This window comes from Pan paniscus, chromosome 1, assembly GCF_029289425.2.
Source record: "Pan paniscus chromosome 1, NHGRI_mPanPan1-v2.0_pri, whole genome shotgun sequence".
Classification (NCBI taxonomy): domain Eukaryota; kingdom Metazoa; phylum Chordata; class Mammalia; order Primates; family Hominidae; genus Pan; species Pan paniscus.
The window spans coordinates 198,601,159-198,663,295 of record NC_073249.2 but is presented as its reverse complement, the minus strand read 5'-3'; the positions used below and the strand labels follow the sequence as shown (position 1 = coordinate 198,663,295).

The 62,137-nt window shown below is 45.2% G+C and overlaps 2 protein-coding genes and 1 long non-coding RNA gene across 4 annotated transcripts; 1 reads left to right on the top strand and 2 right to left on the bottom strand.

Annotated features, from left to right (window-relative positions):
* Positions 1–9,266: 9,266 nt before the first annotated feature.
* On the bottom strand, positions 9,267–45,225 carry DNAJC8 (DnaJ heat shock protein family (Hsp40) member C8). Of its 2 annotated transcripts, none has more exons than XM_003828088.5 (11): positions 45,009–45,225; positions 43,062–43,187; positions 41,604–41,808; positions 37,596–37,697; positions 23,627–23,683; positions 19,288–19,354; positions 18,695–18,789; positions 17,064–17,135; positions 13,976–14,067; positions 12,448–12,523; positions 9,267–10,079 (listed from the first exon to the last, which is right to left on the bottom strand). In XM_003828088.5, exons 3-11 carry the CDS (start codon positions 41,679–41,681, stop codon positions 9,957–9,959), a joined length of 762 nt encoding a protein of 253 aa, XP_003828136.1. In that variant the 5' UTR covers positions 41,682–41,808; positions 43,062–43,187; positions 45,009–45,225; the 3' UTR covers positions 9,267–9,956. The 2 variants fall into 2 exon arrangements, with proteins under 2 accessions (XP_003828136.1, XP_054952054.1); XM_055096079.2 differs by having other exon boundaries at positions 41,604–41,825; positions 45,009–45,217.
* ATP5IF1 (ATP synthase inhibitory factor subunit 1) lies at positions 44,727–46,775 on the top strand. The gene is made up of 3 exons (XM_003828089.4): positions 44,727–44,946; positions 45,037–45,128; positions 46,512–46,775. Exons 1-3 carry the CDS (start codon positions 44,860–44,862, stop codon positions 46,651–46,653), a joined length of 321 nt encoding a protein of 106 aa, XP_003828137.1. The 5' UTR covers positions 44,727–44,859; the 3' UTR covers positions 46,654–46,775.
* Positions 46,776–48,179: 1,404 nt separating this feature from the next.
* On the bottom strand, positions 48,180–57,489 carry LOC106634573 (uncharacterized). The gene is made up of 3 exons (XR_001337936.5): positions 55,231–57,489; positions 49,919–50,090; positions 48,180–49,723 (listed from the first exon to the last, which is right to left on the bottom strand). It is a non-coding gene; the product is annotated as an uncharacterized LOC106634573 (long non-coding RNA).
* Positions 57,490–62,137: the final 4,648 nt, after the last annotated feature.

The window sequence follows — 62,137 nt, the reverse complement described above, 5'->3', positions numbered from 1 at the left end:
AGTGGTTAAAAGAAACGTCTCCAGCCGGGTGCAGTGGTATATGCCTGTAGTCCAAGCATTTTGGGAGGCCAGGGTGGGTGGACCACTTGAGCTCAGGAGTTTGAGACCAGCCTGGGCAACATAGCGAAACCTCATCTCTACAAAAAGAAAAAAGAAAAGAGAGAGAGACAGAGACAGAGAGAGAGAGAGAGAGAGAGAGAGCGAGAGAGAGAGAGGTCTCCTAGAGTAACTCAGGCTTCCTCCAAGAGGGAGATAGGGTGGTTGGAGAACAAGGATAGGAGAGCGTCTTTTCTCTATGTACTCTTTTATATCTATTGAACTTTTAACTTGCTAATTTGTTACCTCTCTCTCTCTTTTTTTTTTTAATTAAAAAAAAGAAGTAAGAGGCCAGGTGTGGTAGCTCATGCCTGCTGCAATCCCAGCACTCTGAGAAGCCAAGGCGAGAGGATCACTTGAGTTCAGGAGTTCAAAACCAGCCTAGGCAACATGATGAAACCCTGTCTCTACAAAAAAATATAAAAATTAGCTGGTCATGGTGGTGCATGCCTGTGGTCCCAGTTACTCATGAAGGGACTGAGGCGGGAGGATCATTTGAGCCTGGGGTCTCCAGGCTGCTATCAGCTGAGATCGTGCCGCCACTGCCCTCCAACCTGGATGACAGAGTGAGATTGTGTCTCAATAAATAAATAGTAAAACATTTAAAAAAAAAAAAGGTGGACTCTGGGACCAGACTCACCTAAGTTTAAATTCCATTACAGCCTCTTAGCTGTGGTACATTAGGCAAGTTTCTTAACCTCTCTGAGCCTATTTCCATAGTTGTAAAATGAAGATAATAATACCTACTTCATAAAGGTTTTACACAACTGCATAAGATAATACTTGTGGCCGGGCGCAGTGGCTTGTAATCCCAGCACTTTGGGAGACCGAGGCGGGTGGATCACCTGAGGTCAGGAGTTCGAGACCAGCCTGACCAACATGGAGAAACCCCGTCTCTACAAAAATAGAAAATTAGCCGGGCATGATGGCACATGCCTGTAATCCCAGCTACTTGGAAGTCTGAGGCAGGAGAATCACTTGAACCTGGGAGGTGGAGGTCGCAGTGAGCCAAGATCACGCCATTGCACTCCAGCCTGGGCAATGAGAGCAAAACTCCATCTCAAAAAAAAAAAAAAAAAAGATACTGTTTGTAAAAGCCTTGGTGTTTGGCTCCCAGGAGGCATGTGGTAAATGCTGGGTTTTTTTTTTGTTTGTTTGTTTGTTTTTAAGACAGAGTCTTGCTCTGTGCCCAGGCTGGAGTGCAGTGGTGGGATCTCAGCTCACTGTAACCTCCGCCTCCCGGGTTCAAGTGATTCTCCTGCCTCAACCTCCCAAGTAGCTGGGATTACAGGCACCCGCCACCATGCCGGGCTAATTTTTGTGTTTTTAGTAGAAACATGGTTTCACCATGTTGGCCAGGCAGGTCTCGAACTCCCGACCTCGGGTGATCCACCCGTGTTTTTATTATCAGTGTGCTCTAAGTCCTAGGGCCATAGGAAGCAGCACTGAGACAGCTGGGAGTGCTAGCTTCTCCTGTCATGCTCTTTAGTGCGGCTGGGACCTCCGGCTCAGCTCTGCCCTTCTTGCTCCACTGTGTGGCCTGGCTGCCAGTGCATGAGCTCGGGAGGGTGAGAAGTGGGGATGGGATTACTGACCTACTGACTGAACAGTAGGGCGGGTGCATCTAGGGGAAGGGGAGTTCTGTGATATGTACAGATGGTTGCATTGCTCTGTGTGTGTGTGTGGGGAAGATATTTGTGAGACCTTGTGGAGTAGGTTTGTTTGCAGTGAGTGGGTGGAGGGTCTTCCGGGTTGGGGTGTGGATCTGTCAGTGCAGTTGTGCATGTTGTGTGTCTGTAAGGATGTTTTCCCTTGGGTTAGGATCTGCATCACGTGAGGCAATATTGTCCGTTGGTGCCTGTTCGTGTATGTGTATAGGGAGGGTCATGGGTTGTATCTGTGGATGATGAGGGTCTGTTGTGTGTTGTGAAGGGGTTCTGTGGGTGACGAGGATGTGTTTTGTGTGATGTGTGAGGAATGCTGCGTCTGTTGGTGAGTGTGTGTGAATGGCCCTGAGGGGTGAGAGGATTGTGCTGTGTCTGTGGGCAACAAAGACGGGCCATGTGTCCTTGAGGGGGTGCCAACAGGAGGGAAATCAGACATCACCTAGCTCTGTGGACCCTTCCAGAATCTGAGCAGCCTTGGGGATTCTGCAGGGCAGCTAGACAAAGTGGCCGAAACTTAGCCCTTCCCTCAGGCCACCAGCCTCTTACCTGAGAAACAGCAGGGACAATGGTCCAGGCAGTGACAAAGAGGCTGAGGCAGATGGGGGTCCCCTGAGAGCATGTTTCCTGGACGGCTTCTCGGAGAGGTCCTGGATGACTTCTCGGGGAGCTCAGGAAGCAGGTAATGAGTGCACAGGAGGCAGAGGACGGGCCCAGGCACAGGTGTGTGACTCACTCTGCTCTACCCTCCAACGAGCAGCAGCAGGATGAAGGATTAGGAAAGGCCTGCCCCCGGGCTCTGCTGGGTGGGCAGGGCAGCTGAGGCCAGGAAGCCAGCTCCTGGGGCGGGGCCCCAACACCAAGGTCACCGGGAATACCCACATCCAGCCAGGCACACCAGCTCATCCCACAATACTGGGCTGGGCCCCTCTGATGCTGCGCCCCTCTGGGAGGAAGGGCTGGGCTTGGGCTGGCAGGGGAGAGAGGAACTGGGTCCTTTGACTGAGGGGGAGATGAGCCCTGACCTAGAGAAGGTTTTAGCCCTGTCCTCAGGAGCCCCCAGCCTGGGGGGAGATGGGGACACAGCCCTGTCCTCAGGAGCCCCAAGCCTGGGGGAGATGGGGACACAGCCCTGTCCTCAGGAGCCCCCAGCCTGGGGGAGATGGGGACACAGCCCTGTCCTCAGGAGCCCCAAGCCTGGGGGAGATGGGGACACAGCCCTGTCCTCAGGAGCCCCCAGCCTGGGGGAGATGGGGACACAGCCCTGTCCTCAGGAGTCCCAAGCCTGGGGGAGATGGGGACACAGCCCTGTCCTCGGGAGCCCGGGCTTCAATTCAATGGGTACAGCCCCAAATCCAGTGAGCCCCAAGTTGATGAAAAAGACCCAAAGCTGCTTTCAGAAGGCACCCTGTCTGAGGGGACACACAGCCAGTTTGCCCACAGGAGGCCAGTACAATGGGTGTGACAAAGCCCTGCCCACAGGTGCCCTCAACAGAAGGGGAGACAGACCTGCCTTCAGAAATGCCCAGCCTCTGGGAAAGAGAAGTTTCTGCCTTCTGAAGCCATATCCGGCTGAGAGGGAGACAAAGCCATCCCTGTCCCCATAGCCATCAGGCTGAGGGAGAAGACAAACCCTTGCACCTCAGAGTTCTGGCAAAAGCCTAGGACTGCACCCAGTGCTCCAGCTTTGCACATTCTGCACTGAAAGTTACTCTATTTCTATTAATACCTCTCCCCACCGCCCCCTACCACAACCAAAATATTGGGCTTAGCAGGGAGCAGAGGTGTCAGGCCACAGAGGAAAGCAAACTGGGCCATGGCATAGGTGAACATTCTCAAATGCCAGCTCTAAGAATCTGCCAGATGAGGGCTTAACCGCCGCCTCTGGTCCTCAGCTTGAGCCCTGCAGTGAATGTTTTCTGAGCCTATTTCCTGAGTCTGTAAGAGCCACACATACTCCCTACCTCACACTTAGCATGATGACTGGCACGTACCAGGAATTCAGTAAATGAAAATCACTTTATTTACCCAAGCTCCTGTTGAGTGTCCCAGGCTTAGGGGTCAACTCCTTTCCCCACATCAGACTCAGTTGGAGAACTTGTTAAAAATAAAAGTTTAGCCGGGCGGGGTGGCTCACGCCTGTAATCCTAGCACTTTGGGAGGCTGAGGTGAGTGGATCACCCAAGGTCAGGAGTTCAAGACCAGCCTGGTCAACATGGTGAAACCCCGTCTGTACTAAAAATACAAAAATTAGCCAGGCATGGTGGTGGGCGCCTGTAATCCCAGCTACTCGGGAGGCTGAGGCAGGAGAATCGCTTGAACCCAGGAGGTCGAGGTTGCAGTGAGCTGAGATTGCACCATTGCACCCCAGCCTGGTTGACAAGAGTGAGACTCCATCTCAAAAAAATAAAAAATAAAATAAATTAATTAAATAAAGGCTTAGGCCAGGCGTAGTGGTGTATGTCTGTAATCTCATCACTGTGGGAGGCTGCCGTAGAGGATCACTTGAGACCAGGAGTTCGAGACCAGCCTGGGCAACAAATCCAGACCCCATCTCTACCAAGAAAAAAAAAAAAATAGCTAAGTATGGTGGTTTGCACCTGCAGTCCCAGCTATTTGGGAGACTGAGGTAGGAGGATCATTCAAGCCCAGGAGATTGAGGCTGCAGTGAGCCATGATCGCAACTGCACTCCAGCCTGGGTGACAGAGCAAGACCCCATTTCAAAAAAAAAAAGATTCTGATATAGCAGTGCTGGTGATGGGGCCAGGAAGAGTGAAATTTTAACAAGCACCCAGGCGATTCCAAGGTAGCAGCCCATGGAGCAATACAGGCTTGGAAGGACTCCAGAGGAAGCCAAGGAGAGGAGGGTTCAATCCTTCAGAGGCTGTTTCTAGCTATGCTTGCCTATCTCCCACCAGAGGAATGGCAGCCCCACTAAGCCACAGGTATGTGGTTAGGATAATGGCATCACTGACAGAACCCTAAGCTCCACCCACCCCCCACCTCTTGGAGGACTGGCTGTCCCTGCCTGATGGCTCCATCCCTGGCTGGGTTAAGTTGGGAGCTTGTTAAAGATCCAGCTGTCTGTCTCCCCACCACACACACACATACCCCACCCTGAATCAGAATCTTCAGGGAGATCAGAAAATGTCCTTGTAGGCCAGGTGCGGTGGCTTATGCCTATAATCCTAGCACTGTAGGAGGTTGAGGTGGGAGGACTGCTTGAGCTCCAGAGTTCGAGACCAGCCTGAGCAACATAGTGAGGCAGGATAGTTTGAGCCCGGGAGGTTGAGGCAGCAGTGAGCCATGATCATCGTGCCACCACACTGCAGCCTGGGCAACAAAGACCCTGTCTCAAAAAAAAAAAAAAAAAAAAAAAGAAATGTCTTTTTAACAAGCTTCCCAGGTGTCTTCAATCCTCAGCTCTTTCATCCCTTTATTTAAGCAGGGAACAACCAGCAGGAGTGGGGCAGGGAGGAACGGCCACTGTGCACCCCACTGTGCTGGGCACCTGGCTTCCCTGACCTCCTCAGTCCTCAGGATACCACACACAGTAGAGTCAGGATTCAAACTCCAGTCTGTCTGATGCCAAATGCAGGCATATTGTCTCCAATTGGAAGGTTTGCCTCCATTTGTTTTATAATGAACAGAATCTCACTGATTTGCAAAACAGGAATGGAGACGGTGTTTTTACCCTCATTTTACCAGAGGAGGCAGCTAAAGTCCAGAGAGGGGAAATGATTTGCCAGAGACACAATGCTAATGAGTGGTAGAGCAGAAAACTCAAGGAGGTGGGTGACTTCACGCCCTTTTGCACTCATTCCACAGGGCCCTTGTCGAGCTCCGAGCCCCCAGTTCTAATGGTGAGAAGCACTGATAACCTCCAGCAAGAGGCAGATGATCCAGATGTGCTAGGTTGAGGTTGGGGAGAGGGAGAAGGAAATCTAGAGGGGCAAATCCTGTTTCCTTGAGTTCCACCCTTAGAGCAGGCCCAGACCCATCCACAACCTCCCACACATTTCTTCCTACTTCCACTGGGGCCCCAGGGAAGCGGGAGGGGCCAGAAAGTGAAGCTGGCTGTGGCTGCTCCGGGAAGCAGCTGAGAAGCCACAGCCATAGGGTGCGGGCGTTCAGGTGACTGGAATGCCGAAGGCAACAACAGCTGATGCTTTCTTTCAGTGGTTACAATTTTTTTTTTTTTTTTGAGACAGAGTCTCGCTCTGTCACCCAGGCTGGAGTGCAGTGGCACAAGATCTTGGCTCACTGCCTGCAACCTCCACCTCCCGGGTTCGTGATTCTCCTGCCTCAGCTTCCCAAGTAGCTGGGACACAGGCACGTACCACCATGCCTGCACCACCGTGCCCAGCTAATTTTTTATTTTTAGTAAAGACGGGGTTTCACTATGTTGGCCGGGGTGGTCTCAAACTCCTGACCTCTAGTGATCTGCCTGCATCGGCCTCTCAAAGTGCTCGGATTACAGGCATGAACCACCACGCCCAGCCTACACTTCATTTTAAAGGTGCAGTTCCCACTTTACATACCAGGATGCTGAGGCTCAGAGTTGATGTTACTGGCCCATATGCCGGGTTTCTACCCATACCTGGCTGGCTCCTTCCACCTCACCTCTGCCCACAAAGGTCATCTTGCCAGCAGTTGGCTCCACAGCTGGGGAGCCTATCTGCTCCACTATTTACAGAAAACAAGAAAAGTGGCTCATCCAGCCTTTCATTTTCTTCTGGGCCCTGGCACTCCTCCAGCAAGCCTTCCCTACCCAGAGAGCTCCCCTTAACCTATTCATGGATGAAGGGGTGGGAGAGGATGGCACTGCCATAGCCACAGCCCCACCCTGGAGGCCAGTCTTGACTGTACTGCCTCAAGTCAATGCCCAGCATACACTCCTCTCCCCAGCCACGTCATCACAGAGATTGCTCCAAGCAGGGTTATGAGAATGGGCTGGGACCACTGCTGATCTTCCCAGTGGGTCTGTCATTAAAATGTGCCAGAAAGTAAGTGGGAAGACTTTGGTCCATCTAGGAAAATACGATGTCCTGACTGAAACCCAAATTCCTCAATATGCCATTATGATCTCCCTGATCTCATCTCACCTCACGTCTGTGCTCTAAGCATAACAAATGTTGTTCAGTCCCATGAATGGGCTATTCTCTTACCCTCTGGGCCTTTGCACATGCCATTCTCTCTGACTGAAACATCTTTCCCTCAAGTCCCACCCCTTCTGTGCCAGACACTGTTGTTTCTAGCAGGCATTCTTTTTTTTTTTTTGAGACGGAGTTTCATTGTCGCCCAGGATGGAGTGCAGTGGCGCGATCTCGGCTCACTGCAAGATCCGCATCCCGAGTTCACGCCATTCTCCTGCCTCAGCCTCCCGAGTAGCTGGGACTACAGGTGCCTGCTACCACGTCCGGCTAATTTTTTGTATTTTTAGTAGAGACAGGGTGTCACCGTGTTAGCCAGGATGGCCTCGATCTCCTGACCTTGTGATCCGCCTGCCTTGACGTCCCAAAGTGCTGGGATTACAGGCGTGAGCCACCCCGCCCGGCCTTTCCAGCAGGCATTCTTTCATCTTTACCAACTTTATTTTATTGGAAACAGGTGCCCAATCCCAAGGAGTAAGGCTTGGTATATTGCCTGTCTGTTTTTCACAGCTCTCCCAGCCAAACTTACCAAGAGGGGTCCCTGTGACCCATTTTCTAACCAGTGACATCTTCTGGGAAAAATTTTGCTCCCTGGATGACTTATTTCTGTTTGGTAGTTGTTATAAGATGTGGTGCTAGAAACTTCTTGCAACTATGAGATGCCAAACCCTCCACAGAGGACGGAGAAGCATAGTAAGAGCCTGTTTCCCTGGAGGTATTACTGAATGAATGATTCCACCATGAACAATACCTGAAACCACCTGTCTCCACTTATGGAAGTAAAATATTCCTCTAATTCTTTTTGCCATTATTCCTTGCAGCCAAAACACTCCTAACTGATGCATCAGCCTCTGGGTTCCAGTTTTTAAAAGGGCCACTTTCTTCTGGAAACATTCCCTGGCTGCTAAAAATGAGATCAAGGGCCCCCTTCTCGGAGCAGTGGACAGTCTTCTTGCCCATGTGCCCCAGCTGTGAGGCAGGCAACAGGGGTCCTGCAGTGTTCACCATTGTATTTCTAAACCAGCATATTTGTTCAATGAATAAACACACCTGATATGATTTGGATTTGTGTCCCCACCCAAATCTCATGCCCAATTGTAATCCCCCATGTTGGAGGAGGGACCTGGTAAGAGGTCATATGATCCATATGTTTGGATCATAGGGGCCGCCCCCTTTGCTGTTCTTGTGATAGTGAGTTCTTATCTATCACTATCCAGATAGTGAGATCTGGTTGTTTAAAAGTGTACGGCACCTCTCCCTGCGCTCTCTTCCTCCTGCTCCGGCCATGTAAGACGTGCCTCCTTCCTCTTCACCTTCTGCCACAACTGTTAAGTTTCCTGAGGCCTCCCCAGCCATGCTTCCTGTAAAGCCTGTGAAACCATGAGTCAATTAAACCTCTTTTCTTTATAAATTACCCAGTCTCAGGTAGTTCTTCATAGCAGTGTGAGAACTAACACCCATAGCTAATTGCTGGCACAGCCTCCTTGAGGGCAAAGGTAAGTTTGCAGATAGCTGAACTGAACCACCACCACTTAACCTCTAAGGAAGCGGTGTGTGCACCCACATCCTGGACTGAAATGGGGTTGCTTGGCTTTGCTTGGCTAGAAAAGATAATCACTGTCCCCCTAGTCAGGACTGCATTACCTCACGGCATGTATCACTTTTGCAGGGCAACTAAACATTTTCTCCCCCTGCCTTGGTCCAGTTTTAGCCAGAAGCACACCCACCCACCCACCCACTCATCACTGTGCTCTACTTCACATGTGGTTTGGATGTGCTCAGTGGTACTTGGAAGGACAGTAAGACACCCAAGCCTCTGTCCTCTCCCACAGAGAAATGAAAGTTGCACTTCTCATGATACTAAAAGACATGGTGCCTTTCGTAGTCATTGTGCCTGTTTACTCATCTACAAGACATTGCAAAAAGCAAAACTCTAGTTTTGAGTCACCTAGTTTCCTGTATCTTCACATTTCAAGTGTCACCTTTCCCCTTCTCACTTTGGGCCCCTCCCGAGGGCTGATTCTGTCCCTGAAAGCAAGCAGGACATTTAAGCATAGACTATGAGCTGGACGCTTTCATATATTACTTCATTTAATCCTCAAAACAATCAGTATCTTCATTTTACACAGAAATAATAGGATATTGGCAATACCCAAGGAGCACTATGGTAGTTACCTTGTATATGCCATGGCAAATCTGCCCTAAAAGCTGCTGCAGTAATTCATATTCCCATTTCATAGATGAAGAAACTAAGGTTCAGCCAGGTCTGTCCAACCCCAAAGCATTTTGGGGTTCGGCCAAGCCAGACAAGGGACCCACAAGGGAGAGTACAAGGAAAAGTACATCAATGGCTTGGGTATAAAAATTTATTATACATAAAGAATATTACCACTAACAAATGCAGACAGGCTAGGACATGGTACTGGGTGGAGGACGGCTAGCTCTTTGGAAAGTGAAAGGTTTGCGTGGCGTGGGCCTCATGCCACACTGATTGGTCAGTAGACGGGGGCACATGCCAAACACCACAGGGCATCAGATGCTCCTCTGTGTGCTCACAAGTGTTCCCTGTCTTATCTGGGCCTTCGAAGGGAGCACACCCAGAAGCGAGCAACTGAAGCGAAGGGGCTTCCTAAGGTGCCCCTTCCAGGCTTGTCTCTGAAGTCACAGCAACACCGTTTTAAGCAGTATGTTTAATTGGATGATTTCCACAAACTATCCACGAAGTTTCTAACCATCACAATTCAGTGAAGTACAAAACACTGAGTTACAGGCTGTGGGAAGAGAAGGCAGCACCAACGGTGGCACCTTCTAATACTGGTTGTTCTAGGGGCAGGGAGAGGGAAAGGTCTTTTTTTAAACCAAGCCCCTCATTTCAATGTACAAAAGAATTACTCTGATCGATATTAAATCGTATTGAAAACAAAATGGACTAAAAAGCAAATACTACTCTATGTTGGGGTGGAAGTGGGAGGAAAGAATGAGTCCTTCGAAGCAGGAAGGGAGATAGCAGGGGAAAGGTTCTGTGCCTGTGACCTTGGGTGGTCACTCACGTTGCTCCATTTTTACTTTCGGTGGTCTCAGGAAGGTCCGATTTTTCTTCTCTTTCTTCCCCTTTGTATTGGCTTGGAAGTTTCGCCAGCTGTCCACACGACCATCTCGACTTTCCTAAGTACAAAAGAAGTTTGAGGTGAGGAGACCAGTCAATGAGTGGAAAGGCCTAAACCTGGTCTGCCATCCACTCACCCTCCTGTAGCCCAGCCCAGTTCAGTCCTCTGGAATAACCCAAGAGTAGAATAGAGCTGGCCAGGCACAGTGGCTCATACCTATAATCCCAGCACTTCGGGAGGCCAAGGCGGGCAGATCACCTGAGGTTAGGAGTTCAAGACCAGCCTGGCCAACATGGTGAAACCCTGTCTCTAATAAAAATACAAAAATTAGCCGGGCGTGGTGGCAGGTGCCTGTAATCCCAGCTACTCGGGAGGCTGAGGCAGGAGAATCGCTTGAGTCTGGCAGGCAGAGGTTGCAGTGAGCCCAGACCATGCCACTGCATTCCAGCCTGAACAACAAGAGCGAGACTTTGTATCAAAAAAAAAAAAAAAAGAAAAAAAGAAAAAAGAGTAGAATAGTAGAATAGGCCAGGCATGGTGGCTCACACATCAGGTGGATCACCTGAGGTTGGGAGTTCGAGACCAGCCTGACCAATATGGAGAAACCCCATCTCTACTAAAAATATAAAAAGTTAGCCGGGCGTGGTGGCGCATGCCTGTTAATCCCAGCTACTCGGGAGGCTGAGGCAGGAGAATCACTTGAACCTGGGAGGCGGAGGTTGCAGTGAGCCGAGATCACGCCATCGCACTCCAGCCTGAGCAACAAGGGCAAAACTCCGTCTCAAAAAAAAAGTAGAATAGAGCTTTCTTCCCACTCCCAAGGGCCCAAGAAAGTGTCATAGCACCCCTAGAAAGCAGGATGAGCTGCAGGTTGCAAGAGGAGGACGAAATCAGTAATAATCATCACAACACTGAGGCCCCATTTGTTGGGGACCTCGAGGCTAGACGTTTAACATGGTTTTTTTGTTGTCATTGTTGTTGTTTTTTGTGAGATGCAGTCTCGCTCTGTTGCCCAGGCTGGAGTGCAGTGGTGTGATCTCGGCTCACTCTCAACCTCTGCCTCCCGGGTTCACATCATTCTCCTGCCTCAGCCTCCTGAATAGCTGGGACTAAAGGGGCCCGCCACCACGCCCGGCTAATTTTTTATATTTTTAGTAGAGACGGGGTTTCACCGTGTTAGCCAGGATGGTTTCGATCTCCTGACCTCATGATCCGCCCGCTGTGGCCTCCCAAAGTGCTGGGATTACAGGCGTGAGCCACCTCACCCGGCCTTTTTTTTTCTTTTGAGACGGCTCTGTCACCCAGGCTGGAGTGCAGTGGCACAATCTTGGCTCACTGCAAGCTCCACCTCCTGGGTTCATACCATTCTCCTGCCTCAGCCTCCTGAGTAGCTGAGACTACAGGTGCCAGCCACCACACCTGGCTAATTTTTTGTATTTTTTTAGTAGAGACAGGGTTTCACCATGTTAGCCAGGATGGTCTCAATCTCCTGACCTCATGATCTGCCCGCCTTGGCCTCCCAAAGTGCTGGGATTACAGGCTTGAGCCACCACGCCCGGCCAGCATATGGTATTTCTAATCTTCACCAAAAGCCGACTATGGTGTGTACTGCTACCAGTGCTTCACAAATAACACTGAGGCTCAAAAAGGTTAAATGATTTTCTAAAAGCCATACAGCTAGCTAGCAGTACAGCTACTCTTTCCACTGCACCTTTCTGCTGCCCCCCAAAACTTGGATGGCTGCTCCAAAGCCAGTACAATGCCTAGCGAGTTGTGTAGGGGTGGCCACTAGGACCTCTACCTCATTATCATTTTTTCTCTTTCCATACATGAAGTGCAACAGAAACAAAGTCATCAACTCTGATTAGCCAGCCCCTAACCATGAGTCCTAAACCCTATAGAAGAAAAGACCGAATGTTGCCACAATCCTTCTGGCCAACCACCTGAAGCATATAACCAGGGTGTCAAAGAAGAGTCAAGTTCAAAGGTTCTAACTCTCTCTGCAGGCAGGACACTGTGGGCACAAGAACTTCAGCATCTACTAACAGATCTCTAAGCAGCACAATACTCTATGCTTACCCCCTAAATTAAAAGTGCAATCCATTTTTCTTGAGCCCACTGGGCAGCTGTGCCTACTACAATCTAAAAAACCATTCAGGGTAAAACTGTTAGTGTGCTGTAAAAAGAAATTAAACAATAATTTTTTAAAATAATTTTTAAAAAAGCCATTCAGGGATCCTCATCGTCCTTGCCAAGGCTACAGAGCTTACAGGAGGCTGAGGCAGGCCCAGCCTCATTCTTCACCTCTCCCACTCTTCCCCACATATCCCACTCCCCTCTGACTGCCCCACTCAGTCCTGGGAGCGCCACAGGAACCAAGTTGCCTTATTCTGGAATTAGAATCCCTGGCCACCTTGGAAATTTACCTCAAAGTTTTTCTGCCACTCTCTTTCCCGTTTGGCTTTTTCTTGAGCTTCAATCTCTTCTTCCCTTTGTCGTTTCCTAGGAGGAAAACCAGATCATAGTATTTATATGATACTTACAGACTGAATTAACCATACAAGGTGGCATCTCCCCACAGAAGCAAGCATATATAGCAAATCAATTCCCTAGAAGTCTACAAAGATGGCTGTCTGGAAAGGGCTCATAGCATTTTCATGAATGTCTCATTCTAAAACACGCAGATCAGACTTGGGCATGGCTGTGGGGAAAGACATAAATATCCTTGTTACACAGATAAAGTAACTAAAGCCCAGCCAAGAGCAATCTGAGGTTTTGGGCTCTTTCAGTGACAAAGCTATGTCGAGAACACAGGCCACCTTATTTCAGCAGAATGACCATTATAAAGCCAAAGTTCTTAAGATCTCTGGACAAAACCCTATCTGAAAACAAAGATATTTCACACAACCTCAACTAGCAAATTTTAGTTACTGGTACCTACCAAGCAACAATATAAAATACATACAGAAACAAAACTCGGCCGGATGTAGCGGCTCATGCCTGTAACGCCAGCACTTTGGGAGGCTGGGGCAGGTGGATCATGTGAGGTCAGGAGTTCGAGACCAGCCTGACCAACATGGTGAAACCCCGTCTCTACTAAAAATGCAAAAATTAGCCAGGCAGGAGAATCACCTGAACCTGGGGAGGTGGAGGTTGCAGTGAGCCAAGATCATGCCATTGCACTCCAGCCTGGGCAACAAAAGCGAAATTCTAACATTTCTGATGTTCAAGAGAAATCATATTTTAGAACATTAAACATTTTGTTACTGATGACACTACAGTACTATACACTCACCAAAGCTGTAGCCACTAGTCCCACAAAAGGTTCTGGCTTCAGTAACAATGGCCTTAATAACTGCTTATTTCACTCCAGGACATCAGGAAGAACACACACAAGGCTCTTGATTATAAATAAACTCCCTGGCAGCATGCAGTGGCTCATGCCTGTAATCCTAACACTTTGGGAGGCCAAGGCAGGCAGATCACGAGGTCAGGAGATCGAGACCATCCTGGCCAACATGGTGAAACCCTGTCTCTACTAAAATACAAAAAATTAGCCGGGCATGGTGGTGTACACCTGTAGTCCCAGCTACTCAGGAGGCTGAGGCAGGGGAACTGCTAGAACCTGGGAGGTGGAGGTTGCAGTGAGCCAAGATCGCACCACTGCATTCCAGCCTGGCTACAGAGCAAGACTGTGTCTCAAAAAAATAAATAAAAAATACACTCTCTAAGGACAGACCTATTCAATAATTCTCAAAAGTCAAAGAAAAAAACTTCTTACCCTGGTGATTCAAAAGCTTGACTGTTTTTAGGTAACTATTTTTATAGTCTCTTAAATGGTATAGTCTCTTAAATGGTATACTATATAATTCCCTCATTAGGAAAATCACCAAAGACCAATGTTAGTTAATCTAGGTATTTAAATATGGTTTAAATGAATATACTGATATGTACCTTTCATGCATCTCTTTGGCTTCTCTCTCTTTCCTTTTAATTTCCAGCTCTGCAAAGAGTTTCATTGTCTGTTTATATACAGCTTGTTTGAACTACAGGAAAATCAAGAACAAAAGAAAATCAGAGTAAATATTTTTACCAGCAACTTGAACCACGTACTTTCACCTGGAGTCCAAGATAAAGCAGATTAAAACCTGGCACAGGCTGTGCACCGTGGCTCACATCTGTAATTCCAACACTTTGGAAGGCCAAAGGCAGGAGAATCGTTTGAGGCTAAGAGCTTGACTGCCCTGGCAACATAGTGAAACTCTATTGCTACAAAAAAAATTTTTTTTAAACTAGCGTGCAGGCCAGGCGCAGTAGCTCACACCTGTAATCCCAGCACTTTGGAAGGCCAAGGTGGGCAGATCACCTGAGGTCAGGAGTTCAAGACCAGCCTGGCCAACATGGTGAAACTCTGTCTCTATCAAAAATACAAAAATTAGCCAGGCATGTTGGTGCGTGACTGTAATCCCAGCTACTCGGGAGGCTGAGGCAGGAGAATCACTTGAACCCAGGAGACAGAGGTTGCAGGGAGCTGAGATCATGCCATTGCACCCCAGCCTGGGCAACAAGAGGGAAACTCCGTCTCAAAAACAAACAAAAATTAGCGGGGCATGGTGGTGCACACCTGTAGATCCAGCGTTTCAAGAGGCTGAGACAGCAGGATCACTTAAGCCCTGGAGTTTGAGACCACCCTGAGCAACATAGTGAGATCCCATCTCTACAAAAAATATTAAAAATAAAACATTAACCAGGTGTGGTGGCGCACACTTGTAGTCCCAGCTACTCAGAAGGCTGAGGTGGGAGGATCGCTTGAGCTCAGGAGGTCAAGGCTGCAGTGAGCCATGACTATGCCACTGCACTCCAGCCTGGACAACAGAGCAAGACTCTATCTCTTTTTTAAAAAAGTATATTATATGATAGTCTTACAATGATAGGAACAGAAGCTATTATTATTTATTATTATTGTTTTTGAAACAGGGTCTCAATCTGTCACCCAGGCTAGAGTGCAGTGGTGTGATCATAGCTCACTGCAGCCTCAACTCCTAAGCTGAAAAGATCCTCCTACTTCAGCCCCCAAAGCACTTGGATTATAGGTATAAGCCACCAGAGGTTATTATTAGAATGTATAATATCCACTAAGGTGGGAGGATCACTTGAGCCTAGGAGGTCAAGGCTGCAGTGAGTTAAGATCATGCCACTATATTCCAGCCGGGATGACAAAGGGAGACCCTATCTCTAAAAAGAATTACAAAAAATAAGTGAACGTAAGTGACCCAGCCCCTGTCACACTAAGTTAATGAAATCACAATGCCCTCCCTACCAGTTTTTAATTCTTTATTTTCAAGAGTTCTTAAGAACACAGCTTATGTTATTCTACCTTTAAATATTTTTCTCCAGATATAAAGTATTTTAAATAGACATGGAAGTACAAAAGTAATCTGTCATGCATATTTAATAGTGCCTAAATTCTAAAATCAGACACTGGAGCAAAGAGTGATATATGGAGAGAAAGGAAAATAAAGAAGTCCCTAAATCTCTGTGACTTCTCTTTTATCCTGTTACCTGCTAGACACTGCTCACTAAAAGCAATGCTTCAACCCCAGTCCCTAATAAAGACAAACATCAAAGGGATAAAGGAGTCTGTAATGAATAGCTCAGTATATTTAAAAGCTCCATACACGGGATAGACAGACACTGTGATTTTATATTTTTTATATTTCTCTTTTTCCAAATTTTCTATCATTAGCATGTGTTCTTTTATAATCAGGAAAAAAAAACAACAACTGAAAAAATTTGGGCCAGGTGCGGTGGTCCACGCCTGTAATCCCAGCACTTTGGGAGGCCGAGGAGGGCAGATCACTTGAGGTCAGGAGTTTGAGATCAGCCTGACCAACATGATGACATCCCGTCTCTACTAAAAATACAAAAATTAGCCAGGCTTGATGGCGGACATCTGTAATCCCAGCTACTCAGGAGGCTAAGGCAGGAGAATCACTTGAACCTGGGAGGCAGAGGTTGCAGTGAGCTGAGATCGCACCACTGCTCTCTAGCCTGGGCAACAGAGTAAGACCCTGTCTCAAACAAATACATAAATAAATGTATATTTATATGTTTTAAGTTCAAATAAAATGTTTGTTGTTGTTGTTGTTGTTGTTGTTGTTTTAAGACAGAGTCTTGCTATGTCACCAGGCTGAGGTGCAGTGGCGCGATCTTGGCTCACTGCAATCTCTGCCTCCCAGGTTCAAGCGATTCTCCTGCCTCAGCCTCCCGAGTAGTTGGGATTACAGGCACGTGCCACCACGCCCAGATAATTTCTGTATTTTTAGTAGAGACGGGGTTTCACCATGTTGGCCCGGATGGTCTCGAACTCCTGATCTCATGATCCACCTGCCACGGCCTCCCAAATTTCTGGGATTACAGGCGTAAGCCACTGCGCCCAGCCAAATAAAATGTTTTTTAAAAAAATAAAAATTAGGCCGCACACGGTGGCTCATGCCTGTAATCCCAACACTTTGGGAGGCCGAGGCGGGTGGATCACCTGAGGTCAGAAGTTCAAGACCAGCCTAGCCAACATGATGAAACCCCGTCTCTACTAAAAATACAAAAAAATTAGCCAGAGGCCGGGCGGGGTGGCTCATGCCTGTAGCCTGCAATCCCAGGACTTTGGGAGGCCAAGGCAGGCGGATCATCTGAGGTCAGGAGTTCGAGACCAGACTGACAAACATGGAGAAACCCCATCTCTACTAAAAATACAAAATTAACCAGGCATGGTGGTACATGCTGGTAATCCCAGCTACTTGGGAGGCTGAGGCAGAAGAATCGCTTGAACCCAGGAGGCAGAGGTTGCAGTGAGCCGAGATCGCGCCATTGCCCTCCAGCCTGGGCAACAAGAGTGAAACTCGGTCTCAAAAATAGTACATAAATAAATAAATAAATGTGAAATAGCATATATTCATCATTCTTTTGGCTTCTGTCTCTGTAACCCACCAATTCGTAGACACAATCACACAAGATACAGTGGCTTTTCCTATATTTAACTCACCAGCTCAGGATCATCCTCCTCTACAATTGTAGGTTTTCCTTCCTTCTTTAATTGTTTTTTTCGCTCTTTCACCTAAAAAGAATTTTTTTTCATCAAAAGACGAGCATCTGTGCTTTGAGAATATCCACTTGGCTGTACACATACAATATATTTAACTTTCTATAGGCACGGGTATAGCAAAAAGTTTTCATTAAAAAAAAACATGAGCCCCTCCCCTCCCTCCTCAAAAGAACAACAGAATCAAGGAAAATCAGGAACCACAAGTCCTTTTTCTAATCTCATCTAAAATCCAATCTACCAGGAAGAATGAAAGATGAAAGGGGACCAACGGGAGGTTGTCCCCAACTCATCAGATCCAAAAAGTCTTTGAAACAGACTACTCATTTACCTTTCTTGGCTTGTGGTTATGTGTTTAGAGCAAAGGAAATATATCTCTCAAGTATTAGAAGAAGCTACAGAATCTGTGGCATTATGTCCAAGTAGTTTTTCTGGCATTTCTATAACTGCATTCTTGATCACTTTCACCGTGGAACCTCCTTAAACCACATATCATATTAACTGATACTTTTATCACTTTGGCCACTACTGAGATAAAAAATAAATAAATAAATATACGAATTCATACAAGAATGACACTACTCCATGAACTAACCAGTCTATTATACCAGCAAAGGCCAAGTACCCTCTAAGCTCAGAAAGGCCCTACTGCCACCCTGTGGTCAGGAAGCCTAAGGATGACTTTCTTACAGGTGAAAGACATACAAAGCCACAATGATTTAAGGAGAAACTGTCAGGCACTTTTCCTATTTCTACCAGGATAGGGCCTACAAGTGCCATTTCCAACACATGACCCGCAGGATATAGTTATGGGCCCTTTGTCTCCTCTTCTTATCCATTTTCCTCACCGAAACTGGATTCATTATTATGGTTATAAAGTTGTCTCAGATTTCAAAGCTCTTCATGTGAAAAGTCACCCAATCACCATTGAAGCAGCTCTTACAAATGACCTCAAGATTCTTGCCCCAGCAAGTAAAAAGTTAAAAGACCTTTCTTACCTTGGGAAAGCCATACTGACATTTCCCACCACATTGGAGACTTATGTATGCCCTCAAGAGCAAACAAAAATAACACCAGCTACAACTCAGTTTCCTTCAACTGAGTTCTTCCCAACTCTGTTACTAAGATGGACATAAACCTCCTCCTATTTTAAAAAAAGTTTACGCCTATCCTCTTGCTAGCCTTTGCCAAGCCTTGTTGCAAACCCTTCACAGGGACAAGAATAAAAATCAAGAGTCAAGAGTCACAGGCTGCTCCACGTTTCCACTCTAAGAATGGGGTAAGTGGCAATATGTGATGAGAGGGAGAGAACAACCCTTTCTCCCCAACACAGGACTGGTAGGGAAAGAGGTAGGAGCAGTGTACCAGCTACTCCTCATCTGAGTTCTTCTCTTAGGGGTGAATTACAGCTTCAGGCACACACTATTCATGACCACCACAGCAAAGTGGTGGAGAGCACATAAGTAGCCACAGGTTGTGCCAGTAGGCATTACTATGTTCATATGTACCCTTCTACAAGGTGCCCAAGGCTTGCTGATACTTCCTGTAAACACAGCAGCACTATAAATACTTACAGTGTGTTCCACGTATTCTTTTCCTGCCTGAATTACATCCAGGGCCCTCTTCTTTTGCTCCTGATCCAGTAGCAACTTGTAAGCTTTGTCCACAGCTAATGCAAAACATTGAAATTAACTGTTTCTGCAAACACCCTCTGAAAGTCTGAACTAAGGCAGTGTAAATGGACTTGTGCTCTCTAAAGCATTCCCTACTTTAATTATTTACTGTCGTCAAACTAAGTTAAAAAAAACATTCAACTATAGCAATGACTTTCCTTAAGAGCCTTGGAAAAAATTAAATATATACTCAAGGCTAAATACACCACATCTGGATTTAATTCAGTGATAAAATTCTTTATGTTCAAAGAAAAAAATGATCCTATGCAATAACAGTCTTTGTTGGCATATAAAAGTTTTAACAAAGCAAAGTTAAGGTCTACTTCTTAAACAACAACATTCTGCTTTGAAATGGCAACTGCTCTACTGAAAACCACAGCTTCTTGGTGACCAGAAGACAAAACTATAACAGTCTTTGCTTGATCTAGGACAAGGAACAGTTAGGCCCTGCCATTCACAATCTAATACTCAGAAGCAGGTAAATTTACAAATACCTTCAAAAGCCTTTTGTGCTCTGTCAGCATCATCTTGATTTTTGTCAGGATGCACCAAGATGGATAACTACAATAAGAGAAAAGTTGGGGTTGTCAATAAGGGAAACATTTACTAACTTCCAGCCTGCCCTGTCTCGTTACAACCAAAAGCTCTAAGGTCCTACGGCAAAAAGAGACTCTTAGCAAAAGCATTTAAAAAATTAACAAATCTCTTTAAATGCCCAGAAATACTGATCTTTAACAAAATTCAAGCACCAAAAGGTAAAGGTACAACTAGGAAACATTTCAGGTTTTAATCACAAAGTTGAGAACAAACATGCCAGGCACAGAGGCTCACGCCTGTCATCCCACCACTTTGGGAGGCTGAGGTGAGAGGATTACTTAAGCCCAGGACTTCGAGACCAGCCTGAGCAACATAGCAAGACCCTGTCTCTACAGAAAAAAATTTTTTAATTACCCAGACATGGTGGTGGTCGCCTGTAGTCCAAGCTATTTAGGAAGCTAACGTGGGAGAATCACTTGAGCCTGGGAGGTTGAGATTGTGCCACTGCACTCCAGCCTGGGCAACAAAGTGAGACCCCGTCTCCAGGAAAAAACAAAAACAAAAACAAAAACAAATGGAAGCCTAGCACTATGAAGATGTTGTAATAATTTGGGGTAGGAGGGAGACTGAAAAGTATCAAGTTCCTATTATGTTCCTTATGCAGGTTGAGCACCCAAAATCCAAAAGCCTCCAAAATCTGAAACTTTCTGAGTGCTGACATGATGCTCAAAGGAAACGCTCATTGGAACATTTTGAATTTTCGGATTAGGGATGCTCGACCATTATGCATTCTGCAAATATTCCAAAATCTGAAAAAATCTGAAATCTGAAATACTTCTAGTCTCAAGCATTTCAGATAAGGGATACTCAACCTGTACTAAGCACTAAGGTGGCTAAAGCAGGTATGAGACATCAACTCTCTCCTAAAAGAACTCCTAATCTAAAGCAGTTTCTCATTCTGCCTGTGCTCCAACCCTGTGAAGCTTCTGAAAAAGACAACATTCTAATTTCCACACTCAGACCTTCTGAGTCAGTCTTTGGCATCTGCACTTTGTAAACCTCTACTAGACTGGGTTTCAGATGATCGTAGGGAATTAGCCCTTATTTTGCTAGGTGGGATAAGTGATTATGCAAGAAAATGTCCTTTTTTTGGGAAGGGTACAAGCTGAAGTATTTAGGGGTAAAGCATCATGGTTTATTGCAATTTACAATGATTCAGCCAAAAATATATAGTTAAATATATAGTCAGTGTCTGCCAGGAGCAGTGGCTCCCGCCTGTAATCCCAGCACTTTGGAAGGCTGAGGCTGGCAGATCACTTGAGGTCAGGAGTTCGAGACCAGCCTGGCCTACACGGTGAAACCCCGTCTCTACTAAAAATACAAAAATTTGGCAGGCACAGTGGCACACATCTATAATACCAGCTACTCAGGACGCTGAGGCAAGAGAATCACTTGAACTCGGGAGGTGGAGGCTGCCGTGAGCCGAGATCGCAACACTGTACTGCAACCTGGGTGACAGAGCCGGACTCCGTCTCAATAAATAAATAAATAAATATATATATATATATATATATAAATGAAATTAACTATTCAATATAGATGGTGGATACATGAATATTCATTGTTCTATTCTTTTTTTTTTTTTTTTTTTGAGACAGAGTGTTGCTCTATCATCCAGGCTGGAGTGCAATGGTGCTACCCCAGCTCACTGCAGCCTCAATCTCCTGGACTCAAGTGATCCTCCCACCTCAGCCTTCTGAGTAGCTGGGACTACAGGCACGGCTAATTTTTGGCTTTTGCTGTTGTTGTTTTTCGTTTTTTGTAGAGACGGGGTTTCACCATGTTGCCCAGGCTGGTCACGAACTCCTGAGCAAAAGCAATCTGCCCGACTCAATGTCCCAAAATACTAGGATGACAGGCATGAGCCACTATGCTTGTCCATTCTTTTTTCTATATAAAATTTTTATAATAAACCAGCTAAAAAAAAAAGAACCATAGGTAATTCAGATACTCACAGTTAAAAACCATGACATATTGTCAATTGACAGAAACCAACTAGTTGGAACCCAGGGAACTATGTCGGGGAATGAGAACAAATGGGAATCTAACGCTCCGTTCAGCATTACTGGAACCATTATGCTGGGTTCTAATTCCAACTTCAATCACCTACTAGCTATGAGACCTCGAGCAAATCACTTAACCTATCTCTGCCTCAGCTTCCTGCTCTGTAAATGAGATAATACTATGTACCTATATCTAATTGGGCTGATATAAGAATGAAACAAACAATGCAAGTAAAGAAATTAGCAGACTAACACACGCTGACAATAGTTAGCATATAGTGAGGATACATTATGTGTCAAGACTTACTCTAAATGCCTTCTGTGTAATACATCATTTAAATTCTTACAACAAACTCATGGGATAGACACCATTATTACATTTTACAAACGGGGTAACAGACACGGAAAGGTTAAATGTAACTTGCTGAAGTTTACACTGCTTGTTAAGTGGTACAGTCAAGATTTAAACTAGTTGTATAGCTCCAATATGCACACTCTTAACTATCAGTCCATATTAATGATTTATTAAGAATTCTTAACTCTTATTATTTATGTAGCTACATAAAAAATTGTTTTGACTATGAACTTAAATGCTTATTAATATGGGAATGATTAGTAATGCATATTAGAAAATTTGAAATTTTAGAAAAAGGAAAAAAGCTAAATATAAGTATAGAGTAGAGCTTAGGAAGGAAAAAAAAAAGCTATAAAGTTATATAATGGGATATGATTACGTAGACCAAGTTAAAAAACATCTTGGCTTAACTGTAGATCAGAAAATGACTATGAGTCAGCAATATGGGGAAAATTACTGTACTGAAGAAACAAGCACACCACTGGATATTAACAAGTATCTCATCAGAAGCTGAAAATTACATTCAGCTCTGGTCAGACCCTATTAAAATATGAAGTACATAAGACTATAAAGAAGCTAAGGAAAGTTTTTTTAAAAGACATGGAATATATAGAAAATCCAGTTTGCAAAGGCAAATTATAGGGACTATGATTATTCAACTCAGAAAAAAAGGTAGCCAGGCGCGGTGGCTCATGCCTGTAATCATGGCACTTTGAGAGGCCGAGGCCAGCAGATCGCTTGAGCCCAGAATTGAGACCAGCCTGGGCAACATGGCGAAACTCTGTCTCTACAAAATACACAAAAATTATCTGAGCATGGTGATGCACACCTGTAGTCCCAGCTACTGGGGAGGTTGAGGAGGGAGGATTGCTTAAACTCAGGAGGCACAGGTTGCAGTGACCCAAGATCACACCACTGTACTCCAGCCTAGGTGACAGAGTGAGACCCTGTCTCAAAAAATAATAATAATTTTTAAGAAAAAAAGGCTGGGGGGAGGGTTACTCAACTGTCAAAACTGGAAGGATTTTTTTTTTAAGTTTACTTTAAAACTTTGTAGTTCCAGTTATTAAACCTAAGAATGGGCAAGATTCAGAAGCTATAGATCTCCTTTCCTGGAGAACTTTCAAAAAGCACTCTTTATACCAGTTATCTCTTGGGTATTCATTTAAGTTGGCAAAAGATAAAATTACGGCCGGGTGCAGTGGCTCACACCTGTAATTCCCGCATTTTGGGGAGGCTGAGGCAGGTAGATCACTTGAGGTCAGGAGTTCGTCACCAGCCTGGCCAACATAGGGAAACCCTGTCTCTACCAAAATACAAAAATTAGCCGGGTGTGGTGGCATGCACTTGTAATACCAGCTACCTGGGAGGCTGAGGCGGGAGAACTGCTTGAACCCAGGAGGTGGAGGTTGCAGTGACCTGAGATCATGCCACTACACTCCAGCGTGGGCGACAGAGCAAGACTCTGTCTCGAAAAATAAGAATAAAAATAAAAGATAAAATTACAGACAAATGGAGTCTTAAAGATAAAAATGTGCTATGAATCATTTGATATGTTCCCTCCTAGAAGACAGGGGGTTTGGTAGTTACAACTCCATGCAAGCTCTATTATTCTACTTTATACTTATCCCTCTTAATTAAGGAGTTGCAGAGATTCTATTTGGATATAAAATTCATTCTATTCATAGGTAAGCTATGGTCATTAAATTATTTAAGATTTTATATATTATTATGAGCTTTTTTTACAAAACAGTTACACAGCCTTAAAAAAAAAGTTAAATTTTGGCCCAAACATATCAAGTCAATAATAGCAAGTGATAAAAGAATCATGTGCTTCATACATTTTCAAAAAGTTCAAACAGGGAAATAGTACTGTACCTGCCGAAACCTCTTTTTTATTTCTTCATCTGTAACTTCAGGATCTATCTGAAGAACCTGGAAGTTATCAAAATCAAAACCATAAAAAAGGTGAAAATAAATTACATGTATATTTAAGAGTTGCTCAGTAATTATATATATTATAATCAGCATCTGGAATAGTACCCCATGTTCTAGAACACAGGCTGGCACACAGTTCTAGAAATTGCTAAAGAAATATGAATGATCAAATCAACAGAATAACAATTATATTGTCTTATGGTACTCAAATAACATAATGCTTATTTTCTCATCATAAAAATAATAATTTATTTTACACCCAGAGACATTTTTACATGAGAAAATTTTGCATTTCTCCTTCATTCATTAAAAGAGTTTAACTCCCCCTCCCTTTATTTTTGCAAATGTCAAGAAACCATAATAACTCAAAAAAGAAAAAAATAGCCCAATGGACACTTTATAATTTACAAGGCCCAGTGGTTCTCAATCAGAGTGAATATTAGAATCACCTGTGGAAACCTGTGAGCAATGGCTGGCCCACTCTACGAAAGTCTGATTCCAACCCCATAGAGCAGGGGTAGGGCCAATAGGAGGAACAACTCTATTTTTTTTTTTTTTGAGATGGAGTCTCGCTCTTATTGCCCAGGCTGGAGTGCAATGGCGAGATCTCGGCTCACTGCAACCTCCACCTCCGCGGTTCAAGCGATTTTCCTGCCTCAGCCTCCTGAGTAGCTGGGATTACAGGCACGTGCCACCACACCTGGCTAATTTTGTAATTTTAGTAGACACAGGGTTTCTCCATGTTGGTCAGGCTGGTCTCAAACTCCCAACTTCAGGTGATCCGCCTGCCTCAGCCTCCCAAAGTGCTGGGATTACAGGTGTGAGCCACCGCGCCCAGCCTTAAGCAACACTTCTTTAAACAAATAATTTTTTTTTTTTTTGAGACAGTGTCTCACTTTGTTGCCCAGGCTGGAGTGCAGTGGCATAATCATATGTCACTGCAGCCTCAAGCTCTGGGGCTCAAGTGGTCCTCTGGTCTCAGCCTCTTGAGCAACTAGGACTGTAAGTGCGTGGAGCACACAACCATGCCTGGTGACTTTTTAAAATGTTTTTAGAGATGGGGTCTCCCTGGCCGGGCGCAGTGGCTCACGCCTGTAATCCCAGTACTTTGGGAGGCCAAGGCAGGGAGATCACTTGAGGCTAAGAGATTGAGACGAGCCTGGCCAACATGGAGAAACCCCGTCTCTACTAAAAATACAATATTAGCCAGGCGTAGTGGCGCATGAAAATGAGAATTTTCAAGTCAGTGCGCCCCACTCTCATAACTTCCCAAGGAGAAAGGAATTGGGAAAGTCACTCAATAGGAAGGGCGAAGTCACGTAAGATTTACAGACGAGGGACTGTAACTGTTCATACAAAAATATTCATAGGAAAACCACTAGTTCTGAGGAAAAGGAATCTCTAGGGGCAAACCAAAGTCCAACAAATCCCAGAGGATGCCCAAATAAATGAGAAAGAACAGAAACTGTCCCACCCTCACAAAAAAAGCCTCTGAAAAGATTATAGCTTACAACTAATCATGCCAAATGTAATTCATAAACCCTGATTGATTTTTTAAAAATAAATTTTGCTGTGTCTATTTGGGGATTACAACATGATGTTATGGGATATATACAGACAGTAAAATGGTTATAGTGGTTCTTGAGTTAAAAAAAAAACCTAAAATAGCTATAAAGGAGATTTTGGGGACAGCTGGGACCATTTGCATGTGGACTGTATGCTGGATAAAGTTACTTGATGTTGTTTTCCTATGGCTAAAGTTTCCTAAGCTCTAATTTTATTAGAGGCTTTTTTTGTGAAGGTGGGGCGATTTCTTTTTTTTTTTTTTTGAGACGGAGTTTCGCTCTTGTTGCCCAGGCTGGAATGCAATGGTGTGATCTCGGCTCACTGCCACCTCCGCCTCCCAGGTTCAAGCGATTCTCCTGCCTCAGACTCTCGAGTAGCTGGGATTACAGGCATGCGCCACCACGCCCGGCTCATTTTGTATTTTTAGTAGAGATGGGGTTCCTCCATGTTAGTCAGGCTGGTCTCGAACTCCCAACTTCAGGTGATCCGCCTGCCTCGGCCTCCCAAAGTGCTGGAATTACAGGCGTGAACCACCGCGCCTGGCCTTAAGCAACACTTCTTTAAACAAATAATTTTTTTTTTTTTTTTTGAGACAGTGTCTTACTTTGTTACCCAGGCTGGAGTGCAGTGGCATAATCATAGGTCACTGCAGCCTCGAGCTCTGGGGCTCAGGTGGTCCTCTGGTCTCAGCCTCTTGAGCAACTAGGACTGTAAGTGCGTGGAGCACACAACCATGCCTGGTGACTTTTTAAAATGTTTTTAGAGATGGGGTCTCCCTGGCCGGGCGCAGTGGCTCACGCCTGCAATCCCAGTACTTTGGGAGGCCAAGGCAGGGAGATCACTTGAGGCTAGGAGTTTGAGACAGGCCTGGCCAACATGGAGAAACCCCGTCTCTACTAAAAATACAAAATTAGCCGGGCATGGTGGTGCATGAAAATGAGAATTTTCAAGTCAGTGCGCCCCACTCTCATAACTTCCCAAGGAGAAAGGAATTGGGAAAGTCACTCAATAGGAAGAGCGAAGTCACGTAAGATTTACAGACGAGGGACTGTAACTGTTCATACAAAAATATTCATAGGAAAACCACTAGTTCTGAGGAAAAGGAATCTCTAGGGGTAAACCAAAGTCCAACAAAACCCAGAGGACGCCCAAATAAATGAGAAAGAACAGAAATTGTCCCACTCTCACAAAAAAAGCCTCTGATGAGGTTATAGCTTACAACTAATCATGCCAAATGTAATTCATAAACCCTGATTGATTTCTTTTTTAAAAATAAATTTTGCTGTGTGTATTTGGGGATTACAACATGATGTTATGGGATATATACAGACAGTAAAATGGTTATAGTATAGTGGTTCTTTAGTTAAAACAAAAACTAAAATAGCTATAAAGGGGACTTTGGGGACAGTTGGGCCCATTTGCATGTGGACTGTATGCTGGATAAAGTTACTTGATGTTGTTTTCCTATGGCTAAAGTTTCCTAAGCTCTAATTTTATTAGAGGCTTTTTTTGTGAAGGTGGGGCGATTTCTTTTTTTTTTTTTTGAGACGGAGTTTCGCTCTTGTTGCCCAGGCTGGAATGCAATGGTGTGATCTCGGCTCACTGCCACCTCCGCCTCCCAGGTTCAAGTGATTCTCCTGCCTCAGACTCTCGAGTAGCTGGAATTACAGGCATGTGCCACCACGCCCGGCTCATTTTGTATTTTTAGTAGAGACGGGGTTTCTCCATGTTGGTCAGGCTGGTCTCAAACTCCCGACTTCAGGTGATCTGCCCACCTCAGCCTCCCAAAGTGCTGGGATTACAGGCGTGAGCCACCGCACCCAGCCTTAAGCAACACTTCTTTAAACAAATAATTTTTTTTTTTTTGAGACAGTGTCTCACTTTGTTGCCCAGGCTGGAGTGTAGTGGCATAATCATAGGTCACTGCAGCCTCAAGTTCTGGGACTCAAGTGGTCCTCTGGTCTCAGCCTCTTGAGCAACTAGGACTGTAAGTGCGTGGAGCACACAACCATGCCTGGTGACTTTTTAAAATGTTTTTAGAGATGGGGTCTCCCTGGCCAGGCACAGTGGCTCACGCCTGTAATCCCAGTAATTTGGGAGGCCAAGGCAGGGAGATCACTTGAGGCTAGGAGTTTGAGACAGGCCTGGCCAACATGGAGAAACCCCGTCTCTACTAAAAATACAATATTAGCCAGGCGTGGTGGTGCATGAAAATGAGAATTTTCATGTCAGTGCGCCCCACTCTCATAACTTCCCAAGGAGAAAGGAATTGGGAAAGTCACTCAATAGGAAGAGCAAAGTCACATAAAGATTTACAGACGAGGGACTGTAACTGTTCAAACAAAAATATTCATAGGAAAACCACTAGTTCTGAGGAAAAGGAATCTCTAGGGGCAAACCAAAGTCCAACAAATCCCAGAAGGCGCCCAAATAAATGAGAAAGAACAGAAATTGTCCCACCCTCACAAAAAAAGCCTCTGATAAGATTATAGCTTACAACTAATCATGCCAAATGTAATTCATAAACCCTGATTGATTTCTTTTTAAAAAATAAATTCTGCTGTGTGTATTTGGGGATTACAACATGATGTTATGGGATATATACAGACAGTAAAATGGTTATAGTGGTTCTTGAGTTAAAAAAAAAAAACCTAAAATTGGCCAGGTGTGGCGGCTCACGCCTGTAATCCCAGCACTTTGGGAGGCGGAGGCAGGCAGATCACTAGGTCAGGAAATCGAGACAATCCTGGCTAACACGGTGAAACGTCATCTCTACTAAAAATACAAAAAAATTAGCCGGGTGTGGTGGCGGGCGCCTGTGGTCCCAGCTACTCAGGAGGCTGAGGCAGGAGAATGGCATGAACCCGGGAGGCGGTGCTTGCAGTGAGCCGAGATCGTGCCACTGCACTCCAGCCTGGGCAACAGAGCGAGACTCTGTCTCAATAAATAAATAAATTAAACTAAAATAGCTATAAAGGAGATTTTGGGGACAGCTGGGCCCATTTGCATGTGGACTGTATGCTGGATAAAGTAACTTGATGTGGTTTTCCTATGGCTAAAGTTTCTTAAGCTCTAGTTTTATTAGAGGCTTTTTTTGTGAAGTTCAGACTATTTCTATTCTTTTTTTCTTTCTTTCTTGAGACAGAGTCTTGTTCTGTCAAGTGCAGTGGAGCAATCTCGGCTCACTTCAACCTCCGCCTCCTGGGTTCAAGCAATTCTCCTGCCTCAGCCTCCTGAATAGCTGGGACTTCAGGTGTTTGCTACCACGCCCAGCTAATTTTTTGTATTTTAGTAGAGATGGGGTTTCACCATGTTGGCCAGGCTGGTCTCAAACTCCTGAACTCAGGCAATCTGCTCACCTCAGCCTCCCAAAGTGCTAGGATTACAGGCGTGAGCCACTGTGCCTGGCCTTTCTATTCTTTCTTAGTGTTATTTTCCAGTGGGTGATAGTGTTGTTGTGGTTACACGGAATTGTTCTTGTTTCGAGGAGATGCATGCTAAAGTATTTAGGCATTAAGTGTTAACAACATCTGGCGCTTACTTTCACCACAAAAAGGAGGAGAGTATATATACCTACATACACATACAAACACACACTCCAAAAGTTATTTTTCCAAGAGTTATATCAGAACAAATATTCACTGAGTGCCTTCAAAGCCAATCCAACTCCTCTTTCGTCTTTAAGAGCTGGAGGTGCCACACGTGGCATGGTGAAGACAATGGACTTTTACCTGCGGCCGGTCCTCTTTGAAGCCAGCTTTATACATTCAGGACCAACTTTTAGAGCACAAAAATTTTCTAAGATAGCTAGATACTGTGCTCACTACTTTTCTTAGTCTGTTTTGTGTTGCCAGAACAGAATCCCATAGACTGGGCACTTTATAAAGAAAAGAAATGTATTTCTTATACTTCTGTAGGCTGAGAAGTTCAAGGTTGAGTGGCCGTCATCAGGTAAGGGCAAGAGGGGGCTAAACTCACATATGTAACAAGTCCATTCTTGAGATAACTAATCCACTCCCAAGATGAGGACAATAATCCAATTGTGAGGGCAGAGACCTAATCACCTCTTATTAGGCCCTACCCCGAAAAGCTGTTCCATTGGGATTAAATTTCTAACACATGAATTTGGGGGACACATTCTAACCACAGCTCTACTGTCCTCACAGAATTTAAGAATTACCGTTCTCACAGTAGATAAGGGAGAGACAAGTAACAAGTAATTCTGACAAAAATGATAAATGCCTTATTACCAACATGGCTCCAAGCACACAGGTCTGTTCAGATTCTTGGAAGGTTTTTCTGAACTCCTGTTGTGTCTCAGGCTTTTAGGATATGGAGGGAGAGACCCACAGTTTTGAACCTCAGGGAGCTAATTAATCATCACACAGAAACAAAAATGCTTAACTGTTGCATTCAGATAAGTTCCTGAACTCAAAATATAACAGCCATCTCCTTTAGGATCTTCTGCTTGAAAAAGGAATCCAGGCTGGGCGCGGTGGCTCACGCCTGTAATCCCAGCATTTTGGGAAGCTGAGGCGGGTGGATCACGAGGTCAGGAGATCGAGACCATCCTGGCTAACATAGTGAAACCCCGTCTCTATGAAAAATACAAAAAATTAGCCGGGCGTGGTGGCGGGCGCCTGTAGTCCCAGCTACTCGGGAGACTGAGACAGGAGAATTGCTTGCACCCGGGAGGCGGAGGTTGCAGTAAGCCGAGATCGTGCCCCTGCACTCCAGCCTGGGCAACAAGAAGGAAACTCTGTCTCAAAAAGGGAAAAAAAGAAAGAAAGAAAGAAAGAAAGAACAGTCAGGGAGTCCTGCCCACTCAAACACAATCTTGCAGCTTTCAGAGCGTGCAAACTCACCATATTGTCACACATCTAAACATACTTCCTATAGTGAGAACAAAGGCTACAGGGCAATGAGTTCCACTTTCAGAACTACAATAACTAATAGGGCACTAAAATCCTAGCCTTCACACTGATGCCCAACAATCTGTCCCTTCTCATCCATCAGGTCCCCACAGGAGACACTAATTACCTTAACAAAAAATAAATTATATGGTCATATGTTCCCTTTCATGGTACTATGCTCGATTTTAAAGTATGGCTAGATAGAAAGAACATACCATAAATTCTTTATCATCTCTCCAGCAAATCATCTTCCCCTAGGCCCTCCCCAAAATCATATCAAAAGTACTCTTCAATATTTATACATCCATGTTTATAGCAACACTTTTCTCAATAGCTAAGATGTAGAACAACCCATGTCCATCAACGGATGAATGAATAGGCAAAATGTGGTATATCCATACAACAGATTACCATTCAGCCTTAAAAAGAAGGAAATTCTACAATATGCTACAACATTGAAGAACCCAAGACATTGTACTAGATGAAATAAGCCAGTCACGAAAAGGCAAACACTATGATTCCTTTTATATGAGGTACTTGGTCAAAGTCATAGAGACAAAAAGTAGAATGGTGGTTACCAGGGGCTGGGGAGGGAGGAATGCGGAATTATTGTTTAATGGGTATACAGTTTCAGTTTTACAAGATGAAAAGAGTTATGAGGATGGATAATAGTAATGGTTGGACAACACTATGAGTGTATTTAAAACCAATTAACTGGCTGGGCACAGTGGCTCACACCTGTAATCCCAGCACTTTGGGAGGCTGAGGCGGGTGGATCACCTGAGGTCAGGCGTTCGAGACCAGCCTGACTAACATGGTGAAACCCCGTCTCTACCAAAAACACAAAAATTAGCCAGACGTGGTGGCATGCACCTGTAGTCCCAGCTACTCAGGAGGCTGAGACAGGAGAATTGCTTGAATCCAGGTGGCGGAGGTTGCAGTAAGCCGAGATCACGCCACTACACTCCAGCCTGGGTGACAAAGCAAGACTCCATCTCAAAAAAAAAAAAAAAAAAAAAAAAAGAACTGGTTAAGATGGTAAATTTCATGTTACGTATATTTTACAATTTTAAAAATTGAAAAAAAAAGTAATCTTCAAGCTTTTTATCTCCCCCTTCCCTTCCTAAGCAATAAATCCAAATCCATTAAGTGGGGTCAGGCAAAACAGACGTCTACTCTGGGTGGGAGTCACATGGCCCAGAGCACAGTGTCAGAGGCCACCTGGAACAAGGAAGGCAGTGACCACACAGAGAGTAGTGGCTAGTCACAGGGTGCTGAAGCCCAAATGGGGTGAGAAGGGCATCCACAGAGAAGGACAGCCTAACATGGTGTACAAAGAAGTTCAGAAAGGCATCCCCATAGACAGGGAGGCCAGCACAGGAACATCAGAACCTAAGCAGGGGGAAAATGTCAGCATGGGAGGGCAGCCAGTGCAGGATATCAGGGCCCAAGAGGGATGAGGAAAGCATCTGTGTGGAAGTAGAATCCAACACAGGGTGTCTGAGACCAAGCAAGGTACGGAGGGTGTCCACAGGGGAAGGTAGCCTGGCACAGGGTACAAGAGCCCAAGCAAGGACATTCTCACAAAGGGCAGCCAAGCATGGGGTATGGAAGCCTGGTATGGTGAGAAGGGTGTCCAAGTAGTAGGGCATCCAGTGTGAAAAGGCAGCCCAACACAAGGTTCAGAGCCCAAAAAACATGAAAAGAGACATGGTATGTGGAGCCAGAGCCCGAGTAAGAGGAGAAAGGTGTTCATGGAAGAAGGTGGCTTGACAGAGGATGTCAAAGCCAGAGCAGGGTAGGGAAGATGCCTACTCAGCGGGGAGGATCAGTGTGGGATGCTGGAGCCCATGATCAGTGAAAAGGGCCCCCAGCAGGAAGACAGCATGCTCAGAAAGCCAGAGAGCCACATGGAAGGGTGGCCTGACATGGGAGTTCAGAGCCCAGGTGTGGTGAGAAAGGTTTTTGCATAGACATATCCTGGTGCTGGTATCAGAGTACAGCGGGGTGAGGAGAGCATTCAGAGGGAAGGAGTGGCAGTGGGAAGTTAGTTGCATACAGAGAGATCAATTAAGTAAATGTAGATATTAAATTCTGTAGGAGCCAGCGCCAGGTGCACTGGCTGTAATGCTATAATCAATCCCAGTACTTTGGGAGGCCAAGGGAGGATCACTTGAGGCCAAGAGTTTGTGATCAACCTGGGCAACATAGTGAGACCTTGTCTTTACAAAAAAAAAAAAAGAATAATAATAAAGAAAAGATAGTGGGAACCAGGTTTCTAACTATTAGAATAAATCCTGTGGGGTTGGACTGAAAATGGATGTTGGGTGTAAACATATACGTACACACACGAACACACAGACTCCAGGGTCTGTAAGCTGTGATATCCCAACAGCAATGAATCCACCTAGCATTCAAATCTTGATTTCTATATATCATTCTTTGCCAAAAGGAACCAGGGCTCCTTGGTGAAATGGTTAATTCCAGGCTGGGTCAGGAAAAACACAAAAGTGCCTACTAATCAAAGAATGATGAAGACATATGAAAGACACAGGAGCTAGATTGAAAGGTAACCCACTGGCCAAACTTGAGACAATCTGAGCATCAAAATAAACATAAAATTACAACTTACTGAATAAAATAGAAAAACCTAAGTCCATACTGGCAAATAAATGAACTAAAATTTTGATATGGACAGGATATTTACCAAGTTTCAAAGCACCTCCACATAAAATACTTATTCATTACAAAGGGGAAAAATAGTAACCTCATGACACTTCTTTTTATTTTTGAGATGGAGTCTCACTCTGTCACCCAGGCTGGAGTGCAATGGTGCAATCTCGGCTCACTGCAACCTCTGCCTCCCGGGTTCAAGCAATTCTCCTGCCTCAGCCTCCCAAGTAGCTGGGATTACAGGGGCACTCCATCACACCCGGTTAATTTTTTTATTTTTAGTAGAGACAGGGTTTCATCATGTTAGCCAAGCTGGTCTTGAACTCCTGACCTCAAGTGATCTGCCCGCCTCAGCCTCCCAAAGTGTTGGAATTACAGGTGTGAGCCACCACGCCTGGCCAGGGAGACCCCATCTTACAAAACAAAACAAACACGCCAGGTGCGGTGGCTCACGCCTGAAATCCCAGCACTTTTTGGGAGGCTGAGGAGGGCGGATCATGAGGTCAGGAGTTCGAGACAAGCCTGGCCAGCTTGGTGAAACCCCATCTCTACTAAAAATACAAAAAATTAGCAGGGCATGGTGGCACGCTCCTGTAATCCCAGCAACCAGGGAGGCTGAGTCAGGAGAATCACTTGAACCCGGGAGGCGGAGGTTGCAGTGAACCGACATTGCGCCACTGCACTCCAGTCTGGGCAGTGGAGTGAGACTCTGTCACGAAACAAACAAACAAACCAAAGAGCCAAACACAGTGGCTCACACCTTGAATCCCAATATTTTGAAAATCTGAGGTGGGAGGATCAATTGAGCCCAGAGCCCAGGAGTTCGAGGTTGCAGTGAGCTATACAGTGAGCCGAGTGATAGGGAGGCCCTGAAAAACACCTTTTTGGGACAATTAGTAAAACCTGAATGGGGTCTGATGATTATATAGTAACAATGTATCCAGAGAGGCCCTGAGAAAGACTTTTTTGGGACAATTAGTAAAATTTGAATGGGGTCTGATGATTTACATAGTAACAATGTATCAGGGTTCATTTCCTGATTTTGATAGTTTATATTGTGGTTCAGTAAGAGGATATTTGTAGAAAAATCACATTAAAGTATATCAGGGTGATGGACCATCATACTAACAATTTACTCTTAAAGAGTTCAAGGAAAAGTCTTCATATTGTATTTGAAATATTTGTTAATCTGAGATTATTTATAAATGAAAAAATTCTTGAAAAATTACTCTTCAAAAAACAGAAAACAGATGAACCTTGAAAATATCATGCTAAGTGAAATAAGCCAGACACAAAGTAACAAATACGATACCATTCCACTTACACGGGTTTCCTAGAAGAGGCAAATTCACAGACAAAGTAGAGTAGAGGTTACCAGGGGTCAGGGAGAAAATGAGGAGTTACTGTTTAGTGGATACAGAGTTTCTGGTTGGGGTGACGAAAAATTTCTGAATATGAACAGTGGTGATGGTTACACAACACTGTGAATGTACTTAATGCCACTGAATTGTAAAACTAAAAAAAAATTTAAATGGTAATTTTTTTTTTTTTTTTTTTGAGACAGTCTCGTTCTGTCGCCCAGGCTAGAGTACAGTAGCACAATCTCGGCTCACTGCAACCTCCGCCTCCTGGGTTTAAGTGATTCTTGGGCCTTAGCCTCCCAAGTAGCTGAGATTACAGGCATGCACCACCATGCCCAGCAATGTTTGTATTATTTTTGTGGAGATGGGGTTTCGCCATGTTGGCCAGGCTGGTCTCAAACTCCTGGCCTAAAGTGATCCTCCCACCTTGGCCTCCCAAAGTGCTGAGATTACAGGCGTGAGCCACCACACCTGGCCAAAATGGCAAATTTTATGTTATACATATTTTTCCACAATAAAAAAAAGTGAGGGGAGTTTTTTTCTAAGTGCCCAATAAGTGTTGTTTCTATTATTTAACAGATACAAAAATATTCACTTCAAAATTATTTGTAAATGTGAACAATTAGAAAGTAGTTTAGAGAGTCTCTCTGAACCTATTCTGGTTCAGAGGGCCGCCTGTTAAAAAAACTTTTTAAAGATCTGGGTGTGGAGGCTCACGTCTGTAATCACGGCACTTTGAGAGGCCGAGGCAGGCAGATTACAAGGTCAGGAGTTTGAGAAAAGCCTGGCCAATATGGTGAAACCCCATCTCTACAAAAAATACAAAAATTAGCCAGGCGTGGTGGCACATGCCTGTAGTCCCAGCTACTCGGGAGGCTGAGGCAGAAGAATCGCTTGAACCCGGGAGGCGGAGGTTGCGGTGAGCCGAGATTGCGCCACTGCACTCCAGCCTGGGCGACAGAGACTCCATCTCAAAAAAAAAATTTTTAGAAAGAAATAAACTAGCTAAACTATTCCACAATAAAGAAATGATTAAATAAATTATATGGAATTTTTTTTACCCCCCAGTCTATTATTTTATAACCAGTTCATAAAAAGTTTCTTGGGGGGTGACATATTACTTACACATCTATTGTGTAGTAAACATGTATGTATATGTGTGTGTACCCAACTACTTTGTTGGAGTGATTGCTGTGGTTTGGAACTGCTGGGGCCAAATTTATGCAAAAATCTACATTTTTGAGTAAACTCCTCATGACTAGAGTAAGTTTCCTCAGTATTTGAGAATTCTTCATTTTCTAAAGCTGTACGAACATCAGATATCAATATTTGTAAGCACAGATAATGTAATTTATAATAAAATTGCTTTCTCAACTATTAGTATTAACTATATATCATCTTCATATAGCCTTATAACTCATTTGTACTATTCCATTTTCCTCTGTTCCTTTTATTTTCACTTCCTGCGTAATGTTAGTCTGTACTGATTTCTGAAGAGTTCATTTATGATTAAAGATGTTAACAGATTTAACATCTTGTCAAGCATTGCAAAAAAACAAAAAAAGAATTTCTCTCTTTTTTTTTTTTTTTGGACAGGCGCGGTGGCTCACACCTATAATCCTAGCACTTTGGGAGGCCGCGACAGGTGGATCGCCTGAGCTCAGGAGTTCGAGACCAACCTGAACAATATGGCAAAACCCCGTCTCTACTAAAAATACAAAAATTAGCCAAGCATGGAGGCAGGCACCTGTAATCTCAGCTACTCGGGAGGCTGAGGCAAGAGAAACACTTGAATCTGGGAGGCGGAGTTGCAGTGAGCCAAGATCGCACCATTACACTCCAGCTTAGGTGACAGAGTGAGACTTCATCTCAAAAAAAAAAAAAAAAAAAAGCATTTAAAACAGCACTGAGGCTGGACATGGTGGGGAATGGCTGTATGGCTGTAATCCCAGCACTATGGGAGCCCAAGGTGGGCAAATCGTTTGAACCCAGGAGTTCAAGGGTGCAGTAAGCCATGATTGCACCACTGCACTCTAGCCTGGGTGACAGTGAGACCCTGTCTCAAAAAAATAAAATAAAATAAAATAAAATCGTATTGAGCTGAGCCAGGTGTGGTGTCATATGCCTGTAATCCCATCTACTCCAGAGGCTGAGCAGGTCAAGGAGATCACTTAAGCCCACGAGTTCTAAGCCAGCCTGGGCAACATAATGAGGCCCCATCTCTTTAAAAAAGAAAAAGAAGAAGAAGAAGAAGGATTAAGTGTATGATGCTCCCTGTTTTTAAGCAAAACAGTTTGAGTGTAAACAGGAGTGGCTATTTCTCTTAGGTGGGATTATATATGATTATTCTTGCTTTCTGTACATTTGCAACAAATATGATTTACTTTTATAACCAGGAAAAGTTTAAAGCTATAAAATTAAGAAAATCAAAAAGTATATTCACTTATCTAAAATCTTGTGATCTTTGTTTTGTTGTTGTTGGGTTTTTGGCATTTATTATAGTGAAACAGAAGTTTTAACAAGTAGTTTAAATCAAGAATCCTAGGCTGGGCGCAGTGGCTCACGCCTGTAATCCCAGCACTTTGGGAGGCTGAGGTGGGTGGATCACAAGGTCAGGAGTTCGAGACCAGCCTGGCCAACATGGTGAAACCCCATCTCTACTAAGAATACAAATATTAGCCAGGCACAGTGGTGGGCACCTGTAATCCCACCTACTCGGGAGGCTGAGGCAGGAGAATTGCTTGAACCTGGGAGGAGGAGGTTGCAGTGGGTCAAGATCGCGCCACTGCACTCCAGCCTGGGGGACAGAGCAAGACTCCGTCTCAAAAAAAAAAAAAAAAAAAAGAATCCTAAACTTATTAGAGCTAGCCACCCCTTCACATCTGAAATTAAATCCTTATATATTTGGGTTGCTAAAAGATGATGAAAGATATGTGACCATCTCACTTTCCTTAACATGCTGCCTCTCCAGTTCTGCTCAGTACAATCACCCAAGTTTAAAGACAATCTATATACAGGTTACATATCCCTAATCCAAAAATGCAAAATCCAAAATGCTCCAAAATCTGAAACTTTCTGAGAGTCAACTGATGCTCAAAGAAAATGCTCATTAACATTCTGAATTTTCTAATTTGGGATGCTTCAACCAGTAAGTAAGCAGAATGTATGTATATATTCCAAAATCCCAAAAAAATCCAAAATCCAAAAAACTTCTGGTCCCAAGCATTTTGGATAAGGAATACTCAATTTTGTACTATACAGATTCCATCACTTTACTCCACCATTTTTCTCAATCCTAACTATGATATAAATTAGGTATGTATTCTGATGTAGGTATGCCTGCAGCTATGCAAATCTCCCCCATTACAGAGGCCCTAGCAACATCAATCAGCTCACCTCAAATGGGTTCAAATTGAAGTAAGAGGAACCAGGACGGGTCAGTCTTTCAATCTGATTTTTCGAAGTTAGAACCGAGTCTCTCTTCTCTATTTGTTTCACCTAAAATTATGAGGATTAAAAACTTCATTAATAGAATTCAATAACAAACTGAATTATCTTAACAAAATGTTCACTGATATGTTCAACAAACATTTATTTGTGTGTTTACCATGTGCAAGACATTTTGCTAAATGCTTTGAGAAATTAAAACTACCATTTGTTGAATTTTAATATAAAAACCTTACATGTATTTATTAATCTCAACAACCCTATGTGGTAGATACTGCTATTATACCCAATTCACAGATAAGAATACTGAGGCTTAGAGAAGGTAACTGACTTATTCCCAATTACCCAACTTGTAAGCCAGAATTTTAACCCCAACAGTTTGACCCCACAGCAGGCATCAAGAGGATTCAAAGATAAATAAGTCACAGCCTTTAAAGAACTTCCACTTTAATGATGGAAGATGTGCTTGTGTGTGGTTATACTTCATTTATAGCTTTTAATTTTAAGAAAAAAAAAAAAATAGGCTGGGCACAGTGGCTCACGCCTGTAATCCCAACACTTTGGGAGGCTGGGGGGTGGGCAGATCATGAGGTCAGGAGATGGAGTCCATCCTGGCCAACATGGTGAAACCCCGTCTCTACTAAAAATACAAAAAATTAGCTGGGCATGGTGGCATGGCGTGTAGTCCCAGCTACTTGGGAGGCTGAGGCAGGAGAATCGATTGAACCCCAGGGACAGAGGTTGCAGTGAGCGAATATCGCGCCACTGGACTCCAGCCTGGGAGACACAGCGAGACTCCGTCTCAAAAAAGAAAAAAAAAAGTAAGAGATTTCTCTGTGAGGAAAAAAAATAAAGAAAAAAATTTAAAGAGCAAAAAAAGGAAAAATACAATCACAGTAAGACATAAACTATGAGCAGCATTTAAAACTGTTGATGGGAAGGAACAAACAACTCCACCACCTAATTCTAATAGTGTTAGAAAAAATCCCTGACTTGGCCAGGCGGAGTAGCTGTCACCTGTAATCCCAACATTTGGGAGGCTGAGGTGGGTGGATTGCTTGAGCTCAGGAGTTTGAGACAAGCCTGGGCAACATGGCGAAACCCCATCTCTATTTTTAATTTAAAAAAAAGAAAGAAAGAAAAAAGAAAAATCCCTGACCTGAAGACAATGCCAGGGAGAACAAGCACCAGGCAGTCCCAGGAAAACATTCTTGGTGTCACTGTCAGAGTTGGAATGCTAGTTGGAATGAATCTCTGGTATGCTACATGCCATCTTTATTCCTATAGCCAAAACAAGGTTGGAAAGAATTTCATTAACATAAAAAGTCATTCCTTCTAGACATCTTCCCTCTTCACTCTATGAAAACAGGATTTTTTTTCTCTCTTGTTCACTACCGTATCCCCAACACCTAAATAGCAAACTAGTACATTTCCAATGTTCAATAAACATCTGTTAAATGAATGAGGCCAGTGTGGTGGCTTATGCCTGTAATCCCAGCACTTTGGGAGTCTGAGGCAGGAGGATCACTTGGGTGCAGGAATTCAAGACCAACCTGAGCAACATGGCAAGACCTTGTCTCTATTTTTCAAAAAAATGACTGAAGCATCCTTCCTTAGATATTTTTTCCCATCCAATTCAAACAAACAAAGGTTGCCATTTGGTTTTTTGTTTGTTTTTGTTTTTTGAGAAGGGGTCTTGCTCTGTCACCCAGGGTGTACTGCAGTGACAGAAGACAGATCATGGCTCACTGCAACCTCCACCTCCTGGGCTCAAGTCATCCTCCAGTCCTCTTGCCTCAGCCTTCCGGGCAGCTGAGACTACAGGCAGTGCGTGCCAGGTGTCTAGACCTAAATGTAATACTTTGGAGAAACTACTATGTAACAAGTACTGTTACAATTGCAAGAAATAAAAGATGGATGTGATATGGTCCTTAACCCTGAATAGCTCACAGCCTGCTGGGGGGCAACTCCATTCCTCAAACCCATGCCAACCTACAGAGGTCCCATCTTCTGCCTTGTTTAACCCTGAGAAAGATGCTTCTGCTTTATTTTTTTATGAAACGCTTTCTTATACAATAACTTTAGTCCTCATGAAAATGTTTATTTTAAAATTAACTCTCTTGCCAAGCACAGTGGCTCATGCCTGTAATCCCAACACTTTGGGAGGCCAAGACGGGAGGATTGCTTGAGCCCAGGAGTTTAAGACCAGCCTGGGCAACACAACAAGACCCTGTCACAACAAAAAAAATACAAAAATCAGCCAGGCATGGTGGCCTGAGTTTGTAGTCCCAGCTACTGACGTGGGAGAATCACTTGAGCCCAGGAGGCAGAGGTTGTGCACTCCAGCTTGGGCAAGAGTGAGGCTCTGTCTCAAAATAAATAAATTAAATTAAATTAACTCTCTTGTTTTTACAGATGTGGAATATGAAGATCTGCAAAATTAATGTCTTGAACAAATTCAATCCCGGCCAGGCGTGGTGGCTCAAGCCTGTAATCCCAGCACTTTGGGAGGCCGAGGCGGGCGGACCTTAAGTCAGGAGATCAAGACCAGTCTGGCCAACATGGTGAAACTTCCGTCTCTACCAAAAATACAAAAATTAGCCAGGCGTGGTGGCAGGCGCCTGTAATCTCAGCTACTCGGGAGGCTGAGGCGAGAGAATCACTTGAACCAGGGAGGCAGAGGTTGCAGTGGGCCAAGATCGTGCCACTGCACTCCAGGCCTGGGCGACAAGAGCAAAACTCCGCCTTAGGAAAAAAAAAAAAAAAGAATTCAATCCCGGTCCAGTCAGGTTAACTGTCTTCCAAGAATTTTTTTCTTTTTTAGACAGTCTCTCGCTCTGTCACCCAAGCTGGAGTGCAGTGGCGCGATCTCTGCTCACTGCAAGCTCTGCCTCCCGGGTTCACGCCATTCTCCTGCCTCAGCCTCCCGAGTGGCTGGGACTACAGGCGCCCACTACCAGGCCCAGCTAATTTTTTGTATTTCTAGTAGAGACGGGGTTTCACCGTGGTCTCGATCTCCTGACCTCGTGATCCGCCCGTCTCGGCCTCCCAAAGTGCTGGGATTACAGGCGTGAGCCACCGCGCCCAACCAAGAATTTTTTTTTTCTATCCTTTTTTTCCTTCTTTTTAAAGAGACAGGGTCTCACTCTCGCCAAAAATGGAGTGCAGTGGTCCGATCATAGGTCACTGCAGCCTCGAGCTTTTGGGTTCCTCCCGCCTGGGCCTCCCAAAGTGCTGGGATTACAGATGTGAGCCACTGTGCCCAGCCCCTTGCAATAATTTAATCTGAGATTCTGACTCCAAACGGCATGCTTTTATTTCATTTATTCATTCATTCACTCAACAAATATTTACTGAGCATCCACTACATACTATGCGCTGGAGATGCGATAGTAAAGGAGGCTCAGAACAAGCCCACTGCTGTCCTAACATACCACCAAGCAAGCTGTAACCTACTGTAAGGCCCCAAACTATTTCACCTCCCTAAACCTCAGGTTCGTCATGTGTAAAATGGGGGTAATATAATGCCTAACTGGCATGATACACAGTGCCTGGCGTTCGTGAATGGCAGAAACAACCACTAAAACAACTCATTACAAAGGACTAAGAAACGTCTCGGGGGCCAAGAAGGCTAAGTCACTCCCAGGAAGGGCCCAGCCTCTGCCAGCCCCCGACTCCGCGGACTTGGGGCACTCTGCCCGCGCGCCCGCACTATGTTGGACACACTCGCCACCTCCCTCGATAGGTCGAACACCATCCCCTCTTTCGTTGCCCCGGGGGATCTCCCAGCAGCTATCAGTGGGAGACGCTCACACACCCCCAGACCCCCGCCACCCCGAAGACTGGACTGAAGGAATCGCCCAACGGTCCAGGCCAGGCGGCCACTGCCTTTGTCCACTGGGAAAGCAGATCCGGGAGCGGTCGCCCCGGTGCCACTACTCCTCACTCTGTGTTCACCTCACTGTAGAAGGTCATAAATGCTTCCTCGGTGCTGCCTCCGCCGCCTGAAGTCCCGCTCTCTCCTGAAGCCGCCATTTCCCCGGCCCAGCCACCACGTGACCCTTCTGCGCCGGCGTCGCCTCACGTGATTCTTACAGGTCCGCTCCTCTAGCCCCGCCTCCCGTCTGAGAGGTTCTTAAAGGGCTCGCAGCCCAGCCAGGCACTTTAAACGTAGGTGGGCTTTTTAAAATTTAAACGAATTACACATAACATATAATTAACCACTTTAAAGTAAATAATGTGCTTAAGTTATTGTTAGGTAAAAAATAATAAGAAGAATAAAAGAAAAAGTGAATAATTCAGTGGGTTTATTTATTTATTTATTTTTGAGACAGGATCTCTGTCGTCCAGGCTGGAGTCGAGTGGTGCAATCACAGCTCACTGCAGCCTCGACCTCCCAAGCTCAAGCGATCCTCTCACTTCAGCCTCCTGAGTAGCTGGGACTGCAGGCGCGCGCCACCATGCCCGGCTAATTTTATGTACTTTTGTGGAGACGGGGTCTTGCCATGTTGCCCAGGCCTCCCGAAGTACAGGAATTACAGGCATGAGCCACCGCGCCGGACCAGCTCAGCGGTCTTCAGAACATTCACAATGTTCTGCAACCACCATGTCTATCTGGTTCCAAAATAGTTTCATCACCTCAAAAGGAGACTTAGTATCTACTTTTTTTTTTTTAGACGGAGTCTCACTCTGTCACCCAGGCTGGAGTGCAGTGGCACCTCCCCGGTTCCAGAAATTCTCCTGCCTTAGCCTCCCGAGTAGCTGAGATTACAGACAAACACCACCATGCCCCGCTAATTTTTATATTTTTAGTAAAGACGGATTTTCACCATGTTGGCCAGGATGGTCTACGATCTCCTGACGTCGTAATCCGCTCGCCTTGGCCTCCCAAAGTGCTGGGATTACAGGCGTGAGCCACCGCGCCTGGCCGAAGAGACCTAGTACCTATTAAGCAGTTACTCCCTATTCGCCCCCTCTCCCCAGTCCCTGAAAACAAGCAATCTGTGTTCTATCTATATGGATTTACCTATTCTGGATATTTCACATAAATGGAGTTAAACAATATGTGAATACGTATTTCACATAAATGGAATTAAACAAAATACCAGGCGGGGCTGCTATTTTCTCAACTAAAATATGATCAATAAAGCCAGTTTTACTATTTCATAGAAAACAAAGAAGGTTTTTTGTTTTGTTTTGTTTTGTTTTTTTTGAGGCAGAGGCTTGCTCTGTTGCCCAGGCTGGAGTGCAGTGGCATGATCTTGGCTCACTGCAACCGCCGCCTCCCAGGTTCAAGCGATTCTCCTGCCTCAACCTCCTGAGTAGCTGAGATTACAGGCGCATGTCACCACGCCCGGCTGATTTTTGTATTTTTAGTAGAGACGGAGTTAGTCAGGCTGATTTCGAACTCCTGACCTCATGATCCATCCGCCTCGGCCTCCCGAAGTGCTGGGATTACAGGTGTGAGACACCACGCCCAGCCCCAAAGAAGGTATTTTTATAATCATCAATCAGGTAGATAATCTGGCCCAATTCTCTCATCTAAAAAAGAAGAAACAGAGAAGAGAAAATGAGTTAGAGAAGAGCTATAAACTTCATGAGAGTAAAGACTACTGTTGTCTTGTTCATATTCATTATATGGATGAAGGGAGGTTAAGGTCAAGCTTTCCCTAGACTCCTAATTATCCTTTTTTTTTTTTGAGACAGAGTTTCGCTCTTGTTACCCAGGCTGCAGTGCAATGGCGTGATCTCAGCTCACCGCAACCTCAGCCTCCCGGGTTCAAGCATTCTCCTGCCTCAGCCTCCCAAGTAGCTGGGATTACAGGCATGTGCCACCACGCCTAGCTAATTTATTTTTTATTTTTATTTATTTATTTTTGAGACAGTTTCTCTCTTGTTGACTAGGCTGGAGTGCAGTGGCGTGATCTCAGCTCACTGCACCCCCTGCCTCTCAGGTTCAAGCGATTCTCCTGCCTCAGCCTCCCGAGTAGCTGGGATTACAGATATGCGCCACCATGCCCAGCTAATTTTTCATATTTTTTTTTAGTAGAGATGGCGTTTCTCCATGTTGGTCAGGCTGGTCTCGAATTCCCAACCTCAGGTGATCTGCCCGCCTCGGCCTCCCAAAGTGCTGGGATTACAGGTGTGAGCCACCGCACCTGGCCTGCTCTTTTCTACTGCATTGCACCACATTGCCAAAAGTGCAGTTATTAAGCCCATTCAACAATATGTTGCTAACGAAAAAAACAAACTAAAATATTTTTAAAAGGTTTATTCTGAGCCAAGATGAGTGACCATAGCTTGGGGAAACACAGCCTCAAGAGGTCCTAGGAAACTGTGCCTGAGGTGGTCAAGTTATAATTTGGGTTTTCTTTTTTTTTTTGTTTTGAGACGGAGTCTCGCTTTGTCACCAGGCTGGAGTGCAGTTGCGCAATCTCGGCTCACTGCAACCTCCGCCTCCCGGGTTCAAGCCAATTCTCCTGTCTCAGCCTCCTGAGTAGCTGCGATTACAGTCGCGTGCCACCACACCCGGCTGATTTTTGTATTTTTAGTAGAGACGGGGTTTCTCCATGTTGGCCAGGCTGGTCTCGAACTCCGGACCTCAGGTGATCCACCCACTTCGGCCTCCCAAAGTGTTGGGATTACAGGCGTGAGCCACCGCGCCCAGCCAGAACACTGCCACTTCTCATAACAAATGAGCGCGATTTATGTATATCTAAGCCAGGGCACATTGGACGTCGGTATCCTGGACATCAGCATCCTGGACACAGCTCCCAAACCCCGAATTCCCCCATTTTATTGATGCTAGCAGGCCAGGGAAGGGAAAATTTCCTTTGAGCTTTGAATAATAACGACTTTAGAATTGAAATCGTGGGCTGGAGGTGGACGCCACGCCTCATTCTGATGGGTCCAAGAGCCGAAATTTCGGCTTCTGGCACTCTCCTCACTCAGCTCTCCAAACTCCTCCATCATTCCTCTTTCCAGTCCTTTGGCCCTAAGCCCTTGCTAGCGGTTGGCTAAGAATAAACCCGTCTCTTGCTCGGGATTCGCTGTGAGCTCCGGTAAGCCCGCCTCCGCTCTCCCGTGATTCGCTATTCCTGTGTGCATCCGCCCCTGCGTCGACCAGATTGAGTGCTTGGCCGTCCCTGCCATTAGCGCGTAACGAGAGACTGCTTGCTGCGGCAGAGACGCCAGAGGTGCAGCTCCAGCAGCAATGGCAGTGACGGCGTTGGCGGCGCGGACGTGGCTTGGCGTGTGGGGCGTGAGGACCATGCAAGCCCGAGGCTTCGGCTCGGATCAGGTACGCTGCGGCAGTGTCCGCTGCTCCAGCCCCGCGGGCGGATCCCATCTTTGCTTCCGTACCTTTACCAGTGTCCCTGTCTCTCTGCAGTCCGAGAATGTCGACCGGGGCGCGGGCTCCATCCGGGAAGCCGGTGGGGCCTTCGGAAAGAGAGAGCAGGCTGAAGAGGAACGATATTTCCGGTGAGGCTCACCGGGTCCCAAGTCCAGCCCTAGATCTCCCAAGGGCCTTCCAATCCTTAAACTGCCAATCGCCCCACCCGTTCCTACCTGGTGCCTTGGGCGCCCCATCCCCCAACAGAACTCCCGGGCCCCAATCCAGTATACCCTAACCCTTGATGTCCCGACCGTTGCCACGTATAGGGCACTCCCAGTTCCCTGCACAACAGTTTCAGGCCCCCAAACCATTTCCACCGGCGGGTCTCCAAAACAACCCACGGCTCAACTCCTCCTTCATCATTACCATCTCCCGCGTGGAGTTCTCCTCAGGTCGTGCGAAACACCCCCAGATTCTTCGCACAGTGTCTAGATCCGACCGTCCAACGTTTGCCTCCCAGCCTGACTCCCTCGGCCCTTACCCACCTGTCACCCCCTCTACGCTCTCCTTCCTCGCCAGCACGCCTTAGCTTTGCAAGCCTGCATGCATTCAGGCTTCTCAGGTGTTTCTAGACCCCTGACTCCGCAAGGGTGAGGATGATGGGAGCTGGTCATGGGAGCTGCTTATGGTTGGACACCATCTTCTAAAGGCTTTTGCCCTACTCAGCCCAGCCTAGACCTGTAGATTTCCCTCTCCTGCTTAGGAGTATGGAGTGGGCTGGGCCTCCCTTTGCCAGCCCTGAGTTATCTTTAACTGACTTCTGTCCACTCTGGAGAGCAGTGAGGAATTAATCTTGCTTTTGCTTGTCCTTTGGCCTTTCACTTCTGCCTTCTGTTGAGAATTATCACCATGACACCTGCCATACCGTATAGAGAGCCAAGGTACAGCCGTTAGAGACTATCTAATTGAGCCCCTACATTTTGTAGTTAAGGAAAACTGAGGCCTAAATGTGACCAAACCAACATTGTAATCCAGTCCCTTCTTGGAACCTAAATTGAACTGCCAAGTACTGCGCATGCAAGAGACCCTTTATTGGCCTTACAGTGGGCCATTCATTTCTATGGGCAAAGAAAGCTCTAGACAGATTGGAATAGGAAATGGATATTTGCCTTTTAGCTACACCCCTTTGTCTGTCTTCCTCATTTTGTTCCTTTTCTTTTCCCTAAAGGGGAGTCAAGTTCCCTGGGTTGTTCCCCTCATAAGGTATTAGGGACTTGTGTCACATCTCTCTGGAGTTTTCTATTTTAAAGAGGAATCTGAAAGCAATAAGCTCTTTGGTCTTCTTAAGATGGCTACACCTCAATTTAAGATGGGGTATTCTTTCACTAGTTGAGGAGTAGAAGAGATGACCAGCTAGACTCCCATGGAATTGGGACTCCTATTCCTTGCTTAGACATTACGGGTTATGCTTTGAGATCTCTTTGGGGTGAAGGGTTGAAATTAAACCCTGAGCCACCGTGTCCTTGTAGAGCACAGAGTAGAGAACAACTGGCAGCTTTGAAAAAACACCATGAAGAAGAAATCGTTCATCATAAGAAGGAGATTGAGCGTCTGCAGAAAGAAATTGAGCGGCATAAGCAGAAGATCAAAATGCTAAAACACGATGATTAAGTGCACACAGTTCCCCATAGAATGGCACATGTCATTGCCCACTTCTGTGTAGACATGGTTCTGGTTTAACTAACATTTGTCTGTGTGCTACTAACAGATTATAATAAATTGTCATCAGTGAACTGTGTTTGATGCCTTCTTCTATCTGGAAGAGATAGACAGATACCAATGGACTGCTAAAATGGATTAGAGGCGTCCCTGCATCCAGGAACCCACAGACAATGCACAGTGTGATTAAGTGCTATGAAACAACACGAGTTGGGGGGGATAGGTGTGACACAGACAAAGTACCCCTCCCCGTCTAATTAGAAGTGTTCAGAGAAAGCTTCCTGAAGGATAAATCCCAATCTGAAGCATAAAGATCAGGAGGATCCTAGAGATCCGAAGGAGTCATTGCTTCAAAAGATAAAATTAGGCCAGGTGCGGTGGCTCATGCCTGTAATCCCAGCACTTTGGAAGGCCAAGGTGGGTGGATCACCTGAGGTCAGGAGTTCAAGACCAGCCTGGACAACAGTAAAACCCCGTCTCTATTAAAAATACAAAAATTAGCCAGGTGTGGTGGCACGCACCTGTAGTCCCAGCTACTCAGGAGGCTGAGGCAGGAAAACCACTTGAACCTGGGAGGTGTAGGTTGCAGTGAGCCGAGACTGTGCCACTGCACTCCAGTCTGGGTGACAGAATGAGACTCCATCTCAAAAAAAAAAAAAAAAAAAGATACAATTGAAAGTACCATCAGTTAAAACAGCATTTTGCATTTTTAAAATGGTTTAGAGGATACTTAATATGAGCTAGTCATCCTTGTTCTAATTTTGTAGATTGAGAACTGGAATTAGAAATCATGTGATTTATACAGTCACTCAGCACCTTGGCAGTGAGACTTGTGTCCAGGTTTTTTGACTACTAAACCAAGTCTGTTATTAGCAGAAAATCAGAATTATTTCTTAGATTATATTTTGCTTTGCCAAGTATTTTGTTTCAAATTAGACTTGAGGGCCTAGTATAACTAAATTACTATACAAACTAGTTGTGTAACTCCTCTAGGCAAAAAAATTTGAGGTGACATTTGGGCCATTAGCAAAACATTTTCAGTTCACCAGTTCAGTAGAGTATTTGCCCAGGATTGTAATGAGTTATTTGTTCTAAGACCCTATCTATCTCACAAGGGCCTCTAGGACCATTGAGTGATAAAAGCTTGGAGAAGTCGCATTGACCTTGTCTGTACAGACAAAACACTAGATAGTTTGACTTGCCCATGAAACTGAACACAGCTAGGTGTGGTATGTGCCTACAGTTCAGCTACTTGGCTGTCTGAGGCAAGATGATTGCTTGAGCCCAGGAGTTCCAGACATGCCTGGGCAGCATTTTGACCCCATCTCTTTAAAAAAAAAAAAAAAAAACGAAACTTTGAATTATAATGATTATAATGTTGCTGAATCTCAGCACTGAGGCCTCAGTAGTGCCTATAAATCTTGCAAGTGGCCAGCAACAAAATAACCTGAAAAGATGAAGTTCAAGAAACAATCATACTAAGTCAAATGCCTTTTATTTTAACATTATTAACAGTGCAACACTTGAAAAGTTTAAAAATTGGAAACAAGTATTAGCAAACATCTTTAATTTTGCATATTTGTAACCAAAAAAACAAGGTATGCAAAATCCCCTGAATTTGTACATGATAGTGTTTTTTTGACTTATAATCAACAATTGCCTTACTAAGAGTGATGTTCCTGAATTGTTTCCTCAGTAAAGGTGTACCATAGGCTGGGCACGATGGCTCATGCCTGTAATCCCAGCACTTTGAGAGGCCGAGGCAGGCGGATCACCTGAGGTCAGGAGTTCAAGACCAGCCTGGCTAACATGGCAAAACCCCATCTCTACTAAAAATACCAAAATTAGCCATGTGTGGTGGTGGGCACCTGTAATCCCCGCTATTCGGGAGGCTGAGGCAGGAGAATCACTTGAACCTGGGAGGCAGAGGTTGCAGTGAGCTGAGATCGTGCCACTGTACTCCAGCCTGAGAGACAGAGTGAGACTCCATCTCAACAACAACCAAAAAAAGATTAAATAGGCTAATTTAAATATATCTGAACTTTGTGAAAATGGTAACTCATGGTCTTTTTGTTATGATATACCTGTGGTTAATTTTTCTGTCATGCTGCAGTAAAAGCAAGATGTAAATACTGAGTAATATCACAAACATGTTTGAATCTTAAAAGAATTTATGTGACATGAGCCAGTAAGCACAGAAAAAACAGCACAGGTCATAGGTGGTTCTTAGAATCAGGATAATTTGGAAAATACTACAGCAGTGGTTCCATGAGCCAGCAGTGTCAGCATCACCTGGGAACTTGTTAGAAATGCAAATTCTCGGCAGGGCGCGGTGGCTCTTGCCTGTAATCCCAGCAATTTGGGAGGCCGAGGTGGGTGGGTCACAAGGTCAGGAGTTCGAGACCAGCCTGGCCAATATGGTAAAACCCCGTCTCTACTAAAAATCCAAAAATTAGCTGACCATGGTGGCGGGCACCTGTAGTTCCAGCTACTCAGGAGGCTGAGGCAGAAGAATCGCTTGAACCCAGGAGGCGGAGGTTGCAGTGAGCCAAGATCGCGCCACTGCACTCCAGTCTGGGCAACAGAGCGAGACTCCGTCTAAAAAAAAAAAAAAGAAATGTAAATTCTCAGGCCCCACCACAAACCTGCTGAAACTAGGGGTTTGACTCAGCAATCCTTTAACAAGCCCTCCAGTTGATTCTGTCATGTATGCACCAAAGTTTGACGATCATTGTAGTACAGGTAGTTTCTCATGGAATCTGCTGGCATTTTTGGGTAAACACTTTTATAAAGACAGATTATTAGGTATAATAAAAGTAACTATATATGTTTAATATAATTCATAATATGAATGTGACTTTAGAATTTAGAAATAAATGGTTCTTGTATGGAACTTGTTAACATTTGAGAACACAGCATTTCACAGAATACAATTTGGGAAATACTTCACTTGTATAATATATTTATTGCCTTAGTCAAAATTCTTTTTGTCCTCCGTCTCCCACTGCTTCACTTGACTCGCCTAAAAAAATAAAAAATAAAATCCTTTTTGTTTACATGTAACAGAAACCAGCACTGGCTGTCTAAAGGGGAAGAAAAAGAGTAATTTACTGGAAGAAATAGGGGCTATTGTCTCACAGAATCTCAAGAAGATTTCAGCAAACAAGACTCAGGAAAAAAAGGGACAGCAGTAGCCAGAGGAATTCTGTGAACTTACAGGAGCAGATCTGTCTAAGCAACTTCTAAACCCTCTGGGTCAGAATCGTGCTGGCTGGGCTGGGCGCAGTGGCTCCCCGCTGTAATCCCAGCACTTTGGGAGGCCAAGGCGGACAGATCACTTGATCCCAGGAGCTTGAGACCAGCCTGGGTAACATGACCAAACCCCATTTCTGCAGAAAATACAAAATAATGATAATAAATAATAATAATAATAATGGCGGTACAGGCCTGCAGTCCCAGCTACCTGGGAGGCTGAGGTTGAAGTGAGCTGTGATCATGGCACTGCACTCCAGCCTGGGCAACAGAGTGAGACCCTGTTTCCAAAAGAAAGAATCATTGGGGTGCTTTTTTTATATATTTGAAAGAGTTCTATAGAATTTTATGCAGTGAAGTTATTTAACAATCGCAGAATTAATGGAGCACTTTAAAATTATTTGCTCATTAAATCTCATATTTTTAGCAAATAGATCCATTCCATTAGTTTAATTTTATAACCAAAGTAACCGAAGCAGGGAATTGTGAAGTAACTTTCACAAGGTCACATGATCAGGTTTGTGCTGATCAAGGTCTTCACTTCAGAACTCTTGCTCCCACAACCTTGAGTTGCAGTTCCAATCCAGTGCTTCAGTTGCCTATTAGCTAGCTCCCTCCTCAATCTGGGGGAGTGGGAGGTACATGGGTAGCGGGGTATGGGTGGTAAAGGCAAGGGCTCCTGGAAGTAAATATAGAAGTGCCAGCGGTTGGTGTTGGCATTAGCTTTTTGGCTGTAACATAAACCCCGTCAGCATGTCTATGCATGCCTATATGATGCAAACACATGTTTGCAATAGAGCCTAGTTTGAGATTTTCACAACAGTAAGTCTAAAGTTGTAGTTCTCAGGCCGGGCACAATGCCTCACATGTGTAATACCAGCACTTTGGGAGACCGAGGCAGGCGGATCACCTGAGGTCAGGAGTTTGAGACCAACCTAGCCAATGTGGTGAAACCCCATCTCTACTAAAAATACAAAAATTAGTCAGGCATGGTGGCGCACACCTGTCCAGCTACTTGGGAGACTGAGGCAAGAGAATCACTTGAACCCAGGAGGCGGAGGTTGCAGTGAGCCGAGACTGCACCACTGCATTCCAGCTTGGGCGACAGAGCAAGACTCCAACTCAAAAACAAGTAAAATAAAATAAAATAATAAAGTTGTAGTTCTTAGCACAGGTGGCACATTGAAATATGTGGAGAGCTTTAAAATCTCTTCCGCAGCCGGGCGTGGTGGCTCATGCCTGTAATCCCAGCACTTAGGGAGGCTGAGGCGGACGGATCACGAGGTCAAGAGATCGAGACCATCCTGGCTAACATGGTGAAACCCCGTCTGTATTAAAAATACAAAAATTAGCCAGGCATGGTGGCACGCGCCTGTAGTCCCAGCTACTCGGGAGGCTGAGGCAGGAGAATCGCTTGAACCCGGGAGGTGGAGGTTGCAGTGAGCCAAGATTGTGTCACTGCACTCTAGCCTGGGCAACAGAGCGAGACTCCGTCTCAAAAAAAAAAAAAAAAAAAGAAAGCAGAAATAGGCCAAAAGCTAGGCCTCTTGCACCAGTCAAGTTGTGAATACAAAGAAAAAGTTCTTGAAGGACATTAAAAATGCTACTCCAGTGAACATACAAATGATAGGAAAGCAAAACAACCTTATTGCTTGAGTGATCTGGATAGATGATCAAGCAAGCCACAACATTCCCTTAAGGCAAAACCGAATATGGAGAAAAGCCCTAAATCGCTTCAATTCTAAGAAGGCTAAGAGAGGTGAGGAGGCTGCACAAGAAAAGTCTGAAGCTGGCCAGGTGCAGTGGCTCATGCCTGTAATGCCAATACTTCGGGAGACTGAGGCGGGAGGATCCCTTGAGCTCAGGAGTTCAGTCATCATGCCGCTGCACTCCAGCCTTTATTGGAGTAGCATTTTTAATGCTACGCGAATGATAAGAAACCAAAACAGCCTTATTGCTGACAGGAAGAAAGTTTGTGTGATCTCAAACTTTGATAAAAGATCAAATCATCCACAATATTCCCTTAAGCCAAAACCTAATCCTGAGCTCAACGGAAACACCTGCCTCAGTCTCCCAAGGTGTTGGGATGACAGGTGTGAGCCACCACGCCCAGCTCAAAATTTTTAAATTTTTCTTCTTTTTTTTTTGAGAGGAGTTTCAGTCTTGTTGCCTAAGCGGGAGTGCAATGGCACAATCTCGGCTCACCACAACCTCACCTTCCAGGTTCAAGTGATTATCCTGCCTCAGCCTCCCAAGTAGCTGGAATTACAGGCATGCACCAACACGCCCAGCTAATTTTGTATTTTTAGTAAAGATGGGGTTTCTTCATGTTGGTCAGGCTGTTCTTGAACTCCCGACCTCAAGTGATCCGCCCGCCTCGGCCTCCCAAAGTGCTGGGATTACAGGCGTAAGCCACCGTGCCTGGCCTAAAAAAAAAATTTTTTTTAAGTAGCTGGATTTGATGGCATTCAGATGTAGTCCCAGTTACTCCAGAGGCTGAGGCAGGAGTATCACCTGAGCCCAGAAGTTTGAGGTTACAGTGAACTATGATTGCACAACTGCACACCAGCCTGGGCAACAAAGCAAGAACCTGTCTAAAATAAGAAATAAAAGAACAACAAAGTGACCAGTATAGCTGGAGCAGAGTGAGCAAGCAGGAAAGACACAGGAAATAAGGGGCAAGAGCTGTATGTGAAGTTGCACACACCCTGTAGCACCAAAATTTCTACTTCTGGACATTCCATTCCATTTGGTTTGATCCAATTGGCTGACTTTGGCCTGGTCTTATCAAGAAAAATAAATGCCTCAAGTTAATGAGTGAAGAAGCAAATGTGTTAGTTAGAAAAGGCTGGATAATGACATAAGAAATGCTAGTTGTTAAGTCTCATTCTGCCTGCCTTACACTTTTACCTTGAGGAAGTGTGTGTGTGAGCAAGGGTGAGCAAGAGTGGAAGGAAACAAAGATGAAAGGGGGAAAGCACAAGACTATCAAGGAGCTTTTTTTTTTTTCCTTTTTTTTTTTTGAGACAGAGTCTCACCCTGTCACCCAGGCTGGAGTGCAGTGGCACAATCTCAGCTCACTTCCACCTCCGCCTCCCAGATTCAAGCAATTCTCCTGCCTCAGCCTCCAGAATAGCTGGGACTACAGGCATCTGCCACCACCCCAGCTAATTTTTTTGTATTTTTAGTAGAGACGGGGTTTCACCATGTTGGCCAGGCTGGTCTCGAACCTGGACCTCAAGTGGTCCACCCATCTCGGCCTCCCAAAGTGGTGGGATTACAAGTGTGAGCCACCGCACCCAGCCAATCACGAAGCTTTGAATACCATGTTAAGGAATCATGACCCTGTCCAACAGTTTTGAACTCAAGTTGCTACAGGGGCCAGGCAGGTAATGTAAATCATCAAGTCTTCCATTTGTTACTGTTACGGGAAGTGAGAAACCAAGTCTGGTTTGTGGGACCCTCGAATGCAGTCTCAGTGTTACCAGAACTTCCTGTTTTCCAAGGGAAATCATAAATTGGAGATTTTAAAATCTTAGTAAATTCTTCAAACCCAGAAGACTGAATAATATATATTAAGTAAACCAAATTCTGACCCATCGCATGTCCAAGTACAACCAGGACAATGCAAGAGAGAAAGAGTTTTGTGCCCGGAAGTGTCTGGGTCAGAGTATTTTTGGATGTCTTTGCTTATCTGAGCTATTTATATTTGCCTCTCTTGTCACCTGTCTGATCCTGGCAGCCAGATTTTGGCCATTACTCAGCTCTGTTCTCACACACACCGACACCCCCACAAGGATAGCACAGGCCCATCTTAGGCATCAATAACGTTCACAGAAACAAACTTTCAAGAGTTTCGGCCGGGCGTGGTGGCTCACGCCTGTAATTCCAGCACTTTGGGAGGCCGAGGCAGGCAGATCACGAGGTCAGGAGATGAAGACCATCCTGGCTAACACGGTGAAACCCTGTCACTACTAAAAATACAAAAAATTAGCCGGGCGTAGTGGCACGTGCCTGTAGTCCCAGCTACTCGAGAGGCTGAGGCAGGAGAATCACTTGAACCTGGGAGGTGGAGGTTGCGGTGAGCCGAGATAGCCCCACTGCACTCCAGCCTGGGCGACAGAGGGAGACTCCATCTCAAAAAAAAAAAAAAAAAAAGTTTTACAATTAGGATTAAGAGTCTTTTGTCTTTTGGGTTTTTTGTTTTGTTTTGTTTTGAGATGGAGTTTTGCTCTTATTGCCCAGGCTGGAGTGCAATGGCGCGATCTCGGCTCACCGCAACCTCTGCCTCCCGGGTTCAAGCGATTCTCCTGCCTCAGCCTCCCGAGTAGCTGGGATTACAGGCATGTGCCACCACGTCCGGCTAATTTTGTACTTTTAGTAGAGACGGGGTTTCTCCATGTTGGTCAGGCTGGTCTCAAACTCCTGACCTCAGGTGATCCGCCCACCTCAGCCTCCCAAAGTGCTGGGATTACAGGCATGAGCCACCGTGCCTGGCCCAAGAGTCTTAAAGTCTGGTGCAGTGGCCTGTAGTCCCAGCTACCCCAGAGGCTGAAGCAGGAGGATCATGTGAGCCCAGGAGTTTGAGACCAACCTGGGCAACACAGCAATACTCCCTCTCTTAAAAAAAAAAAAAGCCTTAAATTTATTTGTTCATAGTCTTCAACTCATGAATTTTTCTAGGAATTTAATTAATCAGGAATATAATTATTTAACAGTTTTATCTCATCTTGAAATATGTGAAAAATTGGGAAGAAAACCCTAAATGTTCTCAATAAGGATTAACAAATTATAGCATACATGAATAGTCTGCAACCATTAACAATTATATTTAAGGAATATTTAATATTACAAAAATTATGAAATGTGCTAAGTGGAAAAAGCAGGCTATATAGCTATACATTATTAATACGGTATATAAACTTATATGCTATAAAAATAACCAACATGTTGGTTTCTCTTGGTAGTGCAATTGGGATTTGAGGGAGTTCTCCCTTCTCTGTTTAAAAGGATCTCTTTAAAAAACAACAAATGTAATACAACTTAGCACATAGATAGATATTAAATAAGTGTATTATATAAAGAATCTTAAAACTTCTCCCTTCTCCGTCCACCCCAGAGCTAACCAATGGTAACAGGTGCAAACTACACATCTTTCCAGATCTTTGTTTCCTCTGTGTAACTATGTATACAACTATGAGACTGTTCTATATGTATCATTGCGCAACCTCGGTTTTTGCTTCGTTCTGTTTTAACCTAACAGGAAATCCTGCATACCTTTCCATTTCAGAGCACTTGGAGCTACCTTCTGTTTCTTTGCTGTAGAAGCCGTTGTGTGAACAAATCCGTTTATTTCTCTCATCAGTCTCCTTTGATAGACATTTGGGTCACGTCCGGTTTTACGCTTTTACAATACATCAGTGAACAGCAGTAATACGAGCTCAAGACAGAAGGCCTGAAAAACACTGAAAAACACAGAGACGGAAAAAAAAAACCACAGAGGGGGAAATATAATTTCGGATTATTTCAGTTTCACCTTTACACTTTTTTATATTCCACATTTTTTGCAATAAATATAAATTTGGAAGTAAAAGCATAAAACGAAAACCAAACGATTGATTGATTGATTGATTGACTGAGACGGAGTATCACTCTCGTCGTCCAGGCTGGAGTGTAGTGGCGCGTTCTCGGCTCACTGCAACCTCCGTCTCCCGGATTCAAGCGATTCTCCTGCCTCAGCCTCCCGAGTAGCTGGGATTACAGGCGCCCGCCACCACGCCCGGCAAATTTCCAAACGTATATTTAAAAGAAGAAAAGGAAAAGAGGGGAAAAAAAGAAAGAAAGAAAGAAAGAAATTAAAAGCAGATGGGGCAGTTCAGCCTCTTCTCGCGGAGGCGGGGCTAGACGGAGTCAGGGGCGGGCCGCCACAGCCTGCACCAATCAGGACCCGGTTGATAGGCCGAGCCTGGCGACTTCGAAGACTCGCCCCCAGTCAAAGAGCCCCGGGGATTCGTTTCCGTATGCAGCCTGGAAACCAGCCTGGGCCTATCCTGCGCGCCGCTGCGGGCTACTATTGGCTGCCAAGAAACCCCGCCCATCTTCCTGCTCATTGGCCGGTGCGGTTTACGTAAGAGGAGCCTGTTGCTGAGCGAAAAGTCTGTTCTGCAATTTTCGTGGAGTTGTTAACGCTGAAACCGCACTGGGCGTCCTGGGGTCAAAAAAACAATACTAGCCACAGTTTATTAAACTGCAACTAAATGCCAGGCTATGTGCGCCAAACTTTTAATATTAATGGTTGTAGGCACCTTTCTTGAACACCCACCACTATCAGCCAGTCACTGAGCCAGATCCTTCAAAATAACAGTAAAAATATAGATAATCTACAGTTTATTGAGCACTTCATCTGCATCAAGCCTTGTTAAGGGCTTTCCATGCATAAGCTCTCATTCTCACAATAGAACGGTGGAGGTAAACTATTGCCCCATTTAACATTTAACATGCAGTCCTGTAGACCCAGCTACTCGGAAGGCTGAGGAGAGAGGACCCAGGAGCTCCAAACTTAAGTGAGCTATGATTGCGCCACTGCACTCCAGCCTGGGCAACAGAACGAGACCTGTCTCAGAAAAACAAAAACGTAATAAAAGAAAAACAAAAACAAAAAAACAGGAAACGGGTTCAGAGAAGTGAAGTGATTTGCTGAGGTTCACAAAGAAAGGGTTGGAACTGGAACCTTCAACTCCGATATCCTGATTCCAAGTGTGGCCTTTTTAGGGAGGGGGTCGGGGTACAGAATTCCGCTGGGGATAGGGAGAGGTAGGACAGGATGGTGGCAGGCCAGAGGCGTTGCTCCAGGGACAAGCCTCAGGGTGGTTCTCTGAGAAGAAGATGTATAGAGCCTCTAGGAGTGGAGGGTTGGGAAAGGAAGGGAGACCAGAGGAAAGGGAGAAGTTGTTCTTTCTGAAAATGTGAGGCTTCTCTCCTGGGGCAGCCTATTAAGGTGTAGGTAGCCCTGGACCTCGAGATTCTAGTCTCCACTCTGTGGCCAACTTCCTAGGGAACCTTGGGCAAATTCCTCTCTCTCGACCTGAGGCTTCCTGCCTTGTAAGAGAGGTAGTAAGCCAAAACAATGGAAAGTGCATTCGGGCTGTGAAGTATTTCAGGACTCTGGTCCTTGCTGGCAGCAGGGGGAATCTTCAGCAACCACAAGACCTTTACTTAGCTGTTGCCTGGCCTCTTTTCAAGACCTTCAGGCGGTGACATGAACCCTGACAATCCTATAAACTCAAAACGGTTTGGGCCAGCCCTTTCCTACTCCATTCTGACTGAGCTATAGCAGGATCTGGCCTGCAGGGGACGTTGAGGAACCACTCAGCCGACAAAACTAAACTAAATCAACCAAGCAATTTGCCCAAAAGCACCCAGTGCGTTAGTTTTTGCATTTTATTTAAGAAGGGTAAACGTTTCCAAACCTGAAGATTTCTGTCCTCAGTATGCAATCGAGAAGACGAATTATATACACTGCCAGTTCTCTATGGCACCAGTTCTCTCCATAATGGCTCTGCAAGTTTAGAGCTAATTTCTATTTCTTTGTTTTACAGATAGGGAAACAGAATCAAAGAGCTGGAAAAAAAAAATTCAGTTTGGGTTACTTGGCTACAAGCTGGCACCCGAATTGCCTGACTCCTGGGAAGTGCTCTTAGGAGATAGTTGGCTTTGTTTCTGGGAGTCTGTGGTTGTACTGCCTGCTAATGCACAACTCCAGAGGACAATTTTGGTTGTGTAGCTTGACAGCTCGGCACCTGTCAGCTCTGTGCAGGAAGGACCTCCCTCCCCACCTAGCACAATGCCTGCTTCATGAGTAATTGAATTAATGTGTGACTAAGCCTTGAAGGATGGGTCTCCTTTGGCTTTATCAAACCAATTGGAGTGGAACTTCTTTCCTGAAAGTTCCCTCCTGGGCAGGAATTGTATCTGAGATTAGTGGGTGGGGAGGGGGGAAACAATAAGAAGAGCTCAGAAAATGACATCTGGGGTGATAAATCACAGCCCCCAGAATGGTCCCATTACAAGGTCATTATAGTAAAGTGATCTCAGAATTTGAGACTAGAAAACTAATTCAGGAAGAATGAATACAGAACAGATGACAATCATATTAGGGTCATAATCTGAAATGGATCTAAGGCTGAAGACATCTCAAAAACATTTCAAATCCAGTCTAGGTAGGTGTATCTTTGGGACTGCAAGGTGACTGAGGAATAAAAATAGCTGGCCAATCAGTGGCCTCAACATAGCTGATGCAAGAGTTGAGAGTGTGGCAACAGAAGAAGGAGATCTTTACCCAACCAAAAATACAAGGCAGTGGGGAGGGGAGGAATGTGCCCAGCCAGTGGCACCCTGCCATGCCCTGCTAGGCTGCTAGCTTCACCACTGGATTTCCCAGAGCCAGGCACAGTGCCTGGTACACACAAGATGGTAAATAAATATTTACTGAATGAAAAAAGGAAGGAAGGAACTGGAGCCCCGACCAGCAGATAGTTGCTGAGTAGAGCAGTTCAATAATTCGTCCTTTCACTTGCTCAGATTCCAGCTGCCTTAGCCACCTTCAGATGATAAATTTGCCTTTCAGTAAAGGCTCTCCTACAAAGAGGAATGCCCTGGCCTCTCAATTACAGGTTGCTTGACAGTTATGTTTCTCACTTCCAATTAATATATCTGCTTTAAGCATCAGTTCCTTTTGCCAGCCGGCTTCTTACATATTCATGTGTTTGTCTCATCAATGGAGTGGTGGAGTTTCTGCATAGGAGTCATTCCTGCCTGGGTTGGAATCCTTACTCAGCATATTACTAACCTATCTGACCTTGGCCCAGACGTGTTACCTCTTGAGTCTCAGTTTTCTCATCAGTCAAATGGAGACACAATAGCTTATTTCACAACGTTGTGGTGAGAGTTACCTGAGACAGTGATGTATCCTGAATTCTTGCTGGAGCTCAGTAACTCTTAATGTCTGTGCTTCTTCCTGGCTTTTCTTTTTTGGAGACCAGGTCACAAAAGATAATATCAAGGCTGGGCGTGGTGGCTCACACCTGTAATCCCAGCACTTTGGGAGGCCGAGATGGGCAGATTGCTTGAGCTCAGGAGTTCAACACCAGCCTGGGCAACGTGGTGAACCGCCCCACCACCCACCCCCGACCTCGTCTCTACAAAAAATACAAAAATTAGCCAGGTGTGGTGGTGTGCACCTATAGTCCCAGCTACTTGGGAGGCTGAGGTGGGAGAATCACCTGAGCCTGGGAGGTTGAGGCTGCAGTAAACAGTGATTGTGCTACTGTACTCCAGCCTGGGAGACAGACTGAGACCCTGTGTTAAAAAAAAAAAAAAAAAAAAAAAAAAGGCCAGCGCGGTGGCTCTCACCTGTAATCCCAGCACTTTGGGAGGCTGAGGCAAGTGGATTACCTGAGGTCAGGAGTTCAAGACCAGCCTGGCCAACATGGTGAAACCCCGTCTCCACTAAAAATACAAAAATTAGCTGGGCGTGGTGGCATGTGCCTGTAGTCCCAGCTACTCAGGAGGCTGACATAGGAGAATTGCTTGAATCCAGGAAGCAGTGGTTACAGTGAGCCAAGATTGCGCCACTGCACTCCAGCCTGGGCGACAGAGCAAGACTCTGTCTCAAAAAAAAAAAAAAAAAGAATTTTGGGTCAGGTTCAGTGGCTCACACCTGTAATCCCAGCACTTTAGGAAGTTGAGACTGGGAATTTGAGACCAGCCTGGTTAACATACTGAGACCCCTGTCTCTGCAAAAAATAAAAAGAAATTGGCCGGACAGCATAGTGCACACCTGTAGTCCTAGCTACTTGGGAGGATAGTTTGAGCCCAAGAGTTTGAGGTTACAGTCAGCTATAATCACATCACTGCACTCCAGCCTGGGTGACAGAGTGAGTAGAGGGAGACCGTCTCAAAAAAGAAAAAAAAAAAATTCTAAGAATTTTTTGCTTTTTCTTCTCACAAAGTTACTATGTAAATGAAGCTTTGGGAATGATTTAGTGACTGCCTTAAAGATTCTAAGGAGTTATTCAACAGAGGAGAGTAACTCATACACATTCATTCAAAAATATTCACTAAGAACTCACTACAGGCATATCTTGTTTTTTTGCCTTTTTGTTTTGAGACGGAGTCTTGCTCTGTCGCCAGGCTGGAGTGCAGTGGCGCGATCTTGGCTCACTGCAACCTCAGACTCCCTGGTTCAAGCGATTCTCCTGCCTCAGCCTTCTGAGTAGCTGGGATTACAGGGATACGCCACCACGCCCAGCTAATTTTTTTTTTTTTTTTTGTATTTTTAGTAGAGACGGGGTTCACCGTGTTGGCCAGGATGGTCTTGATCTCGACCTCGTGATCCACTCGCCTCGGCCGGCCTCACAAAGTGCTGGGATTACAGGCGTGAGCCACCGCGCCCGGCCGGCATATCTTGTTTTATTGTGCTGCACTTTACTGTGCTTTGTAGATAATGCATTTTTTTGTTTTTTGTGTTTTTTTTTGAGACAGAGTCTTGCTCTGTCGCCCAGACTGGAATGCATTGCTCAAGCAATCAATCAAGCCCGACCCACTTTATTTATTTATTTATTTATTTTAGACAGAGTTTCGCTGTGTCACTCAGGCTGGAGTGCCTTGCTCAAGCAATCCTCCTGCCTCAGCTTTCCAAGTAGCTGGGATTACAGGCATGCACCACCAAGCCCAGCTAATTTTCTATTTTTTTTTTTTTGAGTTGGAGTCTCACTCTGTCCCCCAGGGTGGAGTGCGATGGCGCGATCTTTGGCTCACTGCAACCTCTGCCTCCCGGGTTCAAGCAATTCTCCTGCCTCAGCCTCCCTGAGTAGCGGGGATTACAGGTGCCCACCACCACGCCGAGCTAATTTTTGTATTTTCAGTAGAGACGGGGTTTCATCATATTGGCCAGGCTGGTCTCTTGGCCAGGCTGGTCTTGAACTCCTGTCCTCATGATCCACCCGCCTCAGCCTCCCAAAGTGCTGGGATTACAGGCGTGAGCCACTGTGCCCAGCCAATTTTCTTATTTTTTGTAGAGACAGAGTCTCGCTATGTTGCCCAGGCTGGTCTCAAACTCCTGGGCTCAAGCGGTTCTCTTGCCATGGCCCCCCAAAGTGCTGGGATTGTAGGCATGAGCCGCTAAGCCCAGCTGCATGTCTTTCACTTTAAATCAAAAGCTAGAAATCATTAAGGTTAGTGAAGAACACGTGCCAAAAGCCAAGATAGGCCAAAAGCTAGGTCTCTTGAACCAAATAGCCAAGTTGTAAATGCAAAGGAAACATTTTTTTTTTTTTTTTTGAGACAGTCTTGCTCTGTCTCCCAGGCTGGAGTGCAGTGGCCTGATCTCGGCTCACTACAACCTCCACCTCCCAGGTTCAAGCGATTCTCCTGCCTCAGCCTCCCGAGTAGCTGGGACTACAGGTGTCCACCACCACGCCTGGCTAATTTTTGTATTTTTAGGAGAGACAGGGTGTCACCATATTGGCCAGGCTGGTCTAGAACTCCTGACCTTGTGATCCACCCACCTCGGCCTCCCAAAGTGCTAGGATTACAGGTGTGAGCCACCACGCCTGGCCAGGAAACATTCTTAAAGAAAAATTTTAAATGCTACTCCAATAAATACATGAATGATAAGAAAGCAAACAGCCTTATTGCTGATAGGAAGAAAGTTTGAGTGGTCTCAGACTTTGATAGATCAAACCGTCCACAATATTCCCTTAATCCAAAACCTAATCCAGAGCAAGGCCCTAACTCTCTTCAATTCTAGGAAAGCTGAGAGACGTGAGGAAGCTGCTCTAGAAAAGTTTAAACCTACCATAGTTTGCTTCATGAGGTTGAAAGAAAGAAGCCTTCTCAATAACAGAAAAATACAAGGTGAAGCAGCACATGCTGATGGAGAAGCTGCTGCAGTGAGTTATCCAGAAGATCTAGCTAAGATAACTGATGAAGGTGGATACACTAAACAACAGATTTTTCCATGTAGACAAACAGCCTTGTAATGGAAGAAGATGCCATACTTTCATAGCTAAAGAGAAGCCAGGTTGGGAGCAGTGGCTCATGCCTGTAATCCCAGGACTTTGGGAGGCTGAGGCGGGCAGATCACGAGGTCAAGAGATTGAGACCATCCTGGCCAACATAGTGA

Coding starts and splice junctions, on each gene's coding strand:
- ATP5IF1 (XM_003828089.4), top strand. CDS start 44,860: ATGGCAGTGACGGCGTTGGCGGCGCGGACGTGGCTTGGCGTGTGGGGC. Junction 44,947..45,036: donor GAGGCTTCGGCTCGGATCAG/GTACGCTGCGGC, acceptor GTCTCTCTGCAG/TCCGAGAATGTCGACCGGGG. Junction 45,129..46,511: donor GAAGAGGAACGATATTTCCG/GTGAGGCTCACC, acceptor GTGTCCTTGTAG/AGCACAGAGTAGAGAACAAC.
- DNAJC8 (XM_003828088.5), bottom strand. CDS start 41,681: ATGGCGGCTTCAGGAGAGAGCGGGACTTCAGGCGGCGGAGGCAGCACC. Junction 19,355..23,626: donor TAAAAAAGAGGTTTCGGCAG/GTACAGTACTAT, acceptor CTCTTATTGTAG/TTATCCATCTTGGTGCATCC. Junction 10,080..12,447: donor AGTGGCAGAAAAACTTTGAG/GTAAATTTCCAA, acceptor TTTTGTACTTAG/GAAAGTCGAGATGGTCGTGT.